At 31.8% G+C, this 57247-nt stretch overlaps 2 protein-coding genes and 1 long non-coding RNA gene across 6 annotated transcripts; 2 read left to right on the top strand and 1 right to left on the bottom strand.

Annotated features, from left to right (window-relative positions):
* The first annotated feature begins 18533 nt into the window (after positions 1–18533).
* On the top strand, positions 18534–28082 carry LOC105793780 (uncharacterized). 3 transcript variants are annotated; one of them, XR_008194325.1, is made up of 6 exons: positions 18537–18881; positions 20095–20243; positions 21919–22044; positions 22133–22191; positions 26640–27334; positions 27764–28082. It is a non-coding gene; the product is annotated as an uncharacterized LOC105793780 (long non-coding RNA). The 3 variants fall into 3 exon arrangements; XR_008194323.1 differs by having other exon boundaries at positions 18534–18881; positions 20095–22044; XR_008194324.1 differs by lacking the exon at positions 20095–20243 and having other exon boundaries at positions 18538–18881.
* A 10718-nt stretch (positions 28083–38800) lies between these two features.
* Positions 38801–42345, bottom strand: LOC105793778 (COP9 signalosome complex subunit 4). The gene is made up of 14 exons (XM_012622624.2): positions 42100–42345; positions 41871–42022; positions 41401–41504; positions 41237–41297; positions 40971–41063; positions 40774–40874; positions 40418–40526; positions 40286–40330; positions 40082–40150; positions 39903–39994; positions 39779–39821; positions 39575–39634; positions 39346–39405; positions 38801–39259 (listed from the first exon to the last, which is right to left on the bottom strand). The coding sequence occupies exons 1-14, from the start codon at positions 42227–42229 to the stop codon at positions 39185–39187; spliced, it is 1194 nt and encodes a 397-aa protein (XP_012478078.1). The 5' UTR covers positions 42230–42345; the 3' UTR covers positions 38801–39184.
* A 132-nt stretch (positions 42346–42477) lies between these two features.
* Positions 42478–44865, top strand: LOC105793779 (uncharacterized). Of its 2 annotated transcripts, none has more exons than XM_012622626.2 (4): positions 42478–42638; positions 43202–43321; positions 43741–43813; positions 44609–44865. In XM_012622626.2, exons 2-4 carry the CDS (start codon positions 43237–43239, stop codon positions 44619–44621), a joined length of 171 nt encoding a protein of 56 aa, XP_012478080.1. In that variant the 5' UTR covers positions 42478–42638; positions 43202–43236; the 3' UTR covers positions 44622–44865. The 2 variants fall into 2 exon arrangements, with proteins under 2 accessions (XP_012478080.1, XP_012478081.1); XM_012622627.2 differs by having other exon boundaries at positions 42483–42638; positions 43226–43321.
* Positions 44866–57247: the final 12382 nt, after the last annotated feature.

Here is a 57247-nt window from a genome sequence, read left to right as displayed (position 1 = left end):
AGGTTTTGCATGTAGCCAAACCTGTCACATGAGAAATAGACTGAAGGTAACGATTCAAACTCTACTCTTTGTACTACGCCGTTAACCAGGATTTAAGAGACTAAAGGCTTTTCGAGGTCGATGTATACTACCATCTGGGCAAATTTCCCACTTGACCCCTTATCCATCTGAAAGTCAAGTTTAGTAACTTTACCGATTAAACCCTCGATTCCCTCTAATATAAGATGTTAATAGAGAAGACTTGGTAGATTCAGCAACCAAACCCATACTAAAGTGTTATTAGGATAGGCCTGAAAGGGGTTAAATTTCAAAGTCCTTGGTTGCAGTTTGAGATACTGCCCCAGCACAATCTACAGTCCCTGGGTAAGTGTTTTCTCATAAGCTTCTCGACTATGGAATTTAACTAGGAAATAACGATTCTCCACATCCATGAGGTGGAACTATTGTGAGGGTTTCTAGATGCTATGGATCCTATTATGCAGGAGGGAGTATGATAAATTCTAGCCCAGTAACTTTACCACCACCGTTGTCGCTATATCTTTGACAAGAATTTGATGAACCCTTTCAGAGAAGTTGAGTGCAGAAAATCTATTAATGGTGGATCTCATGACATCCCCGTCTAAAAAACTCAAATTCCTCATCACAGCTAGATCCAAAGTCCCTCTACCCAAAACTTTGTCTCTCCAAGACATTCCTGGTGCTGGGATTGAGTTTACGACCATATTGCTAATTACATCTGACTCCACGTCCTTAAAACAAAATTTTTTAGTATTCTAATCGCTAATCAAACTTTTATCTCCTCCATCATTAGTTATATTACTTGCACACAGTAATTTATTGAAACAATTTTTAAATATAATTTTTCCTTACACTTTACGATTTGAATTAGTTTTACCAGTAGGTTTGCTTTGCTAGTTAGATTCTTACACATTTTGATTGGTTGATATAAACATTTTTAAAAGACTCACAAGATTAATTCTTACCAGTAGGTTTGCTTTGCTAGTTAGATTCTTACACATTTTGATTGGTTGATATAAACATTTTTAAAAGACTCACAAGATTAATTCTTACCTCATTGAGAGTTAAATTTTATTTCTGAGAGTATAACAGTGAGGTTTGATTAAATTTTATTTTTTAAAAAGTTCTGTTATTTTCAAGCTTTAATAATGACTCGTGATACTCGTGGAAGCAAATAAAGTAATAATAGTAGTGAAAAACCACTAGTTATCGTGAAAAGCCTTGCTAGTTTTGTAATAAACGATAAATTTGATAATATGATTGAAAAGTTGCAAAGGGTTCAAGAGGTTCGAGATGCCTAAGATCAATAATGAGACACTATTTTAGACATAATCAGCAAAAAATCGGCTCATCTAATTTCCCAAATTGAACGTTGGAATCATAATTGGAGAGATGAGGTTGATCAGCCTAGTCTTTGTGTAAATAATGTTAAACGTGCACATTGCACGAATGATGAGACTTTTGTTAATAATGACATTGAACAACCTTATTTGGCTAAACCAAAGTTCTTTATTCCATAAAATCATGGAAAGAATGATCCAAAGGCTTATTATGATGGGAAAGTTAAGCATAGATTATTATGCCAATTCAAGAGGAGATGGCCAAATGAAAATGATCTCTCACCTGTTGTGAAATGTTATTGGTTTAGTTTCAAAGATCTCTAAGGTTTCTGATGTCTAATTCAATATCCAATTAGAGAATAAAGTAAGTATGACTTTGTGCTTTTTGTTGACTCTTACTCTAATGGAAAAGAGATTTGTGATGGCGAACTTTGTGAAATGGAAAAGATGATTGTGAGAATTTTTTTCCCCAAATTTATAAAGTTAGATGAGAGAGAAATGTTTTTTCCTCCTATGGAAATGTATTCTACTAAATCTGATATTCATAATTCATGTGTGAGAGATATGGGACGTGATGATGATTCATGTAAAAAGATAAAGAAAAAAGATCTTGAACGATAAAAGTCAATTTGATGGTCCAACTTTGGTGAATAAAAATTTCTACAATGCAAAATTAAAGAACTCAATTCACATTGAAAAAGAGAATACAAAGAAAGAGAGAACCTATCCAAAATAGAGGAATGATTATGTTTTGACTAACCTTAACTTGAATTTGTTTAGTGGGCTTGCTTCATTCTATCAGAAATTTGTTAATCCTTTGAGAGGAGCTCAATTAACTCATTCCACCTATGATAAAGATTCTTTATTATTAAAAAATACAAGATTTAAGGATGAATCTTTTTGAGGAAAGGAGGAATGATACATAAATGGATGGGGTAAAATTTATTAAATTTCATTCACCAAAATTGCTAATTTTCAAGTTTGAAAAATTAATTGACTTACGACGATATTTTGGATGAGATCCAAGCTTTTTTGGGTTGATATGTCTCATAGAATTCAAATATCTATCTCTTATCTTCAAGACTCACTTTGAATCTCTCAATTTTGAGTTCGGGAACTCAAGTTATGACCGTTTTAGTGAAGATTGCACAAGTAAAATTTTTAATTCGAGCTTAAATCTTATTGGGTTTGATTTTTAGGCTTAATTTTTATAATATATGATCCCAATATTGTATTTATGAGGTCTTATTATCCCATTATTATTTATTGTGAATTTTGGATATTTTAAGTATTTTAATTTATTTAGGAGTTTTATGTCAATAAGAAGTAACAAGAAAGTTTAGTTTAAAACTACTTCTTCTTTAGGTTAATTAGATTTTGAATGTACTTGAGAGTTTTTGTCACACCTCAAATTTGGACGATCTAAATTAAAGGCGCGTAGACGAGAAGTTATTAGTTCTAGCACACTCTAGTGTCACGAGCCGCAGTTCAAAGCCCGTGACCATCGTGCCAAATACATCCAATGGAGGTCTATTGCTCAGATGGGGATCATTTGGCCCACGAGAACTGGCCCGATTTAAAGAATTATTAGAGAAGCCTGTCAGATTGAAGCCTGGCTGGCCCGATAATGAAGATATGACAACTTAGGCTAATTTGGTAACTAATCTTAGAAGATTAAGAGAATCATATCTTGTAAAGATTAGATTAGATTTGATATGGAATATATTATAAATCCCTAAACTAAAGGGATATAGTTAATCTCGTCCGTCGATGTGAATGTATCTTGGCCGTCAGTTTTGGGGGAGCTCAACTATAAATAGAGAGAACCTCCCCCTCATTTGTATCCACTCCATTCATCGTTTCATTATTCTTTGTGAATAAGAGAATTGAGAACATTTACTCAAACACTTTGCGTGCACTCTTTCTGTTGTTCTTCTTTTGGCATAAATCACTTCCGCTCTTCAATTTGGTGTCTTGGAGGAGTTCTTAAGGAATCCTCATTGAGTGAAGGCTAACTTAGGAGAGTTTGGACGAACAGATCGCCTAAGGCCGCACGGATCGTGAGACGAAAGGTCTAGCCCCATGACACAAGTGGTTAGTTAACCAAATTTTAAGCTTCTGGTGAACTAATATCTTGGTGAATTGAGTATCCACCCATGGAAGCATATCAGGATTTAGTTTTGATGTATTCTTGAATAAAAAATTATTATGTAAAAGAAAAGTAAGCTTTGTGTAGGTTACTTCAAAAGGTATAGTTTACCTTGTTTGTTCAAAGCACTGTGAAGAGCAAGTCTTAGTAACTAGATCTATTTATAAACTAATTAAATTGACTGGTCAAATAGTTTTTGGATAAGACTCTCATTTATGTTTCTTCTAGATTTTTTAGGCTTTTAGGAAGGGCATATTCTGAAACTTCTTTACACTTGTCAAATTACATTAAACGGACGTAGATTATACATGTATGTGAGTAGGCTTCATGAGAAAGTTTCTTATTCCTTCAAAATAACTCTCAAAATTTTAAATATCAAATGTTATTGTTGGTTATTATTCTCATGTAAACTGAAAGCTAAGGATTCTTGGGAATAAATAGAGAATGTTATGTTCTATCTCCTGGTAAATTTAACAACTTTGCATGTTAAGAGTAAGGGTAATATGATATATATATATGCAACAAGTTATGATTAAGATCCCATGCATAGGGGTTATCTATAGATGAGATTATAGCAATCTGTCTGTAAATGGGTTTTGATGGTGGATCCATGTTCTTTTAGTAGTTAATGCTACAGTTTCGTGAAAGGCGTTTAGAATTGAAGATTTTGACCTTCTACTACGTTAGTATCAAGTGAGTCTCTAATATCGACTCATACAAGTTCGTATAAGTAGATTGTTTGTGATTTATGTTCCTAAAAACAACATGTGAGTACATGAATGATTGCTAGAAAATAAAAATGTATTTCATGGTATAAGTCCTTATGAGTCTGGAATATGATGAATTGTGTGTATGGGTGTATGTGATTCTGTGAAGCAACTATGTGTGTGCCTATAATGTATACTGAGTAATGTGATTGTGTTGATGCGTATGAAGCATGTATTAAGGAATGATTTGGTTAAGAAAAATGAGTTGACCTAGCATAATATATGTTTATATTGGATATGTGATGTTAGATTGAAAATATTTTGGAATAGGGTGTATTCGAGTGTAGAGAGGTTGTGATGTGAGTTTGGACACCGCGATGGTATTCGATAGAGTCTGTCAGGATAGTAAACACGAATTCTAATATGAAAATTCTGAAGAAAAGCCCATGGCCATTGTACATTCTGAAAAGGGCGGATGAGTTGCATTGATTGAATGGGGTTCTCTGCGTGTCCCAAGGCGATGATAGGCAAACCTCATGCGATATGAGTTTAAGCAAATCCATACTGCAAACACGACAGTTCATGGGGTGCTTGGGGGCATTTTGTTAGTCTTTATGGCGTATTTTGATTAGGCCTTTGTGACATTTTGTTAGCCATTGTGGCATTATATTGCCTTTGTGGCGTACTCTGTATATTGCATTTGTGGAGTTTTCTGTATATAACAGCTCGTTTTCTAGTTGTGTCAGAAAATAATAGATTTAGGTCCACAATTTCGACGTGTGAGTCCGTAAATATTATTTATTTAATATTTATGAGGTCATTATAGTGCCATATTAAATGTTGGTCTATTAATTTTAATGTTTGATTACTTAATTAAGGAAAAAGGACTAAACTGTAAAAAGGTGCAAAACTCAGTTGCTATTTTTTTTAGTATCAATTGTGTATTTAAGTGAAATAGGATGGTTTAATATGGCAATAAAGCCATTTCTTTAGCTAGTGGCTGATTTAGGCTTGTTTCATTATGTGTTATATGAAAATTTTATATTATAATAAAGTTAAAATTTTATATTGCATGTACGCTCATTTTCACTTGTTTTTCATGAATTTTATATTTTTGAGACCGTTTTAGCTTAATCTAGCTAACCCATGGGTTAATTTGTAAAATTGTTAAATGTTCTGGAAGATGCCATTGATGAGTATGATATGTTTTTGAAGTATAATGGTAGGTTATTAAGCTTGGTTATTAAATATGATTATTTTGTAAAATAATTTTGTATAATTTGTAAGTTTAGGGATTTAATTGAAAATAATGTAAATATGACATGTTTTTCTCATGAAATTTCAATATGTGAGGACTAGTTTTGGGTAGTTATAAATTCAGTTTAATAGGTATAAAGTTTAATTGTGAAAATAATCTAGTTTTGGTCATAGGGACCAAATTGATTAAGGTGTAAAAGGTTGGGACAATTGTGAAAAATTATAAATAGGAAGACATATGTATTAAATTGAATTTTACATGAAATTGAGGCTAATAAATTGAAATAAACTACTTTATAGATCAAGAACATATAGACAATCGAAGAAAATAGAAAGTTGCTAATTAGTCCTTGAATTTTTACTATCTCTATAGTTTAGCCCTGGTAAGTTTGTACGGTTTAGTTTAGTATAATTTGAAATGTTATATTGATTGTGAATTATGGTTGTTGAATATTTTAGGTATGATTGAATTTTTATAAACTGTTGTGAGTTGAGAAAGTAATTGCCTTGAACATTGTTAACACGATGATATGATATGAGCCCAGATGAACGTAGGATAAGGTACAATTGGCATGCCAATAGGTTATATTACGCGCTGTACGAGATTAACTTGTGATGAGATGATGATTCTTGACTTGTTGTTATCCATTGAATTTACCGAAGTTCAGCATTTTTTGCAGACTATCGTGTTATATTTACAGTGATTCTGGCATGTTATCGGGGCATATGTAAAGCCTACGAGCTTGGCACTTGGTGCCCAGGCATGTTTTCAGAGGGATGTTAGCCTGCAGGCTGGTGGGCACTTGGTGCCTAGGTGTGTTTTCGGTTGGTTTGGCTCGTTTAAGCTTTTTGGCGTGTTTTTGGTGGATAACTGCGTACCCGTATCTATTTATATCGTTCATCGAGAAATTATAAAAGGTTTAATGTCATTATAATGAAATATTTAATGTTTACTTGAATTTCCAATGTTATATCATGACTTAAAGTTGAATGACCTTATATAGTAGAATATAGTTTGTAAAACTTGTATATAAACTCACTTGTTGAATGGTTATAGTTGACAAGGTAAATATTTAGCATCAATAATATTAAATGTTATGTTATGCTTGTACGGTAAGTTTTATCATTTCAACCGATGAAATTACTAAGCTTTATTGAAGCTTGTGTTATTTTTTTTCATGTTTCTTTATAGATAGCGTTTTGTAGAATCGGGCAATCGGATCAACTTGAAGATCACACTATTCATATATTTTTCGATAGATTTTGACATGTTTTATTTCGAGTTATATGACATGTAATAAGTGTGTTTTGTATATGTCTGGAATACTTACTACTAGTAATACAACCTATGCTTGGATGATGTTGTTTAGACTTAATTTTTGCTTACTTGTGTATATGTCTTTGGTTTTGGCTTGTAAAAGTCCATATATATATGTTTTTCCATTTTGTTTATGCTACTTGTGAGTAAATAGGTTATGATAGAATTGAATCATGAATGGAATGGTTGAATTCGTAAGTTTGGCATGTATTTAAAGTAAGTACTTATGAACTTTGAATATGAATTGGTTGATATATGAAATTTGGTGTCATTGAGGACATACTGGTTAGGTACTTAGGTTGCATGTTTTGGTATATTTTAAGCTTGTTTTAATGTGTTTTAAAGGCATGTTAATGGTTGATTTTGGTTTGGCTTAGATCCTAAGAAATTGGTTTTGGTTTGCCTTGTTTTGGAAGCTATTTTAGGTGCACACAGTCGTATACCACCCACGGTCACACCACACGACCGTGTAGATTATTTAATTTTGGTGCAAGTTTATCAAACATGGTCACAAGTTGTTACACGGTCTAAAGATACAACTATGTGACCTTATTTTGAATCTTATACGGTTTAACACAAGGTCTACGACACAACTGTGTGACCCAAATTTCGAATTGTACACGGTTTGGCCACACGGCTGTGTGACCCCTGTTTCCAAAATTTTCAAATATTTCCATGTTTTTCTATTTTGTTTCAAATTAGGCCTAGATTGTTTCTAAACTATTTTTAAGTCCCATAAGCTCGATTTAAAGCCTATAAGTATATATATGCTACGCTTAAAATGTGGAGTGAATATTGACATTTAAACGGTTTTGTGATGTCATTTGATTGAATGTGTGTCGTAATACTCTGTAACCATAATTTGACAACGAAAATGGGTTAGGGGTGTTACACTGTATGTCGCCTTTGTGGCGTATTTTGTCAGCCCCTAATGGCATACTCTAGTAAGTCTATGCTAAGGATATGATCTGTCTGAATTTTTAGTGTAAGTTCTATGATACAATCGAATAAGTCTTAAAGTAAGTTTCTTGAAAATAAGCATGATTTAGTACGTTTAAAGAGGGATCTGCCGTGGTTATCTGCCAGATAATTATAAGGGTATATTCGATGTAAGAGTTTGCTAGTTTGAATTATCTGTGCTATTAAGGTGGAAATCTGAGTTATCTAGCATTTATTATATGTGATTAGTATCATGTTTGGTTATGAGATGTGTAACAAAGACGTCTGGAAATTATTCTAAATGATTTGAATTGTTTCTCATCAGTATGAGTATATATTGGGTTGGGTTAGAGAATAGTTCAACTTAAGGTTTGATTTAACAAGATTAGTATGAGAATCCGCCAAAAGTACAATAAGTAGTATCTGCAAAAAATGATGACTGCGAATAACTATTTAAAATTTATTTGAAGAGAAAGAAAAAGGTAGTATCATCAATTAAGCAGTTGGACGAATGATGATACATTAAGAATTATAAGTGGCGTGTAATTATGCAATCATATAATTGACAATGTGAAGGCATCCACCAAAGACATATACGAGGAAATTTAAACTCACAAGATAAGGAATTCAGCATAATAAGTTTAAAAGGTATGTTGTGTCACATCTCACTAAGTTCCTCTGACTTAAGAAATGTTATGTTTATATTTCAAGTGTTACTATTTAAGTATGTTTATTGGGAGGGACAAGTCAGGAGTATGCAAAAGAAGCGATAAACGGGGAAACTATGCATAAAGTGCACCTATTTGGACAAATGTCTTATTGTAAGATTACGCCATATGAGTATATTTTATTAAACCTATGTACGTAATAAATTATTATAGATATGATGTATTATGTTTAAATACATTTCCTTGTTTCTTTAATGATAATGAATTATGGTAAATGTTAAGGCAAATGCTTTGAGTTAAAAGTCTAATAAGGTTGCTTAGAAATTTTGTTAAGAATTGTGTATTAACACCTAAGCTTTGGACTTGAAGAATCGGGTTAGGTTAAGGGCATTACAAGTTGGTATCAGAGCTCGGTTCAGCCAGTCCTCAAACAGTTAAATTTGGGGATGAGCCCTATATGTATAGTACGCCAAACCTGGCTTAGTCTCTCAGTATGTTAAACTTTTGTTTGTATGAAGCATGTTCTATTATGATTAAAAAATTTTGATATGAATGATAATGAATGAACAAAAAGATAGTTTAATTAATAAACTAGGGATATATTACACAAATAATAGAAAGAGAATTACAAGGTAAAACAAATGAAATTCTTAATTCTTTCCTTCGACGGGTTGGTCTATCGGCTAATTGGGATATCTTTTGTTGGAGGATAACCTTTAGGATTTTGTGCTCCATTTGCCAAGTCCTCTTCATTATCTTCAAATTCAAGCATGTTAGGAATGAAAAACCCAACTCACTGTTTCCACTCTCTCTAAAAGGTTTCCCAGTCTTTGCCCTGAGGGTGGTAAACATTGAAGTTTAGTGACCCAGTAGAGATGTCACTAAGACAATTAAATTCTACTCGACTAAGATCAAGAGGACTTGTGGCCACTTGGGTGTGTAGAATCAGATTGGACCTCCATAAGCTTCATTAAGGTTCTTTGTGGTGTCCTCTTGGAATTTTCTGAAAGTTTCTTCGCTAGAATGGCGTAAACCTTTTGACTTTGCTTTGTGACGATCTTTCTAAGCTTTAAGCTTCTCCACTAAAGAATATTATTTACACTTTAGCTGATTGATCTCCTCTTTTAACTGTTCACACTCAGTCTGTGCTTTTTTATATTTTCGCTTTAAAGCCATAACTCAGACATTAAGTCTACCAATCAAGTTGTTTGATTCTTGATGAACTCGGCGTAATTTAGCCATAGAGCTAACACCAGTTTTCACAACCTCTTCCAAGCTCGTAATTTTAGTATTATACCGATCAGTGGTGTCTTGGAAGGCCCAACTCCAAAGCCCATGCTCTACAGATAAGGCTTGTGAAGCCTTTGCCATGAGAGACAAAGAAGATGAATCATGATTGGAAGAAACATAAGAGGTAAAAGCCTTCTTAAACTATTGAGGCACTGAATTTTTTTGCTATGAGAAAATGAAACTCAATGAGACTATAACACCTCTTACCTAGCCTGGTCGCTAGAACTGAGTAAAGAGATGCTACAGTAACATTCAACAAATTGGTAACCACTTTACTAAACACTACGTAGTTATTGATAGTTTATATTCTTTGCAATCAAAAATATTAATTTTTTTAAAACATTAAAAGTACCTAATTGTAAAATCGAAGCTTGAAATATGATTTATTTAAAATAAATTTAAAGATTAAAGTTTAAAGTGAAAATCTGTAATTGGTATCGATACCTTTTTCGTTGATACCTTTTGAAAATAGATACCAAAATTGAGTATTGTTTTCTTTGGAAAACAATGTTATCGATACTTATTTTAAGGTATCGATATTTTATGAAAAAGTATCAATCTTGAAATAAAAATTAATACCATTTTGGTATTCTGTTTGTTTTAAAACTGTTCATATGGTCAAGTATTGATACCAAATGCCAAAGTATCGATACCTAAATTCAAAATGGTAAAATCGCATATTTGAAACTTCATTCCATACAAATTTTTTTCTATCACACAAGAGACATTATTAATACCTATTCAAACACAAAAATCTAACCAATGGGCCCTTATTGACACCACAATTCAATATTCAAATCAAAATCACATTCACAACAAACTAAATACTTTCAAGTTCCCAATTACCTATAATATCTAATGCCAAGTCTATCTTTTTCATTCAATCCACTTGCATCCAAATATATCATACCATGACTATTTCATTCAGACTCATGCTAAATAACCATTTAAGTTCATAAGAGACATATACTTACCAAAACTAAAAACACACATACAAGCAAATTTAAACAACTTTACATCTAGTTAAAATATAACATATAAGGTAAGTATCCAAACATATACCAACACACCTATTACATGCCATATAATCCAAAAGTAAACATCCAAAAACTACCAAAAGATATCTAGATAGTGTGACTTCTTTGAGTTGATTCGACCTCTCGATTTTTCCACAAAAGGTAATCTACAAAGAAACATAAGAAATAACACAAGTAAGCTTTACTAAAGTTCAACGGTTAGAACAATAAACTTACCGTATAAACACATAAATCACATAGAAATTGTTAATTAAATATAATCCTGTCAAACACAACATTCAATAGGTAAGTATTTACAGCTATACACACAATAAATAAACTTTACAACTAAACTGGATTATTCAATATCAATTCAATTTAAAATCTACCCGATGAACAATAAAACGGATTTAGATACACGACTAACAATCCAGAACATACCAAGATGTTGGAATGAGCTTGACCAACCGAGAACACACCTAGTCACCAAGTTACTAGCCTGTAGGCTAACATCCTTTGACATACACTTGGGCATCAAGTGCCATGCCCAAAGACTTTACATACGCCCCTGGTAAAACAACAAAATCACTATAAATATAACTTGATAGTTCGCACAAATGTTGGACTTCGGTATATTCAATGAACAGTAACAAAGCAGTAATTATCATCTCATCACAGCCAAACCCGTATTGCGTGTATCAAAAACCTATTTGTGTGCCAATTGTATCCTCTCCTACATTCATCAATTCAATATAATATCGAATAAGATTATATAAATCAATTATTTTCCAAACTCATATCAACTTACTTCAATTCAATTATGTCAAAATATTCAACATCTCAATTCATAATTAATAAAATATCTAATTTAATACGAAACTACACCGTACAAACTTACCTGGACTAAACTGCAAAGACAACGGAGGTTCAGAGACTACTCAACAACTTTCCCTTTTTTCCCGGTTATCTATCTACTTTTTCTTGATCTATAAAATAGTTTATTTCAATTATCAGCTTTAATTTCACATATTATTCAATTTAGTGCAAATGATTTCCTATTTTAAAATTTTCACATTTGCCTCAAAAGTTTACACTTAATTCAATTTAGTCTTCAATATCAAAACTAGTCTATTTTCACAATTAGACCCTAAACCCATGTGCCGGATCCATTTACATCCTTAATCATTCCACCCATGCTAAAGTTTCACAAGAAAACTGTAACACTCCAAAAATCGGGTTAGAAAAAATTAGTTTTTGACACCAAGAGTGGTTATCCCTTGGTTATGAGTTTAGATCCTAGAAATTTTTGACAAGTAAATTGGTTTGGTTAAGTGGTTAAGTGTTCTGGTTATGAGCATGAGGCCTCAGGTTCAAATCCTATCTCTTGAAATTTTGCTATTCTTCATTAAAACCCTATCTTTGGACATGTGAGTTATAAGTTAATTTCAATCAATTGATCATAGCAATAAGCCTAGTGGTTCAATGGTTAAGCTTCTGTATACTATTTGGTCTGGTGTTCGAATCCCTGTGAGAGTAATAGGGAAACATTTTCTTTTTGAATTGCTTTGTGTGGTAGTTTAAATTTTTGTTGGTTAATTAAACTTCCCAGAAATCTCTTGTGTTATTCCACATTCACTTTTCCATTTCTTTTCCGCCATTTCTCATCTGTTTCTTTAATTTTCTTCGTTGTGATTCTTTTCTTCAAGTTATCTTTCTTTTTGCTATGTACGCAAAATTGATTCTGTATGGGATCTGACTTCTCTTGCTCGGTTCAATTCAGTTTTTGGTAGGTTTCAATTTAAGGTTTTGTGTCAAAAGTTCTTCGACATAACTTTGATCTCGGACGTTAATCTTAGCGGTTTGTTTATGAATGAGTCGTCTGATTTGTCGCTATAATGTCATTTTAGGGATAAAATTCATCAATGCTGCTTCTGTATCGAATCCAAATCAGGTGGGTATCAGAAACCCCTTCCTCTTTGAATTATAGTCACCAAAAAAAAGATTGTCAACGCCACATAGTTGTGTGCCAGGCCTTGTGGTAGGCCGTGTAAGTCACATAGTCGTGTGATGGGCTGTGTGGCAGGTCGTGTAACTCATTGATCATGAAATTTAAAGGCACACATGTGACTGTTTTGGCTGTGTGTGGTTATGTGTTAAACAGGGTTCACACGGGCCAATGACACGGACATGTGTCCAAGCCCTGTAACTCACTGAGTGCGGATTAAAAGCACACGGGCAGGTGACATGGGCGTGTGTCAGGCTGTGTGGGACACACGGGCGTGTCTCAAGCAGTGTGGGACATACGGGCGTGTGTTGGACTGTGTGGAGTCATACGGGCCAGCTATACAAGTCGTGTGAACCACATAGGCATGTGGACTAATGATTAGAATTTTTCCCTCGGGCCATAAGTGTCGTTCGAAACGAACGCAGGCCTACTGTAGGGTCCGTTTAATCTAAATTAGACTATAAAACCTGATATCTAATGATCTGATGATGAAAAACTTGTGATTCGTATGTATATCTGCTATATTTAAACCTAAGCGTGTAGGATCTGTTAGAACATAATATGCTATTGTCTAATGTGTACGAATTTGTAACACCCTTAACTCGTATTCGTCGTCGAAATAGGGTTTCAGAGTATTTCCGAATAAACATTACCTAAATTATTCATTTCAAAACATTTTAATAGTCACAACATAATCCGTCATTAAGAATGCATATCGTCCCTTATTCAATCCCTCGAGGCCTTAGAATCACTTTAGAAACAATTCAGGACTAAATCGGGAACATTTGAAAATTTGAGGTAAAATTTAAAAAAATTCAACTACAGAGGTCACACGGCCGTGTGGTTAGGCCATGTGATTCACACGGCTGAGACACACGCCCGTGTCTCAGGCTGTGTAACTTTTGAAATAGGGACACACGGCCGTGTCTCAGCCCGTGTCTATGCCGTGTTACTTTCTGATTTGGGTCACACGTCCAAGTGCCAGGCCGTGTAACTCTTGAAATAGCCTCACACGCCCATGTGCCAGCTGTGTGTCTCAGACGGCCAAGTCACACGCCTGTGTGTCTGGCCGTGTGGACCTAAATTGCACCTTAAACAACAAGTTTATCATTTCCTACTTCTTGGGCATTAAAAAACTCAAAAACCATTCATTTAACCTATTCAAAACACGATAAAACATACTCAAAACATGCTAAAACAATCATCCTAGGTGCCTAACCAATGTACCCTTATTGGTACCACAAGTTATATCATCAAAACATATCTTCCATGCATCATTCAAATCAAAGTTTTAAACATGCCAAAATCAATCAATTTGGCCTAGCTTATATCTACCTAAATCATCAAACTTAAATTCACAAACACCTAACAAGTCTTAGTTCAAATCAACATGCCAAATTATGGCTCCAAACACAAACATATACTATATATACTCAAACCAACATTATAATTATAACTCCATTGCAATCCATTCATAAAATAACTATTAACTAAGACCACTAAGGTACATCCCATCACAAAAGGTAACCTTCACCACATTTGAGATCGAGATCATTGTTGGATGTTGAGTCGGCAATCAAAAGAAAATTACCTAACTTGCGCACGGAAAACAAAATCGTACACTGAGTGAAACTCAACGATATTTCTATAATTCGAAAATTTAAAGACATAAAGATACATGAATGCTCAATTTGAATTGTATAATCACATTACTATCTAATAAGCAATTGTAATTTATCACCATCTCAATTTCATGCATAATACCACATTATTTCATGATTTGCTCAACTTCACAAATACCCTTCCATTAATTGGTTTAACATATAACTCAATTAATATCACTTGCTATAAAAATAGCTTTTCATAGATCATTCAACATTTCATTTAACAATGGCATAAACCAACTATATTCAATCCATGAGTACATTTCTCATATATCTCATTTATGATCACAACATTTTCACCTTTCATATATCAATCCACTTTTCCATTTCCAATTCACATATTTTGCCGTTTCAATATCGATCGTAGAAATTTATTATTTAATTACCCCTATTAACATGACTTGGACTTGGACGGATACATAGATCCAACCAACATACCAGTTTGGCACTCAATGCCTCATCAGATAAATTTGAAGTAATAACTGCACCCAACGCTATATAAATTAACACCCAGTGTCTCATCGGTTAAATCGAAGCAAATTGGCACCCAATGCCTCATCGAATAAAAGTCGAAGAAATCCCTAAACTCTTCCTATCCTATGGCATGCCATCTATATCTGACTCAACTCGATATAGTTAATAGGGGTTCATTTCACTTTTTAAATACAACCAATATCCAATTCTTATATTTGCATATTATCACCTTTACACATATATTCATTTCAATTCAAATAATCAATACATTCATAATGTATATACCAATTCGATCCATTTTAATCAACTATAATTTCAATTCACTATCAAAGTGCCAAAATACTCACTTCAACCACTTACCATATGCATTAAACCAAAATACAACAATTAACAACTAGGTTTAGATTTACAAAAATACAAACCGTATATTCCGAGCTATTTGACGTTGATTTTAGACTTCCCCTTTTAAGTCGAGGATTCAAGTAAGACATTAGTTACGAAATTAAAACAATCAAAATACATCGATACAACACAATTCAATTCCACATTGAATATTTCAATTTTTACTCAATATTTGCTTAAATTCCAATTTAGTCCCTAAATCAAGACTAATTTTTATTCTTCACATTTAATCCCATATTTTTATAGTAATTTTACTTTAAGCTAAATTTAGCTCTTTATTTTCAATTAAACCCTTAAATTTTGAATTTTCACAATTTAGTCCCTATTACTTAAAATTTGCAATTTCTTCTACAATTTAATCCTTTTCTATTTCTAGCTTAAAATCTATCAATTTAATCACTAATACTAAAACTATTCAACATTAACAACATTTAAAATCTTAATCAATGCTAAAATTTCAACATAGGTCGGTAGTATTTAAAACCAAGATTCTAAAAATATAAAAATTATAAAAAATGGAGTAAATTGACTAACCAATTGAAGTTAAAACATAGAAACCCTTACTATCGTGCATTTCTCTCATTTTCTTCTTTCTTTTCTTTCTTTTATTTTCTATTTAATTATGCATGTCTTTTTCACATTTCTCCACTTTCTATCTAATATAATTTCATTTATTATATATTATATATTCATACTTTTAACTTTTAATTTATTAATTACTATAATATATATAAAATAAGTTTACATATAATATATATACTTGATCATTAATGCCGTCCACATAATGGAACAAAGGTATAATTGCTTCTTTGGTCACGTTAATTAATTTTAATCTATAATTCAACTTTTACTCTATACGAAATTTAGTCCTTATACTTAATAACTTTTCATTCATGCAAATTCACTTAACCAAAATCAAATTAACTATACAACTAACTTCGTAAATATTTTTAATCCAATTTACGGGAACAGAGTCCCGAGAATGCACTTCCCGACACCCCTTACTATAGGGTCGTTATAGAATTATCCAGGTACGATCTGTATTTTGTTAAGTTTGTTGGTATGCCTCCACGATTCTCTGTTGATGAAGAATATGTGATATCTGATTATGTTAGATTGATTCTTACTGCTTCTAGTTTATAATCTTCTACTTTACTATGTTGTTGAAGAATGTACGATACCTGAACATGTTAGATTAATTGTTACTGATTTTGATCTATAACTGTGCATGTGACTTCATGAAAAATCTGATATGATTTGTTGAGATTTGATAAGTCTGACCAAAACATGAACTCTCATGTCTACTAATTCTGTTATCGAATGATAGCATGACTTACATGCTCACCACTCCGATTTTGTATATGCATGCCATGACACATTACATGGGATTTGGGTTGATGTAAAAGAAGGAAGTTCTGACAGTTTAATGATCTGCATTATCTAGTGGTTTATCCACAATTCTATTCTGGCAACTCGACTGTAATACAGTGGTTTGACCACACATATTCGGTCTGACAGTTTCAACTGTAAATATTTTGGTGGCACTATCCACAATTATCTATTGGTGTGATCTAGCTAGACGAGTTCTGGGGAACTCTATTTTGGCGTGTAGCGGAGTTGGGCAGGATAATTTTTGATAAATCTGCATTCTGATCTATTTGAAAAATACTGCATCTGCATAAACATACATGCTCTGTTTTGCTCTATCCCGTTCTGTTCTATTCAACATTGCTCTGCTCTGTTTTATTCGGTTCTATTTTGTTTGAATTGTGTTGTTCTGCTCTGTTCTGTTTGAAATGTGTTGTTGTACTCTATTTTGTTTTGGTTTGTTCTATTGTACTACCTTTGTTGAAATCTTTGTGATACTTGAGATCTGTTTCGTACTAGTTATACAACTGTTATCAAATGCTTGCGTTACTACGATCTATATATTACGTTCTATTTATTTGTATTTGAGTTTGGTTATACGCAGTGCTTGGTGACTCACCCTTTGTCTCAACTTTATCTGTTTAGGAAACCATCTGATTTAGGATTGGACGATGTGTGGGAGCTCGGATTATTTTGCACTGAGATAACTACAATCTAATCATTTGGATTTGTAATATGTTTTGGACTTGTCTTATTTTTTTTTTATAATCTCGTCAATATCTGCCAAGTCTAAAATGAAACTACAAAATCATCTAAATCGACTAAAATGAATTTCTGGTTTTCCAAGTTCAAACTCTGAAAAGAAGTACGTTTTTACTACGTTGGTGTAACTCATCCAAACTCGGCTTAAACTTCTAGGCTGGGTTTGGGGTGGTACATTTACTATGCTTATTTTAATTCTTTTCACTTAAATTCCTAAACCTAAAAATCATACAAAATCACTTAACAAAATATGTCTATTTAACACCCAAGCATCATATTCTACCATTAAACTTCAAAAATACATCAAATTCATCAATGACATCTTCCAAAACATTTAACAGTTTCACAAATTAACCTTTGGTTCAGCTACATAGAGTTAAAACGATCTCACAAATATAAAATTCATGAAAAACAAGTGAAAAATACTTACCATGCAAGTGAGCTAAGTCAAGGCCGAAAGCTTCCATAATATTTCTATGGTGTTTCGGTTTCACAAAGTAAAAATAAGGAATATGACCATTTGTTTTTACTTAATTTAGGTTTTATTATTTATTTACCAATTTACACTTCAATAAACATCAAAATTTCACACTAATTCACCCTTTTAACAGCCCACTATATCTAACTACATGGTATATTTACCATTTAAGTCCATTAATTTTTAATTCCAAAGTCATTTAGTACTTATAACTAATAGTAACTAACTTTTGCAACTTTTATGATTTAATCCTTTTAGTTAATTAACTATCTAAATGTTAAAATTTCTTAACCAAAATTCAATACGACACATAATTTCGTAAATATTAAATAATTAATATTTACAGACTGACACGTTAGAATTGTGGTCCTGTAACCACTGTTTTTGACACCACTAAAAAAAATACTGTTATAGAGACAGAAGGTAGCTTGACTTCATTAGGTCACGCCAAGGGAAAAATCTAGAACTGATCATGGGCCGGGCCACCTGGTCCAGCCCGAAGGCTCGCCCGAAAAATGGGAAGGTTTGAGTAAAAATATAGTCCCGAAAAATAGGCTTGGACAAAAGACGAGGCTCGTTTAAAAAACGGACCAGGCCTCAAGTAAGATTTTTTTAGCCCTGGCCCAACCCGAATTATATACTAAATATTTTATTTTATTTTTAAACATTTTAAATTTTTAACTTTACGTTTTTTTTAGTTTCACTTTCATTTCGTGCCTTCCTCCCCCTTATTCCCATTTCCAAAATCAAAATCCCTAACTCACCACCACCTCCACCGATCCAGCAGGGCTGTCTGTCGGCGCTGCTCACCAATCACCAGTCACCATATTCATCTCCACCTCCCACCTGCTTATATCAAACAACCTAACACTCTTAAAAGCCTCAACCTCAGTCAGCTCATTGTCTCTAGCCTTTTCGCTTTTTTCTCAAAGAATCGAGAAAAAATAGGAAGAGAGGCCAAAAAAGATAGTAGAGAAAACCTCTCTACGCTTCTTCATTTGCAGTCTCGGAGCTCCCCACAACACAGTAAGCTTCTTCTTCTTCTTTTTAAAATATTTTTAACCGTAACTATTGGTTTTTTGCATTTCAATTATTTTGGTTAGTAATGTTGGTTTTTGCATTACAGTATTCTTATGAAGCTTTAGTTCTTCTTGAGCAATTATAATGGAGTCTTGGAGATTTGGACTCTCGGTCTTTCTTTATTATTATTTACTTAAGCTGGGAATTTGGCCAGGGATTGAAGAATTTTTATTTATTTTTTTAAGGAATAGCATAAATGCTCTAATGTGTCAAATTGCTATTTAGGTTTTAGAATCCTCTATTTGGCTTACTCAGAGAATATCGTAAAAAAAAATTCAGTTTCTTTTTTTAAACCACACGTTGAAAGAAAGTAAACTTTTAAATAGTACAACAATTTCTAATTTAGAGTTCCAGGGTGATTCAATCTTTCTTAGTGATACTGCTAGTGCTGAAGCATTGCAGAGATGTTATAACTTAAAAATCCCGTGCCAAACTTCCCGAATACCCATTTCTTCTGTTGGAACTTGAGAATTGAGTCTTTGGTTTTGGACCCCGAAGGTCTCAGATTCCAATATTTGAAAATGAAAAAGTTTATCTTTAATTTATTTTTATACTATTCTTTTCTGTGCAAACCAAATCTTATGTACAGTCTCAATCATGCAAAATCTCAATGTCCAACATAAGTATTTAAATCTTTTACACAAAAAATATTTAAATGAGAGAGAATAAGTTAAAAAATTATTGGAGCTTTTATTAAAAGACAATCAAAATTTACTTCAAGGTTTATTGACATTACATAATCATTATTACAGTACTAGAAGAAGCTATCTTTATCTTTAACTCAGAAAGACTTGGGTTCATTAGTTTTACTTTTGTCTTTCCTAACTTGTGTTCAATAGTTTCACTGTCTCATTAATGTTTCTGGTTTTTCTCTTCTTTTAATTGCTGGAAACTACAACCAGCACTGTAAAAAAATCATGTTATACCATTATTTTACGTTGAAAATATGCAAAAGTACAAATGTTTGTGCCATTTTTTCTACTCTGAAACTTACTTAAATTATGTATCTTCCTTTTTTTCAGGAATAATTTGGGCTAACATTTTATGATAGTAAATAATAATATGGAATAATTCATATATTATATACAATTTTTGAACAATTATATAAACTTTTGGTTTATTTGGATTTAAGGACTTGAGTTTTTATGACTATGACTAGTTCGAACACTCCTATACCTATGGACGATGGGTTTAATGAGTATGAAAGTGCTCTCAAACGTCAAAAGTCTACCACTTTAAAGGTGTGAGATGAAATGACAAAGCTTGAATACGAGAACAAAAATGAATTGAAGGCACAATGTAATCACTGTAAGAGTATCTTCTCTGCTAAATCTTCTAGTGGAACCTTTCATTTAAGACGTCATCTGAATCACTGTTTGAAAAAAGTTAATAATGACATCACTCAATACACCATAGCCACTCAACCATCATTAGGAGGTGGTCCATCTATAAAAAAACTACAAGTTTGATGCTGATGAGTGTCGTCGAGCTGTTTCTACTTTTCTTGTGTGTGGCAAGCATTCATTTAAGACAATTGAAGAACCGGGATTTAGATACATGATGAGAATTGCTAGTCTCAATTTTAAGAATATAAGTTGATTTACAGCTCCTAAGGATGTCCTAATGTATTATTCAAAAGAGAGAGATCATGTTAAAGAAGAGTTAGCTAAAGCACCTAGTTTAATTTGTCTAACTTCTGATAATTGAAACTCGGAGCATACTAATGATGAATATATTTGCATTACTGCTCATTGGATTGACAAATATTGGAAGCTACAAAAGAGAATCATAAGGTTTAGAGCTTTATTTCCTCCGTATGATGGTTTGAACATAGCGAATGAACTTGTTTTATGTTTATCCCAATGGGGTATAGAAAAGAAAATTTTTAGCATCACTTTGGATAATGCTTCTTATAATGATGTTATGGTTTCCTGTCTTAAAAATTGTTTTTGTGCGAACCCAGCTATTTTGTGTGATGGTGTTTTTTTCAAGTTAGATGTTGTGCACATATATTGAATCTTACAGTTAAAGCTGATTTGGAACTTGCTGATGATGTTGTTGGTAAGATTTGAAATGGAATTAAGTACATAAAAAAGTCAGGAATTTTTAGGAAAGATTTTATGATGTGGCTGACAAAAGTTTTCATTTGAATGTGACAAAAAATTTGAGTCAAGATGTGTGTGTGTGATGGAATTCTACTTATTTGATGTTTGACTCTTCTCTTTACTACAAAGATGTGCTAGATTATTGGGGCCAACGGGATAAAGATTATCAAATATTTGCACTTTCTAACTAGGAGTAGAGAAATGTTTCTATTCTTTGCAAATTTTTGAAAGTCTTTTATGATGTGACTTGTGTTTTTTTTGTTCTAATTATCCAACGGCTAATCTTTATTTTAGAGGGGTTTGGAAGGTTCACAAGGTCTTACTTGATACAGTTAAAGGTCTTTATTCTTTTTTAACTCCAATGGTTAAACAAATGCAAGAGAAATTTAATAAATATTGGGATGAGTATTCGTTGATATTGTCACGTCTTGCAATTTTAGATCCTCGTTACAAGTTGAATTATGTGCAGTATTGCTTTACTACAATTTATGGTATTCATGCTTCAAATTTTGTTGAAACCATTCTTAGCAATCTTAGACTCTTGTTTGACGAGTATGTTAAGAAATCCAAATCCACGTCTTCCTCTTTGGCTGAGAGTTCTAATGTTTCGGATAAATATCCTATTGATTCTATTTTGTATCAACACAATGTTAATAGTGTTGATTTTGGGGGAGGTTTTGATGGGAGATGATTATAAACGGTATTTAAATGAATCTAGCACTAAGAGTGAAAAGTCACACTTGGACATTTATTTGGAAGAACCAGAGCTTGAGTTGAATAGTTAAATAGATGTTTTGGATTATTGAGCAAAATTTCAGTTCGATATAATGAGCTTTCATTATCGGCTTATGATTTGGCAATTCTAATATCGACTGTAGCTTCCGAATCGGCTTTTAGCATAGGTAAGAAAGTTATCACACCTTTGAGGAGTTCACTTAAGCCAAAAACGGTTCAAGTTGTTGTTTGCTTTGATGATTGGATGCGAGCTAAGGAATTTTCAACGGGTAATTATTATTCTCGTTTTATTATTGTAATTTTATATTATTTTTTATCAATTCGATTATCTAATTATTTATTGTTATTTCATGTTAGAAATTGGTTGCAAGAATGATGAGGACGATGAGGATAATGTTTCTTCGATTGCTTTTTAGGTTACCTTTTTAATTGTTGACAATTTAATTTAGCTTACAATTTATAGTTTGTTATAAAATTAAATATGTTGATTGGTTAATGTATATATATTTTGGTTGGTTGATTATATTTTGCGTTTTTTGGTGTTGTTAGTGATGCTATTTTTTGTGTTGTTTGTTGCTGTATTTTTATGTTGTTTTTATGCTATTTTGGTGCTACTTTTGTGGTGTTTTATTGTTCTTTTGCAGCTATTTATTATGTTGCCTCTTGTGTTTTTAATAGTATTTCGATATTGTAGAACTTTTGTTTTATTATTAATTTGGTTATTATTTTAGTTCTAACTTGTTTCAATTTTAATATAACAACTTTTTATTATATTTTCAATGTGTATTGTTTTAAGAATTGTTTTAGTATCATTTTATATTTTTTTCTTGTTTTAATATTTGTTTTCATGTTTATAAATGTATTTGATTTATTATATTTTAAAATTTTTTTATTCAATAAAATAAGCTAAAAAATTTAATATGGGCCGGGCCGAGTCGGGCTTAGCAATTTTATTTTGGGCCGGGCTTGGACAATTTTTTAGGCCCATATTTCAGGCCGGGCCCAAGCTTATTAAACAGGCCTAGAATTTTATTTGGGCCCTGCCTGAACCCGGCCCGGCACGACCCATGATCAGCTCTAGAAAAATCATTATTTTTCAATAGAAGGAATCTCGTGTGGTGGAATGTTGGGAGGAACAACTAATTGAATTAGAGGTATGACTTCTATGAGACTATTTGTCTATGGTGGATCAGGTACATGAATTGGGGAGTCTGTAGGGTGTGTAAATTATGTTGGTGGTGCTGGAATATCAAGTAAAGTGTGAATTGGAGAAGTGTAAATAGTTGTTGTAGTAGGATCCTTATTTGGTTTACGCCGTGTTAAGGGAGGACATTCACTACTCCCAATCTCTTGAGTTTTTTCCTCCAATTTACAATTTTATTTGTATTTACTTAGCTAATATATATAAAGAACTCTTCATTTTACATATTTCAATATTCATTCAAAAAATTCTCTTTTGATTTAATAAAATTCTTTTTTGCAACACTCCAAAATAGGGCACATGAGTTTTAAGGGTATTTTAGGAATTTTAGCCTTAGAGTGTTCATAATTTTGCAACATGGTTTATCGGTAATTTTTTACTATGGTTTTTAGAAAATTAAATCAATTTCGAAAATGAGTTTTAAATATCTTTAATTTTGAAAAATAGTACTGATTTGTAAAAGAGTCAAAACTTAAAGTTTTTAAGAGAGACTTAGACCTGATTTTAAAATCCAACCTAAACCCCCCATTTATAGTTTTATTTTCAGGTTAGTTTTCTTCTCCTCTCATACTTATGTCGTCTATAGTTCTTCCAACTCTCCCAATCAATTTTGAATTCCAAATCCTAATTCCTTTTTATTTCTATCATCTCTTAAGGTATAAATCTCCATAGAAGTTAAGAAAAACACCCAAAATAACTATTTATTTCTCCATTGTCAAGCTTATGAGATTTTTGGATTTTCGATTAAACGCTCAATTTTTCATCATCTAAGGTAACACTTCAACTTGTAAATAGTTTTAAATGTTATTTAGTCTTCAAAAGTAAGTTTTTAGCCATTAAATCACATGTTTTAAATAAAAACTGAAAATTAGCTCGTTAATGGTGGATTTTGGGATTTTGAGTAAAAACGTGGTTTAAAAGTGTTTTTCAATTAGTTTTGACATGATTAAGAGGTTTCTAAACTTACATTGAAGTTTCGTTAAAGATTTCTTGAGTTTTAATAATTTTTTGGAAAATAGTCATAAAACATGTCGAAAAAATTGATACTATGAATTGAGTAGTTTTGTGTAGTTTAAAGGTTGGGAATTAGTCGTAGGTGAATTATAAGATGAACAGAATTCATTTTGGACAAAAAGATTAAGTATTTACCAAGATATTCAGAATTAAAGTTTGCTATGTTAAAGGTTTTGGTTACATGACAACTTAGTTTTGGCTTATGTTTTTTATTGCTTATGGTGAGTCCTTGGCTAATTTTTTTTTATGTATTGTTGTGTGAATTTATTGTGTTAGCTTCGAATTTTCTATGACCATTTCAGAGCTAGGAAAAACTAGTTTGAGCTTTCAGCTTTTTGGCGAAAACGTAACCAGTGAGTGTTTGGAATAATTGATTGTGAACATGATTCAATGCGTTATTTGAGAATTTAGTAGTATCCTAAACCCCTACTCTAAATTCCGAATGTAAGCTTTCTCATACCTATACTATCTTGTGAACAATGTGCTTATTCATTTGTGAATATGTGAATTGAAAAGAGATGCTATAACATGTGATATGTGTTTATGATAACTGTTGTGAAAGTGCAAATGTGTACATGTTATGTATATGTTAAATGTTAGTGACAGTGATTCGCTAAAGATGCAAATATGCAGTGGTAGTGCATGGATAATTAGTAAGTGATTTGTGTTTGATTTCAGATATTTGGTCTTGTGATCTTGAAACTGTTGGACATAGTTGGCATGTCATAGGATTGTGAGTACTCACTTATACGTACAGTGATTTTGGGCATTGAGGCCCTGCGATATGTTGGAGGGATAAGGGATTGTGAGCTAAGCTCTATTCAACAGGACATGTAAGGGGAAATAAGGAGAGTGTTAGCTTTATGTTTCACTTTTGGGACATATTTGACTCTATGACTCTATGTGGTGTATTGAGGATTCGTGTATCCAATAAGTGATAGAGCTCACTTTTATATTTCATAGCTCAAGTGTCAAATTATCTTAAATTATGAATATGTGTGTATTGTGATATGTGTTTATATGACATGTGACCATTATGCAATTTATCTATAACATGTCTTTGAGTATTTCGACATATGCTTAAATTTATGTGATTATATGAGTATTGCGATATATGCTTGTTTTATGATCATATGAGTATTACGATATGTGCTTGAACGTTACGTAATTATATGAGTATTGTGATATTTGCTTAAATGTTATGTGATTGTATGTGTAATATGATATATACTTGAAAGTGAATATGTTTACCATGTAAAAAAAACTAGTAATAATGCACGAGTAAGTATAATATGACACTAGAGTTGAAACTGTTGAGGTTATGTTATATGGTTGCTTCATTGATGCTTGATGAATTGTTTGCATTGTGGTTATTCTGAGCATTCACTAAGCTTATTAAGCTCACCTACTCCTTTCTTAAAACCTTTGAAGAGTAGTTAAGTGTTAGTGTGAGCGATTTGGTTTTTGAGGGGTGATTCAAGCAAGACGTTAGCTTTATTTCGTAGGTGTTATTAATTCATTTATGTTTTAGGGAAATATAGGCAATGTTGTAGAATTGTTGCATGAATTTTGCCATGATATTTTGGATGTTTCCATAGTTTATTTGTTTTCAGGATTTAAAGGTTTGAACCATGATAGGTTGATTATTGCTTAGAATTATTCTCGATGTTTGAAATTGTGATTGTAGTCATTTTGATGTTTATTTGATGATGATATGATAGCATAATGAATTGGTACAAGTTGGAATGACTTATATGCTTAAAAATATTGTATTTTTCTGGTTTGAAGCAGAGGTATCGATATTCGTGTTGTAAAAATGGTACCCTTGTGATTTTGAAATGTGCAAGAAGTCAAAATCGTAAATTGGTATCGATACCATATCACAAGTATCGATACTCGGGGTAATTTTATTGGTATTTTCTGAGACTTTTATTTTAGAAGAGAAACATAATGCTGATTTGGTACCGATTTTGCAAACAGTATCGATACCGTACTAGGAAAATATCGATACCCTTATCCTAGTATTAGTACCTACGTGATTGTCTTGGAAATTTTGCTAAGCGATCCTAATGCATGTTTAATTATATTTATAAGACTATTTGAAGTATGTTTGGCATCTCTAATGATGACTGATATATGTTTGACTAAAAATTTATAAGATCATTGATAAAAAGGATGATTTCTTAATAATATAACAATTTACTATAAGTGACATGAGATGGTGGTATGGCATCCTGATATTCGGGCTTAGCGACCAAGCCAGGTATAGGGTGTTACACTTTTTGAGTTTCTATCTTCAAGAATTTCTCTTGAGTTTTCTTTTAGAAGAGTTTTAACAATCTTTTCAAATTGTGAGAATCATCTTCAAGCTTTTTTTTTGCCGAGTTTTCTTTCTTGGAGGAGAAATTATAGTCATTTGAAGGAAGTTGTGGATTCATATGATTTCTAAGGCTCTTTAGGACTTCTAATGCCACTTTACATCTTTTCTATTTTTCTTGTTTCGTTTTTATTATTATTCTGTTATGTTCTTGTTTAATTGTTTCCAATCGTTAATTAGGATTCTTTGTTCTTTTTTTTTTCTTTTGTTACTTGTTTTAATTGTTGCCCTTTTTAATTCTTAGATCTGACTTGGATTTGCTTGAATATCAGGTAGTGTCCAACTCAAAGTTCTCAATCATTCGTCTAGAACCCTAGGTCAAATCCGCGACTTGGACAAACTTATGATCATGCTCTGCATGCATCCTTAACATGTTGTTACTGGCACTTTTCTTTTATTTGATTCACCTAATGTTCTTTCCAGTGTTGTATCTGCATTGTCAGCTTAAAAGATTATAAGAAAAGTGTGTGAGATATACTTATCCTATATCCTAGATACAAGAATAAAAAATCCTAAATTGGAAGACATACCTACAGTACGGGTGTATCCTAATGTATTCCCAAAAGAATTGCTAAGTCTATCGCCTGAAAGAGAAGTTGAGTTTTTTTGTGTTATCTGACATTGCACCAATATCTATTACTCCTTATTGAATAACACCTATAGAATTAAAATAGTTGAAGACTCAATTGCAAGAGTTGTTAGATCGAGACTTTATATGTACCAGTGTATCGCCTTAGGGTGCACCAATTTTATTTGTAAAAAAGAAAGATGAATCTTTGAGATTATGTATTAATTATCGATAATTAAATAAGGTAGCATTGAAAAATAAGTATCCCTTGCCAAAGATTAATGATTTGTTTGATCAGTTAAAAGGAGCAAGTGTATGGTTGAAGATTGATCTCCAATCAAGTTATTATCAACTTCGGATGAAGAAATCAGATGTGTCTAAAACTACGTTTAGAATGAGGTACGATCATTATGAATTCTTAGTGATGCCATTTGAACTTACTAATGCACCTGCTGCTTTTATGGATTTGATTAACTGAATATTTTAGTCTTACCTAGATCAAATTGTATTGGTGTTTATTAATGATATTTTGGTGTATTCAAAAAATGAGGAGGAATATGATAGACACTTGAAAATTGTACTACAGACTTTGAGAGAAAAACAGTTTTATGCTAAGGTTAATAAATGTGAATTTTGGTTGAAAAAAGTTGCTTTTTTGAAACATATGATATTAGATGAAGACATTCGAGTTGATCTTAAGAAAGTCATGGCTATCCTAGAATGAAAACAATCAAAAAATGTAATCAAAATGCAAAGTTTTCTAGGATTAGTTGGTTATTATAAATGATTTATGAAAGGATTTTCTATGTTTTTTTTACCATTGACCAGGCTACTTTAAAAGAATGTTAAGTTTGAGTGGACCAATGGCTGCCAACGAAGCCTTGAGAGTTGAAGAAAGCACTTAACACGACCCGAGTCAAGAAAGGAGTATGTCATTTATAATAATGCATCTTATAATGGACTTGGATGTGTGTTGATGGAAGATGAAAAAGTAGTTGTTTATGCTTCTCGACAACTAAAACTATATGAGAAAATATTTGACACATGATTTAGAGTTGTCAACTGTTGTATTTACTTTAAAATTTTGGAGACATTCTCTACATGGAGAGAGGTGTTATATTTATATTGATCACAAAAGTTTAAAGTATTTATTCGCTCAAAAGTAGTTAAACTTAAGATAAAGAAGATGGATTGAGTTGTTAAAAGACTATAAATGCAACATTGATTATATCGGGTGAAGACAAAGTAGAAAATCATTTTCGGTAAAAAATTCTAATTTAAAGTTTAAAATAAAGATTATATATTAGTAATTGGTAGAGGAATATTGTTATAATTATTGTTTTATGGTTTTAATGTCATATTTGGTATTTGAACTTTGACATTTTTTTTTTTTTGAGTTTGATACTAACTTTAACGTCATTTATCAATGTAGTATATTTGATTAACTTTTTGACCTATTAGGACACATGCCAAATCATAAGGTGCCACGTGTCATCGTTTGTAAAAAAAAATTATCAAGGGAAGAGACTTGAAAATAATTATTCTGATTTTAATATAAAAGCAAAAAAAATCGATGCCTCCTCATTCTTCTTTACTTCAACAGTTGTTCCGAGTTTTCATCTCCTCCTCCCTTTCTCGTTTATTATTATTATTTTATAAAAATTAAATATTTTCTTCTTTCTTTAAAATTTTAAAAGAAACTCTTTCTATTTCTGAAAGAGTTAGCCCAAATATTTGAAGATCTCAAAACTAAAATCAAGCTTAAAAGGCTCCTTTTTCTTCCATAGAAAACCGATTGGTTTCAGCCATTGGTGTTTCAACAATGGCTGCAACTTTATTTATTTTCATTCAAATGTTGTTAGAATCTGGGTTTTTTTCTCACCAACAAACAAATGGCTTTTCTCACTACAAACAATTAAACAACGTTAAACGCCAAGCCCATCTCAAAAACACAAACTTTCTAAGCAAAAGTTGGATCTTGAAAACTTAAAACTGGAAGCTAAAACATGTTGAGAGCTTTGGTATTTAGAATCTGTTTTTTTTTTCTCAACAATTTGGAGGCATTTTTCTGTAGCTTTTGGGAAAATTTTCGAGAAATATTATTGGAGATATCAAAAGAGGAGACTGAGAGCAACACTCGGTATCACTTTCAGGCCGGAAAGGAGGCTGGTCATGGAAGCGGTGAGGATGGTTGAGGAAGGAGGAATCGAAGAAAAAGAAAAGAACAAGGAGAAAGAAATGGAAAATTAATTCTGACTTAAAAAATTAGTAGAAAAGTCAAAAGTTTGAGTTTCTTTTTGCTTTTAAAATATAAAATAAATAGGTATAATCATTTTTAGGTCCCTTAACTTGATCATTTAATTTTTTTAACAAACGGTGCCACATGGCACTTTATAATTTTGCCATGTGTCCTGTAGTAAAAATTAACACCATTAATTAAAAATATTGTATTGATAAATGACGTTAAGGTTTAAGGTCTAATATGAAAATCAATTTTTTAAAAATTGAAATACAGATTTGCTCTACCAAATATGACATTATACCTTATTTTATGTGTAGCCTTGAAAGTGATGAATACACGTTGAGCTTTTAATGATGATACATCTATGTTAGTGAATTGAAAGTTAAATCTACTTTGCTACAAAGATTTAAAGATGCACAAAAGACGAATAAAAGTTGATGTCTACAAAGGAGCAAATTGAACAATGGAAAGGCAACTAGATTTAAATTGAATAGTAGTGGTGGTGTGTGCAATAGAAAGGCAAGTAGATTTAAATTGAATAGTAGTGGTGGTGTGTGCTTTGAAGGTAGATTATGTGTACCTAATAATGATGAGTTGAGACAAAACATTATTCTGGAAGCTCATAGTAGTTCATATATAATGCATTTAGGGAGTACTAAAATGTATCATGAATTGAAGCACTATTATTGGTGGAATAGAATGAAGCGAAATATAGCAAAATTTGTGTCCAAATACCTAACTTGTCAACAAGCAAAATCGGAGCATCAAGTTCTCTTAAGATTGTTGCAGCCTATTACAATACCTAAGTAGAAATGAGAATGAGTGACAATAGATTTTGTGGTTGGATTACCACTTACTCTAAGGAAAAAAGTAAGTCATTTGGGTAATAGTTGATAGATTAACAAAGTCGGCTCATTTTATACCTATTTGGACAAGTTTTTCATTAGAGAAGTATTTTGAGTCGTATATTAGTGAGATAATATGACTTCGTGGTGTGCATATCTCCATTATTTCAGACAGAGACCCAAGATTTACATCTAGATTTTGGGGAAAGTTGCATGACGCTTTGGGTACTAAATTGAATTTCAATTTTACATTTTATCCTCAAACAAATAGACAATCGAACTAGTGGTACATGTAATTTCTTAATAACTTTGTGAATTGGGTAGACTATGAATTTATGTTAAATCTTAGAATTGTATGCGTATAGGTGTTGAAAGATATATTAAGAAGTTGTACAATTAAGTTCAAAGGATGTTGGGAGAAATATCTTTTGTTGGTTGAATTTACTTACAATAATAGCTACCAAACAAGTACAAAGATGGCACCTTATGAGGCATTGTATGGTAGGAAATGAATTAACTCTTGTATGCTGGACATAATTAAGCGCAAGTGAACTGGTAGTTCTAGATTTGATTAAAGAAACTGAAGAAAAAGTGAAGCTGATTAAAGATCATTTGAAGGCTGCCTTTAACATACAAGAATCATATGTGGATCTTAAAAAAAAAAAAGACATTGAATATAATGTAGGAGACAAAGTGTTCTTGAAAGTGTTTCCATGGAAGAAAGTTCTTTGGTTTGGCAAGAAGGGTAAGTTAAGTCCAAGGTTCATTAGACCATATGAAATATTTGAACGTGTAGGTCTAGTGGCATATCGATTGGCTTTACCACCAAAACTGGAGAAAATTCATAATGTCTTTCATGTTTTGATGCTGAGGAGATACCAATTCAATCCTTCTCATGTTATTACATCTGAAGCAATTAAGATTCAGCCTGATTTATCTTACGATGAGGACCCTATAAAGATACTTGCTCAAGAGGTTAAAAAGCTCAAGAATAAAATGATTCATTTGGTAAAAGTGCTATGGAGACATCACACTATAGAAGAAACTACTAGAGAAAGTGAGCAAGTGATGAGACAACAATATCCACAGTTGTTTGAATCAGGTAAATTTCAAGGACAAAATTTCTTAAGGGTGGAAGAACTATAACGCCCCTAAAACTTCTATGTCATAAATATTACTACTTCGAGAAAATATTTAGCGGTAATAAATTGCATTTAATCAATTAGAACTAGAAGAGGTAGTTGGACATCGAAGAAAGTCATTGGAAATGATTTATTTTAATTTATTAAACTAAGGTATAGACTAAATTGTAAAGAAGTAAAGGTGCAAGAGTTAAAAGTGTAATTATATCAAAAAGTGACCATAAGTTCAAAGGTGAATATAGAGTATTATAAAAGGTAAAATGGATATTTCTGAAGAAGATATATTAAGACTAAAAGAAAAAGGAAAAAGTGTAGTTTGAATGATTTTGGACCATTTGATTAAGTGATAATGAGAGACTTAATATGGAACATTTAGATATTTTTATTCGTGTTAAGTTAATTTTAAAAGAAAAAAATGTAGAACTTTCTACACTCCTCTAACCCACGGCAATAAAGGGAAAAAGAAGAATGTTTACTCCTTTTCATCCAATTAACCAAAAATCTGCTCAAAACCTTTTTACTTTTCATGAATTCTAAGTGAAATTTAGCTTCCATTATTAGAAAATATGGACATCACATATATAATAAAGATAATTACATGTTATTATTATTTACTATCATGATAGGTTAGCCCAAATTAAAAGTGATCTAATTTAGTTAAAGTTTTATTGGGTTTTAATTATTAAATAAAGTATGGGTCAAATATATATAAATACTCTAGTAATTGAGTTCTAATCAAATTCTAATTAATTATGGGCTAATTAGGAATTAGAACTAATATGCCAAGGTTATAAATGTTAGGGTTATGGTTCCCAAATTACACATAAGATATCTTTTCTAATATCTCATCCTTAGGAAAGAGAGCAAATATTCTCTGAATTTTTGTGTGCTAATTTAGAAGATCAAACCCTCAAGATCCGTAGATTTCAAGAAATTCATGGATTCAGGTTCGCTTTCGCTTCTAGTTTTATTCTTGTTTTGTTTTTGATGATTTGACATAATAAGATCTTGATTTATGGTTTATTAAGTTTTATTTCTAATTTATTTTATAATTCTAACAAGTGACATCCGAGCCTCGTCATACTGAACCATTAGGAATTGATTAAGGTTCTTCTTCTGAATGATTGATTCATGAAATTTATGGGTTTATATATTGATCTTTGAAGGTTTATATTAAAGTAATTTTTTTAAGATCTTGATTATCTTAAATTCATCTTAAAATTTTAAGGTTTTGTTTTAATTTTTAATTTAGGTGATTTTCGAATTGATGGATTCTTTCTTCATGATTTGTGCTACTGCATGTTATATATATTTGCAAAATCATGTTTCGTCACTTTGTGCCTTTTCTTTGAAAGCATTATATATTATTTTAATGGTATAAGGAATTTAATTTGACGTTAAAAAAGTTTAACATATACGCATTGCTTAATTCTTTGATATATATTTATTATCTATAAATATATAATATATGCATGCTTTGTGTTTAATAATGTTGTAGTTTCGCATGTATAAATATATAATATATACATGCTTTGATTGGTTTAATGCATGTTAGTTTTGGAAAATTATATAAATATATATATAATTATCTTTTAATTTGATTGAAAGATAAAATTAAGGTAAATATTTTGAAACAAATAAATTCAGATTTTGGCTTTTAATTAAGGATGTCTAAAATATTTTAAATAGATTAGTTGAACCAAATTGTCGTCAAAGCGACTTTTGTGTAGATTAGTTTATTTGAAATATCAAGATGATTATATGCTTTTGTGATTCATGCGTTTATTGATTGGCCCAAAGGTAAGTTAATATTTGGCAGAATTTCAACGACATTTGTGATGATAAATGTGTGACAATTATAAGGTATTTTATGTAAGCAATAAGTTAGTTCAAAGATTAATTAATCATTTGACATAATTTATTATCAATGTTTGATTGCTACAACAAGAGTATCGCTTACTGTTAATATTACTGTCCAAAGACTTGATATTAATGTTGTATTTGGTATCTTGAGATGGGATTAGTTATTATCTTGAATTTATTGTTTACTTATGAATATTAATATAAGCTTGTTTTTTTTTATTTGTTCTACATTCATCTTTTGCTGCCACAATATCTGCTAATATAAATTCTATACTCATGCTTAATGGGACTAATTTTAAGGAATGGAAAAGGCACTTACTTATAGTGCTTGGCTGTATAGACATAGACCTTGCACTAAGGGAAGAACAACCCGCACCTCTCATTGTGGAAAGCACCCTTGATGTTAAGAGGGATTTTGAGAGGTGGGATCATTCAAATCGCATGAGTCTAATGATCATGAAACACACAATTCCAGAAGCCTTTAGGGGCACAAAATTTGAAGAGATTACTCAGACCAATGGTTTTCATGATGAAATTGAGAAACGTTTTGCTAAAAACGATAAGGTTGAGATAACATCACTTCTGACTTCTTTGATATCTATGAAGTATAAGGGTCAAAGAAACGTAAGAGAGTACATTATGGAGATGTTCCATACTGCTTCAAGACTTAAGGCACTTAAGATCAGTTTTTTGAGGAATTGCTTGTTCTTATGGTTTTGGTATCACTTCCTGTGCAATTTAATCAATTTAAAATTAGTTATAACTTTCAAAAGGAGAAATGGACTCTAAATGAGCTCATTTCTCATTGTGTGCAAGAGGAAGAAAGGTTGAAACGTGATAAGTCTCAAAGTGCTCATTTGGCCAATGCCCCTAAAGACAAGGGCAAGAAAAGAAAATATCAGAATGAAGCTGCTAAGGGTCCAGCTCAAAAGAAACAACAGCAATCTATACAGAGGAGTTTCTTTTGTGACAAGTCTGGACACGTAAAGAAAGATTGTACCAAAAATCATACTTGGCGTGCAAAGAAATGTATAATTCTTAATTTGGTCTGTTCTAAGATTAATTTAGCTTCAGTACCTAGAAACACTTGGTGGATAGATTCTGGTGTTACTACTCACATAAGTGTTTCTATGCAGGGTTACCTAAGTTACTGAAAGCCAAGTGATGGTGAAAGACACATCTTCGTGGACGATGGAAAATCGGTAGAAGTGGAAGTAATTGGGCATTTTAGGTTGTTATTAGGAACTAGTTTTTATTTGGATTTAAAAGACACTTTTATTGTACCGTCATTTAGACAGAATTTAGTTTATGTTTCTTCGTTGGACAAATTTGGATATTATTGTTCATTTAGAAACAATCAATTTAATTTGTCTTTAAATTCGAATGTTGTTGGAACTAGTTATTTAAATACTTATGTCAAGCTTTATTTGCTAGAAACAATTGCATCCTATAATGAAATCTTGCAAGTGGAATCACGTAGTATTAAACACAAATTAAATAAGGAAAATTCAGCATCATTATAGCATAAGCGCTTAGGTCATATCTCAAAAGTTAGAGTTGAACGCCTTGTGTCTGATGGTATTTTAGAGTCCCTTGACTTCACAGACTTTAATGTCTGTGTCGATTGCATTAAGGGAAAACAAACCAAAACCAAAAGATTGGGTGCCAAAAGATCTTCGGACATCTTAGAATTAATTCGTACAAATATTTGTGGGTCATTCCTTACAGCATCCTGGAATGGTCAACAATATTTCATAACATTCATAGACGATTACTCACGTTATGGGTACCTATATCTTATTCATGAGAAATCTCAGACTCTGGACGTGTTTAAAGCTTATAAAGTTGAAGTTGAGAGTCAACTCAACAAAAGGATTAAAAACGTCAGATCTGATCGTGGTGGCAAGTACTATGGTAGATATGATAGCTTAGGTGAACAATGTCCAAGACCATTTGTGAAATTCCTAGAGGAATGTGGTATTGTCCCACAGTACACCAGGCCAGGATCACCAAGTATGAATGGTGTAGCTAAAAGAAGAAACATGACTCTTAAGGATATGGTAAGGAGCATGAATGCTCATTCTACCTTACCTGATTCCCTCTGAGGAGAAGTATTAAAGACAACAATTTACATTCTGAATAGAGTACCCAATAAAGCAATTGCAAAAACACCTTATGAGCTTTGGACAGGTCAAAGCCTAGTCTAAAGCACTTTCACATTTGGGGATGTTCAGCTGAGGCAAGGCCTTATAGGCCATATGAAAAGAAATTGGACTCCAAAACAATAAAAAGTTACTTTATTTTTTTTTCTGAGCGATCTAGGGGCTATAAGTTTTATGATCCCATAATAAAGAATATTTTTGAGACAGGAACTGTAACATTTTTTGAGGATGTTGAGTTTGAAGGAGAAATAAGGTTAGAGACATTGCTTTTAAAGAGAAATTGGATCCTAACTCAATTCCTACTATCACTTTTGACGATGTTTAGGTTCTCATACCTATCATTGATCAAGAAGTGAATCTAGAACCTTAACAAGACAATGTTGAACAACTCCCCATTCAAGATGAGATAATTGTTCCAGAAGAACAAGCTCAACAACCTCAAGAACAAGTGCCATTAAGAAGGTCCACAAGAGAAATGATAAATGCTATTCTAGATGATTATGTCGTATTTATTCAAGAACATGAGGATGATAATGAAATGATGGAAGATGATCCAATCAACTTTCATCAGGCCATGAAAAATTCTAATTCTCAAAAGTGGATTGATGCCATGAAAGATGAGTATAAATCTATGCAAGACAATAAAGTTTGGGAACTTGTCCCATTACTTGAAGATGCAAAGCCAATTGGTTGTAAATGGATATTTAAAATCAATAGGAATGCAAATGGTAATGTGGAGAGGTATAAAGCGCGTCTTGCAGCTAAAGGACATACTCAGAAAAAAGGTATTTATTTTACAAAGACTTTCTCTACAGTTTCATTGAAAGACTCTTTCAAGATAATCATGGCTCTTGTTACTCATTTTGATCTTGAGTTACATCAGATGGATGTTAAGATTGCATTGCTTAACGGTGACCTTGAAGAAACAATTTATATGGTGCAACCAAAAAATTTTGAGTCGAAAGACTCAAAGAATATTGTTTGCAAATTGACAAAATCCATCTATGGACTCAAATAAGCTTCCCGTTAATGGTACTACAAGTTTCATCAAATAATTGTTTCGTTCAGTTTTGAGATGAATATTGTTGATGATTGTGTGTATCACACAAATTTAATGAGAGTAAGTACATATTTTTTATTCTATATGTCGATGACATTTTGCTTGCTGCTAATGATATATGCTTATTGCACGAAACCAATAGCTTTTTATCTAAGAATTTTGAGATGAAAGATCTTAGGGACGCCTATTTTATTTTAGGAATTCAGATACATCGAGATCGATCTTGAGGTATTTTTGGATTATCACAAAAGAGCTATATCGATAAAATACTCAAAAGGTTTGGCATGCAAAATTGTAGGCTGGGTGACACCCCTATCGCTAAAGGAGAAAAATTTAGTATTACTCAATACCCTAAAAGTAACCTTGAAATTTAGGAAATGCAAAAGATTCCCTATGCATCAGCTGTTGGAAGTTTAATGTATGCTCAAGTATGCATGCGTCCGGATATTACATACATTGTTAGGATGTTAGACAGATATTTAAGCAACCCTAGTATAGGCCATTGGATAGCGGCCAAAAAGGTTATGAGATATCTTCAGAGAACAAAAGATTACATGCTTACTTATAAGAGATCAAATCTTTTGAAAGTCGTAGGGTATTCTAATTCTAATTTCGTTGGGTGCCAAGATAGTAGGAAATCTACATCAGGCTATATTTACCTGTTAGCTGGAGGAGTTATATCTTGGAAAAGTGTCAAACAAACACTTATAACTTCGTCCACTATGGCAGCAAAGTTTGTAACATGCTATGAGGCATCAAACCATGGAATATGGTTATGGAACTTTGTCACAGGGCTATGCATTTTGGAGAATGTAGAAAGACCACTCAAATTATTTTGTGACAATAAGTCAGCAGCGCTGTATTCCAATAACAACAGGAGTTCATCTAAGTCAAAGCATATTGACATAAAGTTCCTAGTTGTGAAAGAAAGAGTGCAAAATGGTCAAAGATCCATAGAGCACATTGGGACAAACTCCATGATAGCGGATCTGCTCACAAAAGGTTTACCACCCAAAGTCTTTCATGAGTACACTGCTGACATGAGTGTTACATTGTTTGAGGATATCATGATTTAGTGGGAGTTTATATTTTATTTGTTTTATGTCTGTTTTCAGACATTTATGTATTTGGTTATTTTCTGATCAGAAATAAAATATTCACTTTATTCACTCTGTTTATTATTTTGATACTGACCTCACTTAAGTTTAAAGAGGACTAGTTGGAAATAGACATGTTTAGATCATATTGCATGTAATTTCCATGCTACACATCCATACTTGATCTATGTCATTTGTTTGTGTTAATATACATGATCAGGGATGGATTTAGTTACGATATATGTAACGAAAGTCGCATTGGTTCTATGTTAGCATAATTAATGGACGAGATTGTTTGGAATACCTTTTGGATATGATAGTAAAATTTTTGAGCTCATAAGGTTATATAATGACATTTAATTATAGAATAATTAGTATATATATGTGGTCCAAGTGGGAGATTGTTGGAAAATATGGACATCATATATATAATAAAGATAATTGCATGTTATTGTTATTTACTATCATGATAGGTTAGCCTAAATTAAAAGTGATCTAATTTGGTTAAAGTTTTATTGGACTTTAATTATTAAATAAAGTATGGGTCAAATATGTGTAGATACTCTAGTAATTGAGTTCTAATCAAATTCTAATTAATGATGGGCTAATTAGGAATTAGAACTAATATGCCAAGGGTATAAATATTAGAGTTATATTCCCCACACAAAATATCTTTTCTAATATCCCATCCTTAGAAAGAAAGCAAACATTCTCTGAAATTTTGTGTGCTAATTTGGAAGATATCTTTTCTAATATCCATCCTTAGGAAAGAAAGTAAATATTCTCTGAAATTTTGTGTACTAATTTGAAAGATCAAATCCCCAAGATCCGTTGATTTCAAGGAATTCATGGATTCAAGTTCGATTCCGCATCTAGTTTTATTCTTATTTTGTTCTTGATAATTTGACATGACAAAATCTTAATTTATGGTTTATTAAGTTTTATTTCTAATTTATTTTATAATTCTAACATCCATCGCTACTATAAGTTTAGTTACATATTAGAATTCAACAACTCAAAAAGCGAGAAGAAGTTGAGTTAGTGAGAGGAAGTCAAGGAAACAAGGTGAGAAATTCATGTTTTCATCTTGTATTCATGTTTATTTTAAGTAGAAATATATGAAATTGTTATTTGATATATATTTTGATTTTTTTCCTTATTTATTTAATGAAGAGAAAGAGAATGGAATGTTTTAAAATATTGTATTTGACCTTAAAAAAGTTATAAATACGAGTGTGAAATGAAAATTTTAACTTTGATGTTTGAATTTAATATTTCTTGGTTGAATTTCAAGCTCAACTGAAGGATATTAAGTAGAATCAAATTAATAAAATGTATAAACATTAGTTGACTAAATTAATAAAATAAAATAAAAAACCATGTCAACATTTTTGTCACTTATCTAACCCCAACTAACAAAAAAAAAGTGATTAAATTATTTAATTTCAAAAAGATTAGTGATTAAATTGGAAAAATTAATAGTTGAACAACAAAATACAACAAAGTTGATAGTTCAAGTTCAGTGAAACCCTTAAAAGATATTAGACATATTTCTGGCAAATCTGCAATCTATGTCGGCCTCATAACTGGCCAACAAGGCAACTTTCTTACCAAACAACTGAAAAAGAAATGATAACAATAGTACTAATTAGGGACCCTTAATTGATTATCAAAATCCCCATGCCTGCCCAAAAGACAAAATGGCAGTTACTAAAATAAACCCCAGTAACTGAAATCGTAAAAACCAGAGGTGACCGATGATGTTCCTTTTACGCATATGGGAGAAGGTTAAAGTCAATCCTCTTCTGAGTTTCTTTGTTCTCGGTAGATGCATCGGATTACACAGGAACTGCCATGCCCTTCTTTGCCATGCTATCAAGTATGTCATTCAGAGCTTGACACACGCCAACAATCTGCAGAATCATAAGCCAATATAAATCTCTGAACTCTTGAAGAGGGGTTGCTCACCGGCATAATTATCTGCTCGAGATTGCATTACCTGTTGGTCCCATTGTTGCAGCTCTTCTGTATCATCTTCAAAATGTATAACCGCTTCCACCTGATGCATAAGGTTGTTTAATTATTTATGTAGCCGATAGCTCGGAAAAAGACATTCTTTGAACTCAGTTCTACTTTGGGAAGCATGAAAACACAATCATAAAAATCAATTGATCTTTGAATCCATTAAACCAGTAGCTGAACAAAATCATGTGGCAAGATATTGAAACCTGATCAATTGATCCCCTCATTCTATCCTCATAAATCATTCTTGAGGCTATTTTCTCTGCCTGTACAGAAAATGCAGCCAATCAGCTTTGCTGTTTAACTACAGTATACGGAAGTATTTCCTCATACAAAGAGAGAAAAGGCCAGAAAATAAAAAACCAAAAGCCATACAACTAGATCATAAGGTAGTAACTTTAGAAAGGTACCTTATGAGGAGGAATGCCCAGCAAAGTACCCAGCTCATCAAAACTGACAAAGCAAAAGCTTTTGTTAAAAAATTCCAAACCTAGAAATAAGAAAGATGAAAATCAATAGTGTTATTTTTCTAACCTTATATTTGTGTAAAGTTTGCTTGCACTCAGAAGATTATGCTCTATCATGGCACGGTCCAGCACAGTAAAATTGTCAGGAAGCAATGCTTTCTGTTGGGGAACAAAAGGTTAATCAAGACGGCAGAATTTACTTTTATTGTAAATGCAATACGTGGGCAAGTTCAAACTTTTTATAACCTGATGTGGTTTCAGTTCTTCAGCAAATGCATCAATTTCAGGTTTTCTTAATATTCTCTCCAAATAAACCTGTTAATTTCAATAAAAATCCCCATTAGGATGGACTTTAAGGTTCTGCAATAGATATAGACAGCAATGTGCAAGACAAGTGCATGAGGAAATGCATATATGTGAGTGTGTGTGCCTAGATGCAAAAGAGAGAACCTTTCGTAATATTGGATAAATCTTCAGCTTGGAGCAACGTTCATCCTGAAACATGCACAAATCATTGACATGATTAGAATCAAACAATTCTAAAAAAAAAAAACTCCTATTACATTCAGGAGAAAGCTTTACTTTGTAAAGTGTGGCAAGAACACGAGAACGCTGAGGACCTGCACCAGCTAATATTGTACATGTAACAGCAGCAGATAGAGCTTGCTCCAGAGCATCCTCATCAATTGTTCTGTAATAGGTGAACATTGATAATTTTTTTTATCATAAGCCCTCAGACATATCATGATAGTAATAAAAAGGGGGAATCAGATACAAGCAAATTGATAGCTGTACAAGGTATGCAAAACACAATGTTTATCAATGCAAACACCATGTATAGAGTGATGCAGAACAAGATCAATTAGCTTTTGTATATGTCAGCTAATAAAAGCTTTAAGCAAAACATTTACATAAACAAATATAGCGTAATTACATACTCGTCTCCTATTTGTCGCTTCTCAATTTGAGATATGTCATAGTATCGCAATGCTGCTTCCAAGAACTTCCTCTTTAAATCCAAAATCCTTGCATAACATACCTGAAAACAAGAGGAAAAGAAAAAAGAAATTAAACGAAAGAATGACAGGAATTGCAGCCCTAAATTACAGTTATTGACCTAAAAACTGTGCCAAACCTTGTATTGTAAAATCAAAACTTCATGCTGACTGTTGCTAACCAAGAATGAAGCTTTATTAATAAAAGCTTCTGCATTAACAGAATCATCATCCTGTAAAATATTCAAGCAATGGTTTGAGGTCACCTTTCAATATTGGTTTTACATGCAAGAAATAGAATAAGTAACTGAATTACTCCTTGAAATTCTAAGGCATCCAAACTTGCCTATGTAATGCTAGCATTCAGTCAAAAAATTGAAAAACCTCAGTCAAAAAATTGAAATACCTCAAGATAGAGACGGGCAATTTGGACACATTTTGACAATCTGAATGTATCATCAATAACCCTGATAGTCATATCACAAAACAGATAAGCTCACCAATAGGAACACAGAAGAAAATATTCAACAACCTTCATCACAAAAACTAAAGAGAATCTTACTCTCAGACCTCATTCCAGAGTCCAAATCAATCCCACTTAGCATCTGCGCTGCTTTTGACCACTGCTGCTCCGACTCATACAACTCAGCAAGTTTCTCTCGGATAATCAGTACCTATATAACTCATACAGAGTAAGCAGCTTTATTTAAACAATCATCCATATTCCATAAGTCCATTAGTACCTCATCCAAAGAAAATCAAAACGCCAAACTTGAAAAAAGGGAAGGGGAGGAAAAAACAACCCTATTCTTTGTTTTGCATACAAACTTCGACCAAAGTTTAAGTCACGCCGCGAGAAAAACTTAACTAAAAGAACAGTAACAAATTTAAGAAGAATAATTAATGAAATCGTGATATTTCAATCAAATTCTTTCGACGACAGAAAAAAGTTCACAATGTGGTATTTTAAAATTAAAAAAAAAAACACCAAATTCTCAAGTAACTTTCACTAAAGAGCTAGCTGTCAAATTAAAAGCAACCTGTTCTTCAAATGAAACGACACGAGGCTGAATTTGAGCAAGGGTATAATGAGCAATTTCCTTTTGTGCCTCAGGCTCCAACCTTCCTAATTCTTGAGCGAAAGTTTGTAAAAGCTGCCTTGATACCACCAGTGGAACATCGTCCGATAACACTAAAAAGAATAAAATAAAATAATTAAACCTAAAAAACCTTAGATAACTTTAAATCAAGCAAAGGTAAAGCAATTACTATGATCGATGAATTTCTTGGCTTGAACGATGTCGTTGGATGAGAAAACAGTTGATAGAATGTGTTTGTATTGCTCGATTTTCTGCCTCTGGTCTATAATTTCCGATGCGTTTGCTAATGCACTCTCCATTTGCTTCCGATCTCTGCTTCAAAAGTTTTCGAAACCCTAATTTCTTTTTCCAGAGAGAGAAGAAATGAGAGATTTTAACGAAATCGAAGGTTTACTGTTTATGGTGGTTTATTTTTTGCTTTCTAATTTCTGCTACTGAATCAAAGCAGGGAGTTTACGGTACGGACCACTCTTTGGTTGCAATCAAAATGAGCGAATTAAAAACTGACACGTGGTAAATTAAATGGCATTTCTGTCATTTAATCGTTAAAGAAAAGTAAATGCTGTCTTCTTTGACCGCAAGACCCAAAGGCTAAAAACTCTTCTTTTTCTCTCTGTGGCTTAGCAAATCCCAAAGGAGCTCTGTACTCTCGATCCGATCACCGGAACCGTAATTTTCGTGACCGTCCGCGGCGTATTCATTGGTTAGGTAAGCTTTTGATTCATTTCTCCTCAAGATTTTGTTTTTCTTTTTCGCTAAGTTGTTCGAGAAATCTGAAGCTATTTCTTAATGAAATTAGCGTAGAATTCCTTCAATCCTTGCATTTAAATTTATATTTTTATTTGATCCAAAGACATAATCTCCTCATCCGTGGATACAACTCAAGTATTGTTCAATTTTCAGTTTTCCTGCTCTTGATTTTAATTTGTTGTGGTTTGGAATTATTCCACTTCGTTTCCTTGAAAAAAATGCTTTTCTTTCTTGTTTGTTTTATGGCGCAAGTAAAGTAAATAATATAAAAGAAAGATTTGGATATTAGACTATCGAGTTTCCTCATATCTTTATGATAATCATGTATGAATATGTGGTTCATGGCCGTTGTATTGAGGAAAAAGAAGTTGCAGCTGACCGAAATTGAATTCTAAGTTACGATGATTTTAGCAACGTATATAGCACATTTTATAACTATAATGTCATTTTCAAAGAATTTGTATTATTTTATTTTATTGGATTATTTTGATCATCGTTTGTGTCTGCAATGATTTTTCCAGGCATCTATTTGTATTTGTTTTTAGGGGTTAGAGATATGAATTGGGTCCAACGCAAGATCTATCTCTACAATGTCACATTTGGACTCTACATGTTGGATTGGTGGGAGCGTTACCTTTTCAGTATCCTTTTTTACTTACTTTTTGTTTGAAGATGCCTAATCTGTTTAAGTTCTCATTTAGAATTTTCAGGGTTTGAACACTGTAGTGCTGTTAATATTTTGTTTCGATGACTTTTATCAGTTGTCTTCTTTTACCTAACAAAATGATGAAAATGGAAAATGGTCATTTTGTGGAAGCCTATCCAATGGCAAAATTATGCTAATTTTGTTATATAAGGAGTTGTTTTCTATTTTCTGGTATTATCTGATTTACTGTGTCATCGATTTTAGTATTTGGTTGGTTGGTTGTCTTATTTTATAATGTTTGATTTAGGAATTTTAAAATAGTCAAAGGATCCTATTGGCTTCTTTGTCACCACACCAGTTTTTAAGTCCAAGTATCACTATAATTCCCAATTGTTAGTTCCTAAACCATGGAAGACACACTGGTTATTGTGTTGATGTGGTTCATCTTTTACAACAGCTCGCGATATGTAACGGAGTTTTACAAGAGGTAGATCCTTACTTTGTCCTCTGGTTCCATTTCACTGAAATAATTTTGGTTGGATAGACAAAAACTTTCTTGTTTAGGACTTGGTTTATCATCCTAATATAGTTAAATATTGATCCTTTTGTGCCTTTGGCTGTCACTGAAATGTGGATTTTTTTTATTTTTTTGAACATACTGAAATGTGGATTTAAGTTATTTCTAGGTTTGGGAATTTGGTTCTTGTTTGGATTGTCCTGGCAAATATGTCTAAATTTCGTTTTGTTTTAGTCTTGCTATTCTAGAAATCATTTATAAACAAAAGAAGGAAATGGGGGATAAAAAAAGAGTGGTTTTATAAACTTGTTTCATATTGTTGAAGCTGATTGATATGACCTGAAAAATTAGAATTACAAAATCAAGATTGTTGATAAATAATGAGATGTCACCAAATTTTGTGTTCTTGACTCCCTATCTAAAAGATTTCATATGTTGCATCCTTGCTGATTGCCTTAAATGATTGCAAATGATGTTTTGAAACATACTTTAGGTTGCATACTGCATCTTGCAAATTTGATGATTGCGTTTTAAGATTGTGATGCTGAGGAAGGTCGGATTTGTGTTTCCAATGTTGTTAATATGGGCTAGCCAAAACTAAACCGTTCTTTTTAATTGGTCCTTGTTGAAAATAAATAAATGACACTTACGCATTTCCCTGATAGCCAGTGCGGCTGTTAATTTTAATGGTAGTTTGGCTTCAACATGGACCATTGTAGTGGATCCGCTCTTGCGTAATAATTATTTCTTTTCTCTAAATTTCAGGCATCTATCCTAGGGTTGGGAGGTGGCAATGGTGATGGAAGTGTGAAATACTTTTGAATTATTTGGCTGAAAATCTTGCTTATATGTGGATTTTTCATACAACATTTTTAGCATGTCTCACATATATTGTTGGACTGTTTTCAAAGCTATTCCTCGCAAAAAATTTAAAACATTGGCGCTGTTGTAACTATTGTTGAAACTGTTCTACAATTTTAAAAAATATAAAAAGAAGAAAAAGCACTTTTGTTCCTCTTTAAGTAGTGTAGCAATATTTTGATGTTCTCTTTCTACAAGGGAATTAATCACTGCTTCTTGGTGGCTAAGAGATGAAATGTTTACACATGGCACATGCTATTTGTATTTTTTTTCATTTTCTTTGTAAATATGAGTATAGGACTTAGGGGAGCATAATCTTTTATATAAAAGACAAATTTACATATACTACATACTTACATCAAACTCTGTTAACTCTACCGTTTCAAGTTCTTGTATATTGTATGAAATCATATAAAACCCGTAGGTAAAATATAAGATCGTCTTATGCGGAAAATTGTTATAAAATAAAGAGAGATTGAGAGAATAAAGAACTAAGGCTCCGTTTGTTTGCTAGTGAAATATTTTCTGGAAAATGATTTATTTTTTTTAAAATGATTTACTTTTCTGGTGTTTGGATGAATCTGTATAAAATATTTTCTGTTGTTTGGCAGATTTTTCGAAAATTTTTTCCAGAAAAGTTGTTTTTACATATATTAATAAATTTATATTTTAAATTGGTTTTACATATATTGCAATAATTTATTTATAAATAAATCAATCAAATTAAATATATAATAATACTCAATTATTAAGCTAGAATATTAACCGTCATAAATTGAAAACAACCAAAGTCGATAAATTATTTGTAATTGTGTTATAAAAAATAAAAACAAACAAGAATTGAATAATTCTAAATTAGCTTCCAAACCACAATTAATACTAGAAATTAATAATATTATTCATATGCATAAATAGTAATACACCACATAATAACAACAACATTGTCCAAGTGCATAACTAATATTACACCACATTAAAAGTATCAATATCTTCAACCTTGAGAAAATTTTTGAAGCCAAATTTTTTTATGCTTCTTACTTTTAACTAAAAAAAGCTTTGGCCTCAGATTCATGACTCACTAGATAATCAAACACAGAACACAGGAAGTCATCATCAAATCATTCTTCCTCCATCGATATCACTTCTTCGTAAAGATGTGGTGTCTTATCCGCAGTAAATTGTTCCAAAGCATTAGCAATTTTTTGTCAAGTTGTTCACCTACAGATTTAATTGTTCATCAACGACACTTTCTTGAACATTTTTTCTTTTACGTTTGGATGTGTCAGATAAAGATACTTTTGTTCTTACCTCTTCAGTCTCTTCATTGTTGCAGTCTATAGGCACTGAATCTGGGTTACCATCATCCAAATCTATGTCAGCAAATGTTCTGGTAAAACTCCCTATTGTCATATCTTTGCCAACAACCAAAGCCATTTCATCATAATGATCAATGCTTTTATTCAAAAATGGTTCATACTTCTTATGTGCTTGTTGGATATTATACACAATTAGAATAACAAGTAAAAAGCAATTGAAATATACTTAACATATATATACATATATTACCATCACTGGTACATCATCTGTCGCTCTATCACATGTGATCATTTTCATGTTATCATCCCATCCAAAACCACTTTCACCCCGAATTGTGCATATAATCTGCCACTGGTTTTTTACAGTCCTCAAATGATTTTCCATATGCTTCGCATCACATTAGACTTGAAATCTTTCAGAAATAGCTTCAGCAACTTGATTAATAGAAACTGCTTTGAAAGTATTAGAAGGCTTACTTCCTCTCTGGGCCTCCTCTACTAGAATTTCAAGAAAAAGATGTTCCATCGGTTTTGTCCACCTGAATTGCTTGGAGGTCCCTTCTTTGTTGCCCTTACCCATTCTACATTAATAATTGTCATTGTCAATCATTTCAATATCTAACAAGCTTAAAACATAATAAATTGAATATCCAACAAGCTTAAAACATAATAAATTCAATATCTAACAAGCTTAAAACATAATCAATATCTAACAAATTCAAGACATAATAATTTCAAAATCCAACAAACTAAAATTTCAATATCATTATCCAACCAACATTAACAAAAAAAAAAAAAAACAATTTTAATACTAACACATACATAACATAGAAACAATAACCCTAAGTCCAAAACCTACTTAATATTTCTAACCATATAATTAGTCCACATAGTTTGTGCAATTTCGTCTCTCTTAGCAGACCACTCATACTTCTTCTCTTTCTTCTCGCTTCATAAGAGTTGGTATTATCAAATCAGACTCAGGCTCCTCATATAATCCTTGATTAAGTAAATCACTAGGATCAACTCCCATTATATGATTATGAATGATACAACAAGCCAAAACTATATCTACTTGAGTTTGAAAATTCCAAAATGGTTCAACATCTAATACACAAAACCGTTTCTTCAAAATCCCAAAAACACGTTCAATAGTGATACGTAATGATGAATGACGAAGATTAAAGAGTTCCTTTGCATTTTCAGGCCCCTGAGCACTAAACACTTTTAAATGATATTGGACACCACGATATGGGGTAATATATCCATTTCAGATGCCATATCCAGCATCAGCAAGATAATATTTACATACAATTTTACAAAACATAATTAATACTAATAAATTATGAGCTTACTAGAACTATTTGGTATTTAATGATAATTATTACCTTCCGGAATTCTTAATCCTCTTTGGCGTGAAAGTGCATCACTTAAAATATGAGAAACATGTGCACTACCTTCCCAACCAGCTAGAACATAGGACAATGCCAAATCAAATGTAATGGCAGGCAATATATTTTGTGCAGCCCCCCTTTACGACTACGAAATCTTCCTTGAATGCTAAGTGGAATGGATGCACGAACATTAGTTCCATCTAATGCTCCAATACAATCTTTAAAATAAGGATAAAACCTTAGATTGTTTCTGATTTCACTAGGAGTTGACTCATCAGGTAATCTAATAACTAGTTTATACAATTTGAAAATAGCTCTCAATACAACCTTAAAGTAACGGTGAATTGTCTCAGTTGATCTATAATATTTAGATCCAATCACTCGAAACTTTACATTATGACCAATTATATGTAAAAATATAACTACTTACTCCCTAAAACTCACAGATTTAGTTGATTGTAACAAATTAGTCCTACTAAGAATATCACACAAATTAAAAAAGGCAATCGGTCTCATCCTTATCACATTAATACAATGCTGGTCACCACTGTAATACCCGATTTTGGCCCGGGTCTAAAAGGCCCAAAATACAATCGGCCTATATGGCCCAAAACTAAAATACGGTGGCCCAATTACATACGGCCCAAAACAGATTCAGAAACCCCTAGGGTTTCTAGGGTAAAATCTTCGTGCCGCAACCACGTCCTCCGAATCTCCACGCGTACATCTTCACTTGCACCAAAGAAAGGAAACAAGGCAGTAGAGGCAGCAAATATGGCAAGAAAATCAAGAATCAAGAAGATGCTGGAAAAAGATTTCTTTTTATATTTTTTCTTTCTTGTTTCACGACGGCTATAAAAAGGCCATCTAAAATCAAAGGGGGGAGGGGAGACGGGAAAAATAGAGAGAAAAGATTAAAGATCGAAATAAATTTTTTTTCTTCGAATTCGAAGGTGACTTTCCCGTTTCACTTTATTGGGTGTTCGTTGCTCTTTAGATTGTTTGTTTTGTTTTTTATTTATGTTTTTTATGTTTTTTTTTGCTCAAAATAAAAAGAAAGGAAGTAAGGACTTACCTATTTCACCGAAGTCGTTGAATCGGTGCCACCTCCGTCGCAATCGGAGCCTTGGCACAAGGCTGAGCGGCGGCGCTCAAGGGTGGTGAAACCCTGGAGAAGCAATCACTGCTTCAGGAAAGGGGAAACAAATTTTTCCCTAATATTTTTTTTAAAAACTTTGAAACATAAAGGAAACGACGCCGTTTAGTTGGGGGAGAAGGGTCCGCGCGTCGACCCGACCTGCAGTTGGGTCCGCGCATTTCCTCATTAAATGGGAAAATTCGCAACAAGCCCTCCCTCTTTTGCGCCATGTTTTTATTAAGCCAGTTGTTTCTTTTTAATTTGGCCCGAATGTTTCGACCTTTGTTCATTTCAACCCATATCGCTGCACACCGTTTTGGGGAGGTGGATTATTTCCGATTTGCCCCCCATGTAATTCGCGTGTCACGATTAGACCCAATATTTTGCCTAAATTACATTTATTTCTTGTTATATTAGTTTTTTTCAACTATTTGGTCCCTTTTTGCAATTTGTTGTTTTTTTTAAATTTATTTTCTCCTTATTATTATTATTATTATTATTATTATTATTATTATTATTACTATTACTATTATTATTATTATTATTATTATTATTATTGATATTGTAATTATTATTTTCATGTACATACAAACATATTTTTTTAATATGTATATACTTTTATATTTTAATTTCAAAAACTTGTTTTTACTTTTGTAAATATGTACATACGTATACTTCTATATATTTTATTTTACAAATGTACATATATATTTAAATATACATACATATTTTAGAATACACATACATTTCCCATATTTTACAATTTAAAATATACATTCATTTTCTATAGTATATATATACCCTTTTTATATTCTTAAATTATTACAAACATTTTTTTATTGTTCTATATATTCCATTATTTTATACATATTGTACATATATATAAGTATTTAAATATATACATATTTTCATGATTTACCTATATATACTTATACATTTTTGTTCAGTAAATATATGCACATATACCTACTTTTATTTTTTATCTTATTGCCACAATTTTCACATACATATATACATATACATTTTTTTAGAAATTATTATAAGTTTTTGTTTTATATATTTCATTCTTTTTTATGTATACTAATATGTATTTTTTATATATGCATACACGCATTTTCAAATTTACTTATATATTGTACTTATATATATACAAATTTTGCAAATACATATACATATATAACTTATATTAAAGTATTTGTTTTATGTTGTATATTAACATTTTATCATTCTTTTTTAAAACAAGAAGATATTTGGTTTCGTCAAAACATTAAAATTGTTTTTGTTCAAAGGTTTTCAAGGTCACGCAATATTCAATATTTGGGATTTTTGAGAAGATTGAGCCCTAACGTATTGGGTTCCAATTTTCCTTGTTAAACTTAAATAATCGAGATTATCTTTTTCAAAACACATAAATATAAAAAATTATTTCTGGGAACTTAACTTGTTGTGTCCTAATGTATTGGGCATGACATATTGCTTTCTCGAAATGAAGATTTTCTTATAAAATAAAAGCGATATTCAAAGTTCGGGGATTTTGAGAAATTTTACCCTAACGTATTGGGTCTCGATTTCTTCGCATGACTTGAATAATTGATTATCCTTTTCAGATTTCATCATTGGAGTTTTTTTTTTAAAAAAAAATCTTTTTAACCCTCGACACTAAGACATTAAATAATCAATTTGGTACCGATTTTTGGGCGTTACGAGGGTGCTAACCCTTCCTCGTGCGTAACTGACTCCCAAACTCGTTTTCTCAAATTTCGTAGACTAGAATAATTTTTAAGGTGGGCCGATCACACCTCAATAAAGGATCGGTGGCGACTCCAATTTTTGTTTTTAAAGTCGACAACTAAATTTTTGTTTTCAAAAAAATGGTTTCGACAACCACTATATAAAATACTATTAATATAATTTTCTCTTTCATAATCTCGATTCACACGAGGGTGAGAATCAATTTCCTTCTTAGTTTTTAATTTTTTAATCCAAAGAGGCCCAAAAGCTAAAACTGAAGCCACAACTCCAACAATTGCATTTTGATCTTGATTACGATCCATCTACACAAAATAATGCCACACAAATATTTGATCACCACAAAAAAGATGCAAGATTTTCATAAGATCACATATATGACTAAAATGCTTACATACATATTAAGCTAATTATAATTGCATTAATACTTTTTGAGAAATTAAAAGTATCAACTACTTTCTTTGTACCAATTTAGTGACACAACTAAAATTAGATATGATTCAATTTGAGAATAAACCAATGATTGGTCATAATATAATGTACATATGTAATGTTGAAAATGGACACCGAACCTATACTTATTCATCATTTCATATCGTTATTCTATTCTTCAATAAATATTGCAACCACTTCCCTCTTCTTTTTTAAGTTATTTGTAGATGACATGATGTACAATGGCGTTAGTAAAAATGTTATTTTATTTAATATTTTAATCTTCTATTTAATGTTTTTTATTACAATTTCCCTTTTGAACGTACATATGATTTAATTAGATTTTTTTACTTCAAAATTTTTGGACTTAATTATTTTAAATTTTATGTCAAAATAATTTTTAAAATTAAATATTTAAATTGTAATTAAATTGTAATTTATTTTAATGGTGGTATTATTTCATTACATTTTTTATTAATGTGAAATTCTTCTAATTAATGTTTTTAATTGTATCTTTCGGCTAAACATTGAAGATAGGCATAATACCAAATTTAGCCTTTAATGTTTACATTTTGTATCAATTTGGCTCTTCCAATTAAAATCTCAGGTTGTAGATGCAATTTGATACACAAGTCAACCTTTGTATTATCATATAAATTCACAAGAAGAAACATAATATCAAAATTCACATAAAGCAGAGGATAAGGTTAAGAGTTAACAAAAGGATGATTGTGGATAAAAACACCGCGTTAATGATGTATGATAATATATTATTGATAGATAAATTTTCTTAATCCATAATGAAAGTTGAAATTGAAATAATAAAAAAAAAGTAGGCTAGCATATACTTAAAACTCAGAACAATACAACTTATCTCAGATCAATATAAAAAATGCATTGACAGTGGCCAACTTTTAACTACTAAACTGATGCACATGGACACGAGAAATACATTAATTTAGTATATATTATATCCGCAATTTCTAACTTCACCAAGACATAATTTCTTTGAACTTCATGGTGAGTGAAGCAGTTATTCTCTTGATTTTGATAAGTTCTGGTAATGTGATCATGCATTATTGATTCTTTCGGCATTTCTGCTGACTGAATTAGCCAATCCCTAAAAGTGGCTAGTTTTGAAAATGATTCCCCACTCGAAGAAACTTGTGGTGAGGCTTGTCTTTTATAGCTTACAGACAAACCCATTGATGTGGAAAATGCTTTTGGCTTGGCAAGGATTGATTTTAGCCCAACGTGGAAACCATAGTGTTCTATTGTTTGTTAACACTTATTGAGGGTAATGTAACTTTATAAAGAGGAACAGAGAAACAGAAAATCAGAAAGAAAACCATTTGTTTGACTATATACAGCTAATAACTATGCATGAACTCGAATGTTAGATCACATGAGAAATGAGTTCAGATCAGAGTTCAATTTTATCAGATGAGAAAAAGGGAAATTTTGCAGCATCTTCTGTTCTGTTTTAAGAATCTTTGCAAACATATCAATGCATTACCAACTATAACAAGGAGAAAGTAAGTTACCAAATATCTATTACTTCAGAAAATCAAAGAAAAAAAAACAAATCTAGGGTAATAGAAGAGCAAGCATAAACTAAATGATGCAAAACCCAAAAATAAACATATTTTAAATAAAGCATAAAAAAAGGAAGAAGAAGAAGATTCTTCAACAGACAGATGCAAAATCCAAACAGATTAAACAAACAGATGCAAAATCCAAACAGATTCTTCAACAAAAAAAAGGAAGAAGAAGATTTGAGTGAGAGAGACGACAAATTGAATGAAATAGAGAGTAAAGCATAAAAAAGTTACCTTGAGCTTTGTTTCAGGAAGGGAACTGGTCCAACTGGATGAAGAAGGAGAAGGACGAAAGGAGGAGGAAAGATAGAAAATGTCTTACAGAAATAAAATCGGTAAGACATTTTCCCAAAAATCCCTTCTCATTTTCCCGTGTTTCTAAAAACGTTTTACCAATGTAAGTTATTTTCAAGCAAACAAACACTGGAAAACCAGGAAAAATGTTTTCCTGGTAAACAAACAGAATAAGAAAATATGAAAGCAATAGAGAATGTATTTTATTAATAAAAAGTGATGATTACAATGCTTCATCAGAGTCTGTATTTATAGGCATAAGAAAAATAAAAGAAGTAGATATCTAATTCTAATAATTATTAGAATTTAAAGTACATCAAAACTTTATCTTTATCATGATGGGCATCCACTTAATACTCCCCCTTGGATGTTCATTGGTAGATAATGTGCTTCGTTAAAACCTTATTAGGAAAAATCCTATGGGATAAAAAACCTAATGAAGGAAAAAGAGTACCCAATCTTCGATTACAAGCTGCCTCGTTAAAAACCTTTACCAAGAAAACCCAATGGGACAAAACCTTGGTTAAAGGAAAATAATATAACTTGTTTTTAAACTCCCCCTGATGGCAACATTACATTTACATCTTTGAGTCGACGCATTCCAATCTTGTGTAGTAGTCTTTCAAATGTTGAAGTTGGCAATGCCTTAGTAAAAAGATCTACTAAATTCTCACTAGAACAAATTTGTTGAACATTTATATCACCTCTTTTTGCAAGATCATAGGTGAAGAATAATTTTGGTGAAATACGTTTCGTTCTGTAGTCTTTCAAAGGTTGAAGTTGGCAATGCCTTAGTAAAAAAATCTACTAAATTCTCACTAAAACGAATTTTTTGAACATTTATATCACCTCTTTTCTCAAGATCATGGGTAAAGAATAATTTTGGTAAAATACATTTCGTTCTGTCACCTTTGATATAACCACCCTGCAATTGAGCTATACATGCTGCATTATTTTTGTATAAGATAGTTGGCATCTTTTTTCTGTAAAGTCAAATTACATATCTTTTGGATATGTTGGGTCAATAGTCTTAGCCAAACACACTCTCAACTTGCCTCATGCGTTGCAATTATTTTTGTATTTGAAGAAGCAAAAGCTAATGTTTGCTTTGTTAAGCATCATGATATGGTAGTACCCCTACATATAAATAAATATCCTATTTGAGATCGACCTTTATGTGGATTTGATAAGTATCCAGCATCAGCATAGCCAACTAATAGGTATTTTAAATCATTTGAATAAAATAACCTCATATCAATAGTCCCTCTGAGATATCTAAATATATGTTTAATTTCATTCTAATGTCTAAGTGTTGAAGAAGAACTAAATCTTGCTAACAAGTTTACTGCGAAAGCTATATCAGGTCTTGTGTTGTTTGCAAGATACATTAATGCCCCTATGGCACTTAAATATGGTACTTCAGGACCAAGAAACTCTTCACCATCCTCGTAAGGACGAAATTGATCTTTATTCACATCTAACAATCGTACAACCATCGGAGTACTTAATGGGTGTGTTTTATCCATGTAAAATTTCTTTAATATCTTTTCCGTATAAGTTGATTAATAAACATGAATTTCATCTTTTAAATGCTCGATCTTTAAGCCAAGACAAAACTTTGTTTTTCCAAGATTTTTTATCTCAAATTCTTTCTTTAAACAATTTACTGTGAGTTCCAATAATATTTGGATCATCAACATAAACAACAATTATCATAAAATTTGATCCAAACCTTTTTATAAAGACACATGGACAAATTGGATAGTTTTTGTAACCTTCTTTTAGCAAGTATTCACTAAGACGATTGTACCACATACATCTAGATTGTTTTAATCCATATAAAATTTTCTTTAATCTAATCGAACAATTTTCCTGAAAAACTCTATATCCTTCTGGGATTTTAAATCCTTCTGGGATTTTAAATCCTTCAAGGATTTTCATATAAATTTCACTATCAAGTGTGTTATACAAATAGGTTGTAACAACATCCATTAGATGCATGTCAATTTTTTCACATACTACCAGACTAATAAGATATCTAATTGTGATTGCATCCACCACAGGAGAATATGTCTCTTTATAATCAATGTCGGGCCTTTGCAAAAATCCTTGTGCTACAAGTCGTGCTTTATATCTTACGAATTCATTTTTTTCACTTTGTTTTTGCACAAATACCCATTTATATCCTACCGGTTTTACCCCTTTAGGTGTTTGGACTATAGGTCAAAAACCTCACGTTTAGAAAGTGAATTCAATTCTGCTTCAATTGCATCTTTCCATTTTGGTCAATCTTTTCTATTTCTACATTCATTAATAGATTTAGGCTCAGGATTATCATTTTCTTTTTCTACTTCAATAGCAACATTATATGCAAAATTTTTGTCAACAACTATATTCTTCTAGTTCCATCTTTTTCCCGAAATAACATAACTTATCGAAATCTCTTCGTTATCATCATTTTCAGGTACCTGAATCCCTTTTGGGGTTCTATGATTATGATTGGTTATATCTTTGGCCTCTTCTTTAGAACTTGTCTCCATAATATAATCACCTTGAGTATTTGCTCCTTTTCTTTTACGAGCATTTTTATCTTTGGAACCAACCAGTCTTCTATGCTTCAGGCATGTATTACTTTCTTTTGCACTAACAGTTTGCCCTATTGGGATATCAGTTTGCCCTATTGGGATAACAGTCTTCTATGCTTCAGGCATGTAATTCTCTTTAGGTCGGTAAATGAATTTGGCAGTTGATTGGCAATGTTTTGCAAATGTATGATCCTTTAAACTTCTTGTTCACATTGACTTGTACGAGGATCTAATTGAGATAATGATGATCTATTCCATGTAATTTCTTTTATCAGTTTTATTTTCTCTCCCCCTAATGTTAGGAATATTGTTTCATTAAAGTGACAATCAACAAATCGTGCAGTAAATAAATCTCCAGTTAATGGTTCAACATACTTAATTATAGAAGGAGATTCATAACCAACATATATTCCTAACCTCCTCTGAGAACCCATCTTTGTTCGTTGTGGTGGAACAATTGGAACATATACTGTACATCCAAAAATTCTAAGATGAGAAATATTTGGCTTCTAACCAAAAGCCAATTGCAATAGGGAGTATTAATTATAACTTATTGGCCTGATGCGCATAAGTGCTGTTGCATGCAAAATAGCATATCCCCAAGCTGTAATAAGGAGCTTTGTTGTCATAAGTAATGGCCTAGCTATTAGTTGGAGGCGTTTGATAAACGATTAAGCTAAACCTTTTTGTGTGTGAACATGAGCTACAGGATGTTCAACTTTTACCCAATTGACATGCAATAATCATTAAAAGCTTGAGATGTAAACTTACCAGCATTATCAAGACGTATAGTTTTTATTGCATAATCTGAAAATTGTGCTCTTAATCGAATTATTTGAGCAAATAGTCTCGCAAATGCCAGGTTACGAGTCGATAATAAACATACATGTGACCATCTACTAGATGCATTTATCAATACCTTAAAATATCTAAATGGTCTACATGGTGGATGAATAGGCCCATATATATCACCTTGAATACGTTCCAGAAATGCGGGAGATTCAATCCCAACTTTAGTTGGTGATGGTATAATAATTAGTTTACCTTGAGAACAAGCATCACAAGAGAAATCTTTGAATTCAAGAATCTTCTGGTTCTTTAATGGGTGTCCAATTGAATTTTCAATTATTTTTCCAATTGAATTCTCAATTATTTTTTGCATCATAATAGATCCGGGATGGCTTAACCGATCATGTCAAATAGTAAAAGTATGTGGTTCTACAAACTTCTGGTTTGTAGTAACATGTGCCTCAATTGCATTAATATGTGTATAATATAAACCTGATGAAAAAACAAGTAGTATTTCCAAAACATATTTCTTTCCAAAACATATTTATTTCCACATTCAACATTTGTAATATATAGATATTTAATATTTTTCTCATTCATAATCTCAATATGATATCCATTAATACGAATATCTTTAAAATTCAATAAATTTCTTTGAGACTTAGTGGAAAATAAAGCATCACCAATGATAAATTTTGTACCTTTAGGTAATAATATAATTGCTCTTCGGAGCCTTCAATAAGTTTTGAACTACCCTAGATTGTATTAATATGAGCATCACTTATTGTTAAATGAGAAAAATATTTTTCTCTTTGAGCATCGTATGTGTTGTAGCACTATCAACAAGACATATGTCTCAATTGATTTTGGATCCAACAATTTTTGTTGATCATTCATATTCTTCGTAAAATAAATAAATATAACATTAGAAACGTTTTCAAATATTTATTGAATATGTATAACTTGCAAAATAAATAAATAAACATATTTTTTAATCAAGAAAATAACATATTTAAAATAACATAAATATGCCAAAATAACACCAACTTTTCTAATGATTCTCAAAGAAATCTGTCACATCAAGGTGAGTTATATCATTAAGGCCATGAATTACATCACCCTCCTCTTTTGCCTTCATTTCATCATTTTTGGATATAAAATTTGTCTCAATATTATTTTTCTTCCCTTTAATAGATGCTTGATAAAGTTTTACTAAATGTTCAGGCGTACGACAGGTACGTGCCCAAT

The sequence above is a fragment of the Gossypium raimondii genome, chromosome 3 (assembly GCF_025698545.1).
Source record: "Gossypium raimondii isolate GPD5lz chromosome 3, ASM2569854v1, whole genome shotgun sequence".
Taxonomy (NCBI): Eukaryota; Viridiplantae; Streptophyta; class Magnoliopsida; order Malvales; family Malvaceae; genus Gossypium; species Gossypium raimondii.
This window is presented reverse-complemented; position numbering and strand designations above follow the sequence as displayed.

Coding starts and splice junctions, on each gene's coding strand:
- LOC105793778 (XM_012622624.2), bottom strand. CDS start 42,229: ATGGAGAGTGCATTAGCAAACGCATCGGAAATTATAGACCAGAGGCAG. Junction 41,505..41,870: donor TCGTTTCATTTGAAGAACAG/GTTGCTTTTAAT, acceptor TGAGTTATATAG/GTACTGATTATCCGAGAGAA. Junction 40,151..40,285: donor TTTATCCAATATTACGAAAG/GTTCTCTCTTTT, acceptor TGAAATTAACAG/GTTTATTTGGAGAGAATATT.
- LOC105793779 (XM_012622626.2), top strand. CDS start 43,237: ATGAATTGGGTCCAACGCAAGATCTATCTCTACAATGTCACATTTGGA. Junction 43,322..43,740: donor GTGGGAGCGTTACCTTTTCA/GTATCCTTTTTT, acceptor AAACCATGGAAG/ACACACTGGTTATTGTGTTG.